Source organism: Oratosquilla oratoria, chromosome 4 (assembly GCF_046742065.1).
Source record: "Oratosquilla oratoria isolate Oo_2021 chromosome 4, ASM4674206v1, whole genome shotgun sequence".
In the NCBI taxonomy this organism is placed as follows: Eukaryota; Metazoa; Arthropoda; class Malacostraca; order Stomatopoda; family Squillidae; genus Oratosquilla; species Oratosquilla oratoria.
Window position 1 is genome coordinate 21,125,319 of NC_134780.1, and position 72,089 is coordinate 21,197,407.

Here is a 72,089-nt window from a genome sequence, read left to right on the forward strand (position 1 = left end):
GTGCAGGAGGTAAATGTGAGGGTACTGGAGATAGTTAAAGAAAATGGAGAAAAGTGGGAAGTCAGTCAGTTTATTTGCTGATAACATTGTGCTTCTGGCAGGGTCAGAGGAGGCATTAAGGGAGCTAGAGATGGAGTTTGGGAAGGTATGTAATAGAAAGTAGAAGGTAAATGTGATGAGATGTACAAGGGGAAAGGATGACAATGAGTTGGAAGTATGTCTTAGATGAGAGAGGCTGGAGGAGCTGGATAGCTTTGGGTATTTGGGGTCCCATATGGCAGGAAAGGGAGGAGTGGCAGTGGAAGTAAATTGTAGACTGAGAGAAGCAAGTAAATTCCTTGGGGTATTAATTTTTTTTATCACACAGGCATTTCAGAATGGATGCAAAGAGATTATATGAAGGGATGATTGCACTGATGGCGTTGGAACTTAATAGAGGCAGAGAGGAAAAGTTTAAATGCGTTTGAGATGAAATATCTGAGAAGTATGGTAGGGGTTACTATAGGCAATTCACTCAGAGAATCTCAGTCGATCCTGCCTTTTTGGTTGGCAGCCCTGCTCACCTTTCCCCCACTGAGCTGGCTGAAACTTCAAGCTTCCTTAAAATATATTTATATTTCTTCACTTAGCTCAGTGACTATACGAGCTACATGAATTTCATGTACATCTCGGGATGAAGCAGTACTTGTTCACTTGTTTCAAAGCTTTCCATCTCAATAGTGCAAAGAAAATAATTATAGCAAGTATAAGATAAGGAAGCTCACTGGCTGAGCGGGTTAGGGCGTTGTTACTTGCATCGAAGGTCGAGATGAAGGCGGTTTGAATCCTACCATCGGCGAAGTTGAACCAAGGGCATGGTTCATTAACCACTTCCATACGGTGACGCCTACGTAGGCGGCATGAGGAGCAAGTGGGTACTCGATGATGCCGACGTCGCCATCTTGATTATATTTATTGTAGTCGTACCTACGTAATTTCCATTCTCTCTAAACTGGCTTCATCAATTTTCTATGGTTTTCAAAATACACGGGTGAAAGAGAATGAACGATTGAGCACTGACTTTATTTTTTATAATGCGATTATTATGACGCAACATCGCACGTCGGGCAGCTAATGCTGCCAGACGTGCGATGTGCCCCGGAGTAAAGAGGTTAAATTCCACACTACAAAGCCATCTGTGAGGGGCACTGTCCTAGCCTCCCGATAGAAGGGAGTGTGTGACGTTAAACCATAAAAAATAATAATAATAATAATAATAATAATAATAAGGAATATAAATTTAATGTTTATACAGCATTTTACTTATTAACACTGTGTCCAGTCATTACGTGGATGGTTGTAGAATTCAACGTCTTCTGTGATATCAAATACAGAAGTCCCTCAATTAACATGGATTCAATCACACATGGATTTGATTTCAAAACCATCTCAAATGTGGAGAACCGTTTTAAAATTCGCGCCGAGTCGGGCACGCATACGCACACACGTGGCAACATCGCAAACATTTGTGGTGACTGCTTTCTATTTTACCATATAGTCAATCCTCAGATAACGCAGTCATTATGTACTGGGAACTGCTCAAACAAGGGTGTGGGGCAAGGGGATAGCTGTGGGTGGCTGCCTGCGGTCACGTGTCAACCTCCGGATACTGATGCAGGAGGGAGGGAGGGGAGGAGAGGGGGAGTAGGGGGTGGTAGGGGGGTAGCCAACAAGCTTTAGCTTGTTGCTTCCACCACTCGCGCCATGCTATCGTGAAATTTTACCGCCCTAACCTGTTGAGGTGTAATGTTTCTTTTGTTTGGAACACAACTAATAAGTCTGATAATGACTACGCTTGTCGTGTCTTAATTTCTCTTATGAGGTTTTTGTTGTTACTGGCGGTGGTGGTTTGGGAGATCAAAAACAGACATATACACGCTTACACACGTGTAGACACGTGTTAGACAACCAATGTATGTTGTGAATGCGCGTGCGTCTACACACAAATACGAACACAGACACACGCATGTACATGCTTACTTGTACATGTGAACACAGACACATACAAGCACGCACGTACACACACACACACACCACACACACGCCACACACACACACACACACGCCACACACACACACACGCCACGCACACATACATACGCCACATACACACACATATACATTTGCCACATACACACAATGTGTATATGCCACATACACACACATATGTATATACGCCACATACACACACACATGCATATACGCCACATACACACACATGTATATACGCACACATACATAAGCCACATACATACACCACATACACGCACGCACACACACATACATACATACGGTTCTCGGTATTTAATATGGAATGTCAGCATACGCGGATTTGGTCATACATGGTAATTTCAGGAACCTAACCCCCGCGTTATTTGAGGGACTCCTGTAGTCATGAATATGACAGTGCTTTCACATATCCCATAAAGTGACACATAAAAGAGAAAATGAAACGTTTATATTATTTTTTTATACTGGACAAGTGGCAAGAAGCACAATGTCTTGCTTCCTCCCTCTCTCACTCCCTCCCTCCACCCCAATCAATCTCATGAGTCAAAATTGAACATGACCTGAGTAAATACCATTCATGGTTTTTCACATCTCGATTAGTTTACAGCTTTCATCATCTCATATTCATTATCTTCTTGAGTCTTTGAATACGGTTGTACAAACGTATATGGTTGGAAGAGTGACACTCAGATCAGAAATTGAAAAAGTTCACTACGATGTAACTCACGAGACACCATAAAAGAAATTAATGAGGGGCATCTCTGTCACGACAGTGCATAATGGAAAGTCTATCCCCTTCCTTCCCCCAACTCTTGCAAAATAGAGCGATTGAAATGGCACAGTTGGTAAAATCATGATCCATTCAGCCGTTAATTATTATGATGTTTCCAGCAGGGTTGCGGAGTCGGAGGTTTTAGCTGGAGTCGGAGTCAGATTTCTAAGAGTACTAGGAGTTGGAGTTGGAGTCGGAATTTTTTTATCCAACTCAGACTCCTTAAGTCCAATAAAACTATTTTTTTAACATGGTTTCCCTGTTTGGTTTTACCAGTTGCACAATTTAGCAGTTTTTGTATGGTTTTTGCTTTTATTTTTGGAGGCAATAGTGAGTGTGTGCAGTGTATATGTACACTAAGTGGTCTCTCCAGATGGAAAAAAAAAACAATCCATCAATAATAATAATAATAATAATAAAAACACAATACTGACAAGCTATCATTGTCAGTCTGGGTAAAAGTGTTTGTGGTCATATATTTGTAGTTGTTTCCTGTAAGGAGAGTGAACCTATATATATATATATTTTTCTTCAACCACAAATCACTTTTAATTCCATGCCATCGCAGTCGAGACTGAATAATCGCTCGATGGAGGCATCCGTTGTAAATTGAAACGTGGACGAGCCGAGGATTCGAACCCAGCTAACCCGTAACAAAATTACCGTGACTTAAACCAATACATATATAAGTCACTGTAACTTTGCTACGGGTTAGCTGGGTTCAAATCCTCGGCTTGTCCACGTTTCAATTTCCAACGGATGCCGCCATCGAGCGATTCTTCAGTTTCGACTACAATGGTATGGAATTAAAAGTGATTTGTGGTTGAAGAAAAAAAGATATTAATTGATCACTGGGAACCATTCAGTGTTTATGTATATATATATATATATATATATATATATATATATATATATATATAATATTTTGTACTATACTGCAATGCTTCTACTTCAACATAAATAAACATCAATTCGTGCTGCCACCATGTGACGGCATTGTGTGCTACTAGTACTAATGTAAACAAACAACAGCTGCAGATTCTGCCTGAAGCAGTGTCTCCCAGTGAATTTTCTTTTCTTTCATTTTCAGTAGTTTTATCACATTTTCCTTTGATAGAAATATGCTAGATTATGAAAAAACTACTTCAGAATATGAAAATCATACATTTATCAAAGAAATTTAGTGGCTTGAAATATACGAAATAGAAACAGGCTACTGATCATGGTTACTAGTGAATACAATAGGCCTACAAGTGAAGCAATGAAAAATAGAAATCGGAGTAAAGAAAATCACGAACCATTTTAATCTAATTTAAAACTGATTATGTTGTAAACACAATTGCAAATTAGGCCTAAGTGTACCAGATATTTATGCTTTAACCCATAACCATAATTCTATCTATCTCTATACAAAAGGCTTTTTCCCCTTATCAGGGAGGTAGCCAAGTCAATAGGCATAAACCCACTCCTACCCATCATCCCTTCCACCCCCACATCTTAGCTCCTCGTGGACGACGGGTCATCCCTGCATCCCACCCACCACCCTGGGTCAGAAGCAATGCAGCAGGACACAGCACATCCACAGCAAGGCTGCTTCACTTAATTGGCGACCCCCCCTCTACGTCCCCTCACATAGAAAATGGAGGACGGGGAGAAGTCCCTTCGAGCTGAGTCAAAGTATCATTCACACTTTCCCACTCCCCAAACCCCCCATCCTCCCATCCCTTCCCTTTCTTTTCATCACAGTATCATCTATACACAGCCCTTCTCCACTCATCCTTATCTTCTGCCACCTCCCTTCCCTGCTCCACAGACATTCCCCTCTTGCTCAACGCCCCTGTCACCCCATCCATCTATCTCATCCTCGGTTGTCCTCTCAAATTCACTCCCTCCATCTCTGCCTTCCATACCCCTTTCACCAGTCTTCCTTCATCCATTCTTTCCATGTGTCCAAACCATCCTAATAGTTTTTCATCAGCCCTCTCAGCCAACTCCTTTTCCACCCCAGCTCTCCTTCTCACTTCCTCGTTTCTCACTCTATCCAGCCTTGTAACCCTCACCATGCTTCTCAGATATTTCATCTAAAACACATTTAAACTCTTCCTCTCTGCCTCTCTCAAATTCCATGTCTCTGCTCCACACAGCACTGTCGGCACAATCACCCCTTCAAACAATCTCCTCTTTGCATTAATTCCCAAATGTCTATTTCTCATTACTTTTTTAAATCCCCCGAGGCATTTATTTGCTTCTCTCAATCTTCAGATTACCTCTACCTCTACTCCTCCCTTTGCAGCCACATATGACCCCAAGTACCTAAAACTATCCACTTCCTCCAGCCTCTCCCCTTTAAGACTTACTTCCAACTCTCCACCATCCTCTCCTCTTGTACACCTCATCACCTTACTTTTAGCCACATTCACCTTCAACTTTCTCCTATCACACACCCTCCCAAACTCAGCCACTAACTCTCCCAATGCCTCCTCTGATCCTTCCACAAGTGCAGTGTCATCAGCAAACAACAACTGACTTACCTCACACTTTTCTCCATTTTCCGCAACCAACTCCAGGCCCCTGCCCATTACTCTTGCATTTACCTCCCGTACCACCCCATCCATATACACATTGAACAGCCATGGTGACATGACACATCCCTGACGTAGTCCCACCTTTACCTCAAACCATTCACACTCTCCATTTCTGATTCTAACACAAGCTCTACTACTCTCATAAAAACTCTTGACTGTTCTTAACAGCTTTCCCCCAATACCATATATCTGCAAAACCTTCCACAGTGCCTTCCTGTCTACCCTATCAAAAGCCTTTTCCAAATCCATAAAGGCCCAAAAGACATCCTTACCCTTTCCTAAAGCTCTCACAAAAATCTGATCCACATAGCCCCTACCTCTCCTGAACCCACACTGCTCCTCACCAATTACTTCCTCTGTTCCTCTCCTAATTCTCTCAATTATAACCCTCCCATATGCCTTCCCAACTACACTCAACAAACTGATCCCTCTGAAACTACTACATTCACACTTGTTCCCTTTTCCTTTGAAAAGCGGAACTATACATGCACTCCTCCAGTCCTCTGGTACTCTACCCTCCCTTAGACACACATTAAACAACCTCACTAACCAGTCTACTATTACTTTACCTCCTTTCCTCAGACACTCTGCATGACACCCATCTAACCCAGGTGCCTTACCTACTCTCATAATTTTAATTACTACTTCCACCTCATCTTTTCTTATTTTTCCCTAATTTTCCTCACCCATCACTGTCATTTTCTTTGCACCTCCCACTGCTATCACCATTCCCTCCCTATCCTCCTCTATATTCAACAGTTCCCTAAAATACTCTGCCCATCTTCCCCTTATCGCTTCCTCTTCCATTATCATCTTTTCATCTTTGCCTTTTACCTTTTCTTCCCTACTTGAATCAACTTCCCTTCCTCTTTTAAGCTTTTAACAATACATACATACATATACCAAGGCTTTTTCCCCCTTAAAAGGGGGGTAGCCAAAAAGGAAAAGGCATAAAATCATTCCCACCCATTCCATCCCTAAATACACTCAACACCCCTCCACCCTCCCTCTTATCTTAGCACCTCCTGGATGACGGGTCATCCCTGCACCTTGTCCACAGCCCTGGGTCAGAAGCAGTGTCGCAAGACAGCACATCCACAGCAACACCGCTTCATTAAATCGGCGACCCCCCCTCTCCATCCCCCCATGCATAAAAGGAGAAGACGGGGAGAAATCCCTTCGGGCTGCGTCAAATTTTGCTCACACATACTACCTCACCCCCAATCCCCCCACCCATTCCACTTCATGCATCACAAGATCATCCATATACAACCATTCTCCATTCACCCCTGTGCTGTTCCGAAAACTCCCAGACCCTCTTATGCCTTTACTTTTTCATTTAGGAATGTCCCCTGTGGGGCTACAAGGAGAAGGATGCCTAGTCCCACTCCCCGTCCCTTTCTTCTCGCCTCTTACGATCCAAGTGGAAATACTTGGTGGCAGTAATCTTTTCCCCCACCACAGGGAATTCCCCCACAGCAGAAAATGAATACTCAGAGAAATGGTACAGGACAGCAGCAACGGGTTGGGGGACAGCATAACTGAGGGACAGTCGTAGTATAAAAGTGTCATCATTTCTCTAAAAGGGAAAAGGGGACAAGTGTAAATGTAGTAGTTTCAGAGGGATTAGCTTGTTAAGTGTAGTTGGGAAGGCTTATGGGAGGATCTTGATTGAGAGGATTAGGAGAGGAACAGAAGGAGTAATTGGTGAGGAACAGTGTGGATTTAGGACAGGTAGAGGTTGTGTAGATCAGATCTTTGTGTTAAGACAGATATGTGAGAAAGCTATAGGAAAGGGGAAGGATCTTTTTTGGGCTTTTATGGATCTGGAAAAGGCTTATGATTGGGTAGACAGAAAGGCACTGTGGGAGGTTATGCAGATTTATGGGATAGGAGGAAAGCTTTTAGGAGCTGTCAAGAGTTTTTATGAGAGCAGTAGAGCTTGTGTCAGGATTGGAAATGGAGAGAGTGAGTGGTTTGAGGTAAAGGTGGGACTTCGTCAAGGATGTGTTATGTCGCCCTGGCTGTTCAACTTATACATGGATGGGGTGGTGCGAGAGGTGAATGCAAGGGTAGTGGGTCAGGGATTGGAGATGGTTAAAGAAAATGGAGAAAAGTGGGAGGTGAGCCAGCTGTTGTTTGCGGACGACACTGCGCTTGTGGCAGGATCGGAGGAGGGATTGAGGAAGTTGGTGGCAGAGTTTGGGAGAGTATGTGATAGAAGAAAGCTAAAGATAAATGTGGGTAAAAGTAAGGTGATGAGATGTACAAGGGGTGAAAGTGGCAGTAGACTGGAAGTGAACATTAAGGGAGAGCGACTGGAGGAAGTGGATAGTTTTAGATACTTGGGTGCAAGTGTAGCAGGAAAAGGTGGAGTGAAGGTGGAGGTAGAATGTAGATTGAGAGAAGCGAGTAAATGCCTTGGTGGATTAAAGAGTGTAATGAGGAATAGACATTTAGGAATAGACATTTAGGCAGTGATTGTGCCAACAGCACTGTATGGGGCAGAAACGTGGAACATAAGAGAAGAAGAGAGAAGGAGTTTGAATGTGTTTGAGATGAGGTGTCTGAGAAGTATGGTGGGGGTTACTAGGCTGGATAGAGTGAGAAATGAAGAGGTGAGGAGGAGAACAGGGGTGAAAAAGGAGCTGGGAGATAGGGTTGATGAAAGAATATTAGGATGGTTTGGACACATGGAAAGAATGAGTGAAGAAAGACTAGTAAAAGAGGTATGGAAGGCAGATGTGGAGGGAGTGAACATGAGGGGACGTCCTAGGATGAGGTGGATGGATGGGGTGAAGGGGGCTTTGGGGAAGAGGGGAATGTCTGTTGAGGAAGGAAGGGAGAGGACGGAAGACAGAGGTGAGTGGAGAATGGTTGTATATGGATGATGTTGTGATTGCATGAGGAGGAATGGGTGGGGGGGGGTGGGGAGTGAGGTAGTATGTGTGAGCAAATTTTGATGCAGCCCGAAGGGAATTCTCCCCTTCCTCTCCTTATATGCAAGGGGGGACGGAGAGGGGGGGTCGCCGATTAAATGAAGCAGCCTTGCTGTGGATGTGTTGTGTCTTGCGACACTTCTTCTGACCCAGGGCGGTGGGCAAGGTGCAGGGATGACCCGTCATCCAGGGGGTGCTCAGATGAGAGGGAGGGTGGGAGGGGTGTGGAGTGTATTTAGGGATGAAATGGGTGGGAGTGTTTTTATGCCTTTCCCTTTTTGACTACCTCCCTTGAAAGGGGGAAAAAGCCTTGGTATATGTATGTATGTATTTCTCTATGAAGAGTTTTCCTCTATCATAGACAAAATGATGTGTGGCTCTGGTCTGTAGGGGAGCCCCATGTAGGCCCTAAAGTATCAACTGCATGCTACTTTGCCACAATAACAAGCAGCCAAATCTTGTACATTGTGTAATGTGACCTTGGTAAAGGTAAATATTGATATACTGGTATACGGAATAGTCTGGAAAACCCTACTATTGATAGTAGCCTATTGAGTGACTACCGGACCTTAAATATTACCTACAAGATATACAGTTTGCATGATTTGGATATGTTTTTTTTTTTTTTTTTGTAGGAATTGGTAAACAATAAGCAAGAACAATTTAGATTACTTTGCCAAAGTTTCCTACTTTTCCCAGTGATATAGCCTAGGCTACTTGTAAGGTCCTACCTGTTGTATGATAAATGCTGATTATGAGATAGGCTAAACTAGCCTCTCAGTTTGTTGGCCTAGGCAATCTCCATAGGCTAAAATAGCGAATCATTAGCAGTTTGTATTATTTTTAAAACTTTGATGAAGAGTGTATATACAGTATATATACAATATATATATATATTATATATATATATATATATATATATATACAGATAAAACCTATTTCTTTTGGTACATGTTTATTATTGGGTTCTTTAAAAAAAAAAGATAAATAAAAAAAATGAAATAAATAAAAAATAAATAAAATAAAAAATAAAACTAATGCAATAATAAAAAAAATTATCCTTTTATTTTTATTTTATTTTTTGTTTTTGTTTTTTAAATTATTTTTATTTTTATTTTTATTTCATTTATATATATATATATATATATATATATATATATATAAAATAATAACCTTATAATCCACATTTACCTTTCTTTTTACCATAAATTGTTTTTCCTAGACTATAGGCTGCCTCTTTTCATAGGGTAGTCTAGGACTCTAACCTATATTTCTCATACGCTAGTCTAACCAACCATTTTCATCACATTAAGATAATATCAGTTTACCCTACTTATATAAAGTACAAACTACTATTTCTTTTTATTTGCAAATTTCAATTGAGTAGTCTATAAGTTCTATGATTATGAATAAAGCCTATTTTTTTAATGTTTACATATAAGAAATTTGTATAGATTTGAGCTTTAACCTCTTTATTAACGTAATAATACTGGTAGATTCAAAGAACATATAAAATATCTTATTATAAGAAAAAATAATTGATTGAATTTTTAACCTAGTTATTAACGTAATAATACGGGTGTATTGAAGGTACAGTACATATATTTTGTTATATTCTTGAAAGCTTTGTCTGCATTTTTACCATTACAGTAATTGGCAAGCCAAAAATAGCTGTAAAATACTGTCTATAGATGTGCACTGTGAAATAATTTGTTGCTATTGTGCAAATAGAAAGCAGTAGGTCTCATTATTCCAAGTTTAAAAAAATCTAAAAAATTTGATATGTTTTGTGTTGAGAAAATTTAATAACCATCCAGTATAGAATAGTTTTATAGCTAGTTACAGGATATGTACCATTTATAGAAGTTTCCAGAATGTAGTTTGTATTGTTTCATTCATTCTATACTATGGGAGTTATAGCCAGTGGAATGTATTTCTATTTTTAATAAATATTCAATAAATATAATCATTAATTCAAATTCCTGAATAATTTGTCAATTGTCAAGTGACAGTGATGATTTATATCTTTAAAGAATTTAAACTAGTTACTTTACCTTTGTTGACAGTCTAATTAATTCAAATTATGTTAACATCTAGAACTCCATCATGTACACACGTACATGATAATGTAGACAATAGTATATATCCACTACGTGGATGGATGGGGTGAAGGGGGCTTTGGGGAAGAGGGGAATGTCTGTTGAGGAAGGAAGGGAGAGGACGGAAGACAGAGGTGAGTGGAGAATGGTTGTATATGGATGATGTTGTGATTGCATGAGGAGGAATGGGCGGGGGGGTGGGGGGTGGGGTAGTATGTGTGAGTAAATTTTGACGCAGCCCGAAGGGATTTCTCCCCGTCCTCTCCTTATATGCAAGGGGGGACGGAGAGGGGGGGTCGCCGATTAAATGAAGCGGCCTTGCTGTGGATGTGCTGTGTCTTGCGACACTTCTTCTGACCCAGGGCGGTGGGCAGGGTGCAGGGATGACCCGTCATCCAGGAGGTGCTCAGATGAGAGGGAGGGTGGGAGGGGTGTGGAGTGTATTTAGGGATGAAATGGGTGGGAGTGTTTTTATGCCTTTCCCTTTTTGGCTACCTCCCTTGGAAGGGGGAAAAAGCCTTGGTATATGTATGTATGTATGTATGTACGTATGCACTATGCACGTACGTCTTCATGTATGTAAAAGTCAATGGAAGTGTTTTTGTGTGGTTTACTGTTTTGTATGAGCTATGTCATGCTTGGGTAATGCCCTGAGATAAACTTTGACCAGTCTCAGAGGCCAGATAGGAATGACATTAGAGCATATGTCACAGCATTTGGTGATGACTGGAAAGGGGAGGAACAACAGCAGCTATGAACAGCGTGCATAGGGGAAGGTTGTCTCTCTCTTTCCTGAACTGATTCCTGGTTTTTATGATAACATGGTGAAATTAATTCTGCAGTAAGTACTAGGTAGGGCATCCTCCATTAACCTTTCCTCATCATGATTTGTCACATTTTTTCCTAATATTGTGATAGAAGGTTTATGAGATTGGACAAATGAAATAACAGATGATTTTTTCTTGGGGGGAGGGGAGGGGCACAAAGGAAAAAGAAAATATATAGCTTGAAGTGGCAACTCTGCCATGACATATTTGAAAGTGCTCATAAGCTGGTAGATGATCATGAGCATAAATAATACCATATATATTTAATATATATATGTTTATACAAATATACTTGCTTGTGTGCATATATATATATATATACAGGTAGTCGTCGACTTACGACCTATGCGACTTACGACTGATCGACTTTACGACCACGAGATGGTGCAATAATATCTAACATTTAATAGAGTAATAGAATTGCAATGTTATGCCTGGCAGTGCAGTACATTACTCCGCACGCTGCGAGACGCGAGTACGATAGTTTTCGCAGGCTGCCGGCAGCGTCAGCATCCCAGCCAGCTAAATATTCTTTCATTTTGTTTGTTTGAAGTAAAATGTTTCCTAATTTTGCATTGCATTTTGTATTTTTGTATGTTTTGTAATTAATAAAATATAACAAACTTTTTATGCCTAGGCTAGTTTGTTGTCGATAACAATATGTTCGGTACAGTACTTAAACGAAAAGAATGTGTTTTGTTGAAATAAAAAAAATCCTAATTTTGCCTTACATTTTGTATTTTTATGTTTTGCAATTAATAAAATGTAACAGTATTTTTTTATGCCTAGTCTGTTGTCGATGACAAAATGTTCGGCACAGCATTTTGTATTTTTACGTTTTGCGATTAATAAAATGTAAAAGTAAACTTTGTTTATGCCTAGTCTGTTGTCGATAACAATATTTTCGGTACAGTACGTAAACGAAAAGAATGTGTTTCGAAATATTTTTTTCCTAATTTTGCTTTACTTTGCTTTAATGTAACCAACAAAAAATTATTTGTAGGTCAAAGGTGACAGGACTTTATTCAGTATGTGTAGGCCTAGGCTACGTTTCCTAACGAAAATGATAAAAAGTTAATGAATATTAAACAACGTAGCTCAAAGATAATAAGATTTTATTCAGTATGCATACGTTTCCTAAAGAAAGTCTGATGGTAAAATAATACAAAGGTTAACAAATACAGTAATAAATATCATAGGTCAAAGATGATAGGATTTTATTCAATATGCTTAGGACTAGGCTACGTTTCCCAAAGTAAATCAGATGAAATTATAAAAAGGTTAAAAATACTATACAACATAGTTCAGAGATGCTAAGATTATTTCAGTATGCTAAATATACAATATATATATATAAAGGGGAAGGATGTTTTTTGGGCTTTTATGGATCTGGAAAAGGCTTATGATAGGGTAGACAGAAAGGCACTGTAGGAGGTTATGAAGATATACGGGATAGGAGGAAAGCTTCTGGGAGCTCTCAAGAGTTATGAGAATAGTAGTGCTTGTGTCAGGATTGGAAATGGAAAGAGTGAGTGGTTCGAAGTAAAGGTGGGACTTCGTCAAGGATGCGTTATGTCACCCTGGCTGTTCAACTTATACATGGATGGGGTGGTGTGAGAGGTAAATGCAAGGGTAGTGGGCAAGGGATTGGAGATGGTTAAAGAAAATGGAGAAAAGTGGGAGGTGAGCCAGTTGTTGTTTGCGGACGACACTGCGCTTGTGGCAGGATCGGAGGAGGGATTGAGGAAGTTGGTGGCAGAGTTTGGGAGAGTATGTGATAGAAGAAAGCTAAAGATAAATGTGGGTAAAAGTAAGGTGATGAGATGTACAAGGGGTGAAAGTGGCAGTAGACTGGAAGTGAGCATTAAGGGAGAGCGACTGGAGGAAGTGGATAGTTTTAGATACTTGGGTGCAAATGTGGCAGGGAAAGGTGGAGTGAAAGTGGAGGTAGAATGTAGATTGAGAGAAGCGAGTAAATGCCTTGGTGGATTAAAGAGTGTAATGAGGAATAGACATTTGGGAATGGATGCTAAGAGGAGACTGTATGAAGGAGTGATTGTGGCAACAGCACTGTATGGGGCAGAAACATGGAACATAAGAGAAGAAGAGAGAAGGAGTTTGAATGTGTTTGAGATGAGGTGTCTGAGAAGTATGGTGGGGGTTACTAGGCTAGATAGAGTGAGAAATGAGGAGGTGAGGAGGAGAACGGGGGTGGAAAGGGAGCTGGGAGATAGGGTTGATGAAAGAATATTAGGATGGTTTGGACACATGGAAAGAATGAGTGAAGAAAGACTAGTAAAAGAGGTGTGGAAGGCAGATGTGGAGGGAGTGAACATGAGGGGGCATCCTAGGATGAGGTGGATGGATGGGATGAAGGGGGCTTTGGGGAAGAGGGGAATGTCTGTTGAGGAAGGACGGGAGAGGACAGAAGACAGGGGTGAATGGAGAATGGTTGTATATGGATGATGTTGTGATAGCATGAGGTAGAATGGGCGGGTGGATGGGGGGTGAGGTAGTATGTGTGAGCAAAATTTGACGCAGCCCGAAGGGATTTCTCCCCGTCCTCTCATTTTATGCAATGGGAGGACGAAGAGGGGGGGTCGCCGATTTAATGAAGCGGCCTTGCTGTGGATGTGCTGTGTCTTGCGACACTGATTCTGACCCAGGGCAGTGGACAAGGTGCAGAGATGACCCGTCATTCAGGAGGTGCTAAGATAAGAGGGAGGGTGGAGGGGTGTGGAGTGTATTCAGGGATGGAATGGGTGGGAATGATTTTATGCCTTTTTCTTTTTGGCTACCCCCCTTGTAAGGGGGAAAAAGCCTTGGTATATGTATATGTATATATATATATATATATATATATATATATATATATATATATTATATAAAGGGTAATATATACTGTATATATATATAGACCGACTTGCGTCCAGATCGACTTACGACCTGTCTGTCGGAACCGAACTCAGTCGTAAGTCGACGACTACCTGTATATATAAAGCTGGTTGAGTGTATATGTGAGTATATTTATCATACAAGTGAATGTTTCACGTAAAAAATAACATACATGAAAAATATTTATAAAATGCTTGCTGAATAGGTGTGGGAGGCTGGTATATGGATCTGCAGAATAGATTTCCACATAGGGGTCAAGGAGTTAAGGAGTCGGAGTCGGAGTCAGAGTCGGACCTTATACCATCCGACTCCACAACCCTGGTTTCCAGGATGCAACCATGTGGAGGCAGATCATACTTTTTCATATCTAAATATTTCAATTTCCAATCTTAATGAGTGGGAATTGGTACATGTCTTTGACTTGGCTACCTCTCTTGTAAGGGGAAAAAATGTTCTCTCTTTCTTGTTCTATGTGAAAACAAAATGGAAAAAAATTTTCTGTATCAATAAGCACTTTCATATCTAACTCACCTCCCCTAAAATGTTGAATGGCCTGCCTTTCATAAGGATCCAAATACTGATCACTGAAGTCATCAGCAGGCTTGTACACTGGTGAGGCAGGTCTGGTATAATAGTCATTTTCACGGTCTAGTTCTGCTTGGCCAAGACTCAAGTTAAAACGTTTCTCCTCAAAGTCGGCATCTGTCTCTCTTCTCTTGCTAGCCCTCTTCATCATCTAAAGCAAAACAAAAGACATGTGTACACTAATAGCAGTGCAGAAACATAATGGCACACAAAAATACTTCTTCAATACCATTAAGTGGAGAAGAGAGCTGGAAGTGATAAAGGATTCCTCAGGAAAAAAGAAAGATGCACACTATACTGACCAACCCTGCAGCAGCCTTGACAGATTTGCTTATCACTCTGCAGCTCCATCATTTAACATATGCATACATACAATCATTCCTTGATTCAAAGAACAAAAACAGAAGTAGTCTGATAAATACAATACATTCAACATATTCGTGCTGTTTAATATCAGTCTTACCAAGAATAGTGAAGTTAATTTCTTAACATACCATGATCATGTATATATATATATATTACTGCCTGTATATACTTTATATATATATATATATATATATATATATATATACATACACACACACAAATATATAATGAAGGAGGAAACATAATAATTATGGGTGACTTTAACACAAAAGAAACATGTTGGGAAGAAATGACAGTGAATGGTGGAGAGGAACTTTGGGGAAATATTCTACTGGATATGGCCATTGAATGCACATTGACTCAATGGGTAAAGGAAAATATCAGGTATAGAAACAATGAAGAACAGTTGAGTCTAGATTTAAAATTTACATCAGAGCCTGAAATTGTGGATAGAATTAAATATATGACACCAATTGGGAAGTGACCACATACTACTAGAGTTTGAACTAAAAGAATTAACTGATTTGAGAAGAAATGAGAAACCCAGAAAATTCTTTCAAAATGCAAACTGGGAAAACTTCTTAAATGAAGAAACAAAAATGAATGAGAAATACAAACATATACCAAGGCATTTTTCCCCCTTACAAGGGAGGTAGCCAAAAAGGAAAAGGCATAAAATCATTCCCACCCATTCCATCCCTAAATACACTCCACACCCCTCCACCCTCCCTCTTATCTTAGCACCTCCTGGATGACGGGTCATCCCTGCACCTTGTCCACTGCCCTGGGTCAGAGGCAGTGTCGCAAGACACAGCACATCCACAGCAAGGCTGCTTCATTAAATTGGCGACCACCCCTCTCCGTCCCCCCATGCAAAAAAGGAGAAGATGGGGGAGAAATCCCTTCGGGCTGCATCAAATTTTGCTCACACATACTACCTCATCCCCCATCCCCGCCCATTCCACCTCATGCATCACAACATCATCCATATACAACCATTCTCCATTCACCCGTCTTTTGTCCTCTCCCGTCCTTCCTCAACAGACATTCCCCTCTTCCCCAAAGCCCCCTTCACCCCATCCATCCATCTCATCCTAGGACGTCCCCTCATGTTCACTCCCTCCACATCTGCCTTCCATACCTCTTTTACTAGTCTTTCTTCACTCATTCTTTCCGTGTGTCCAAACCATCCTAATACTCTTTCATCAACCCTATCTCCCAACTCCCTTTCCACCCCCGTTCTTCTCCTCACCTCCTCATTTCTCACTCTATCTAGCCTAGTAACCCCAATCATACTTCTCAGACACCTCATCTCAAACACATTCAAACTCCTCTCTTCCTCTCTTATGTTTCATGTTTCTGCCCCATACAGTGCTGTTGGCACAATCACTCCTTCATACAGTCTCCTCTTAGCATCCACTCCCAAATGTCTATTCCTCATTACACTCTTCAATCCACCAAGGCATTTACTCGCTTCTCTCAATCTACATTCTAATGGAACATATTAAAAGAAAATTATAATGAGGGAATAGACAAATACATACCAAAGATCCATAGTGACTCCGATAATGTTTGCCACATATATAACATGGATGAAGGTGTGGAATGTTATATGAACTTCTTTGCAGATGATACAAAACTACTAAAGAAAGTAAGAACAGAGGAAGATTGTAAATCACTAGAGAAAGACCTGCATATAGTCTGGGAATGGAGTCAAAAGTGTAAAGTGAACTTCAACATCAAGAAATGTAGTATAATGGAATTTGGAAAAAGTAAAAATAGAATATCGGGACAATATAAAATTGGTACAAAGGAAGTTAAAAAAGTTAACTCAGAAAGGGACCTAGGAGTAATTATCAGCAATGACATGGCACCAGACAAACATATCAACAAAATAGTCAGAGAGACCTTCAATTTACTAAGATCAATGAAAGTGTCCTTTGACAACCTGGATGAAGAAATGGTAAAGAAAATACTAGTTACATTGATAACTATGGACACCCAGTACTAAAAAGAATATAAAGAAATTAGAAAGAAGCCAAAGAGGAATGACAAAGATGGCACCAACACTCTCCAAACTGACATATGAACAAAGATTCTCCAAACTCGTAATACTAACCTCGGAACAAAGAAGAGAAAGGAGATCTACTAAACATCTACAAAATTATAAAAGGGATGGAAGTCCTTGATAGAGATGATTTACTTAAGTGGGATAAAAGAAAAACAAGAGGACATGAAAAGAAACTTAAAAAGGATAGTCAGAGAAGAGATCTGAAAGAGAATAGTTTCCCACACAGAGTGGTGTACATCTGGAATAAATTGGATGAGGAAACAGTGATTGCAAAAACTATATAAGAATTTAAGAACAAACTTGAAATGGATGGAAGTCCTCGATAGAGACGACTTACTAAAGTGGGATAAAAGAAAAACAAGAGGACATAAAAAGAAACTTAAAAAGGATAGTTACAGAAGAGATCTAAAAAAAGAATAGTTTCCCATACAGAGTGGTGGATATCTGGAATAAACCGGATGAGGAAACAGTGAGTGCAAAAACTATACAAGAATTTAAGAGCAAACTTGACGCTGAAAGATACAAAGACGGGTCACTGCGAGTACAACTCTTTTCCCATAAGATACAACTAGGTGAGTGCAAGGGCTTTTTCTCCCTTACAAGGGAGGTAGCCAAAGTCAAGAGGAAGAATATTTAAATGTGTTTGGTATATGTATGAGATGAAATGCCTGCGTAGTATTGTAGGGCTGGGGTAGGCTGGCTGGATAGACTGAGAAACAAGGAGGTGAGGATGAGAGCGGGGATGAAAAGGGAATGAGTGAAGAAAGATTAGTAAAAGAGATGTGGAAGGCAGAGGTGGAGGAGTGAACATGAGGGGGTGACCAAGGATGAGATGAATGGATGGGGTAAAAGGGGCACTGGGAAAGAGGGGAATGTCTGTTGAGGGATGAGTGGAGAATGGTTGTGTATGGATGATGCTGTGATACATGGAAGAGTGGATGGGGGGAGAAAGGAGGTGAGGGAATATGTGTGATTGATTTTTTTGGTGCAGCCTGAATTGATTTCTCCCCATCTTCTCTTTTTTTGTATGAGGGGATGGAGAGAGGGAGTCGCCAATTAAATGAAGCAGCCTTGCTGTGGATGTGTTGTGTCTTGCTACATTGTTTCTGAACCAGGGCAGTGGGTGAGTAGCAGGGATGACTCATCATCTAGGAGCCACAAAAAAGGGAGGGAGGGGTGGTGAATGGGAGTGGAGTATGTGGGGATGAAATGGGTGGAAGTGGATTTATGCCTTTGACTTATGCTATCTCACTTGTAAAGGGGGAAAAGCCATTGGTATAAGTATGTATGCTTGTATGTATATATTTGAATGGAAGAGCCAGACAGTATATGTCAATAAAATAATTCTGACAGTCGCCCCGGGATTTGAACAGGGGTCTTGTGTAATGCTAGGCCAAAGCTCTACCGACTGAGCAAAAGGAGCTCTAAAAGTCTCCAATTTGGAAGTTGATCTAACTTATGAAAAACTAAGTCAACTGCTAACTGCCATCCTAACTTAATTTTACTGAGACTTAAGCTAACTCATAGCCAGTGGTGAAGCTGGTATGAAACCTCGATAGGCTTTTGTCGTTGTAATGCCTGAATAGAATCACCATTAACAGTGTATGTCAATCAAATAATTCCAACAGTCACCCTGGCACTCAAACTGGGGGGGACTGTCGGAATTATTTGATTGACATATGCATCAATGGCGAGTCTATTCAGGTATTATAATGACGAAAGCCCATCAAGGTTTCACACCAACTTCCCTCCTGGCTATGTGTTGAGCTTAAGTCTTTGTAAAACTAAGTTAGGATGGCAGTTAGCAGTTGACTTAGTTCTCCAAGAATTCCAAGTTGGAGACTTTTAGAGCTCCTTTACCTCAGTTGGTAGAGCTTTGACCTAGCAGCACAAAAGGCCCATTTTGAATCCCAGGGCAACTGCCGGAATTATTTGATTGTATGTGTGTGTCTGTACTGTGTATATGAGTATATATATATATATATATATATATATATATATATATATATATATATGTGTGTGTGTGTGTGTGTGTGCATGTGGTGGGGGAAAAGAATGCTGCCACCAAGTATTTCCACTTGGATCGTAAGAGGCGAGAAAAACGGGACGGGGATTGGGACCAGGCATCCTTCTCCCTGTAGCCCCACAGGGGACATTCCTAAAAAAAAGTAAAGGCATAAGAGGGTCTAGTTTTCCAACCAGCACCCTAAGGTTTGGGTCTTTTAATGTGCGTGGATGTGGTACAGATGAGAGTTAAAGGGAAGAGATAGGTAGTATGTTTGTGAGAAGAAAGATGGATGTGTTGGCTTTGAGTGAAACTAAGTTGAGAGGGAGGGGCGAGTGTGAGTTTGGGAGTGTAGTTGGGAGGTTCTCAGGAGTAAAGAGAGGGGGAAGGAGAGAAGAGGTGGCTATACAAGTAAGTGAAGAGATAGGTAAATGCGTAGTGGAGTGGAAGGAGGTGTCTTCAAGGATAATGAGGATGAAGGTGAAACTGGGAGAAGAGATGTGGGTTTTTGTAAGTGCATGTGGGCCTGGTAGTGAGAAGAGTGTAGAGGAAAGGGAGGCCTTTTGGATAGATTTAAATGAGTGCATAGAAGGATTAGGGAGAAACGTCAATGAGTATTGGGATACCTTAATGCTTGGGTAGGAAATGAACCAATTGACGGAGTGGTTGGGAAATATGGAGTTCCAGGAAAGAATTGCAGTGGAGGGTTGATGGTGGAAATGTGTCTAGAGAGTTGATGATAGCAAAAACAGTGTTTTGGAAGAAAGTCAAGCATAAGTACACATGGGAGAGGGTGGTGGACAGAAGGGTGGAAGACAGAGTGTTAATGGACTATGTAGTGGTAGATAGGAGTATAATAGGAAGAATTAAGGATGTACATGTTCTAAGGGAAGAGAGTGGGGGAATATCAGAACATTTTTGGGTGGAAGGTAAGTCGAGAGTGGAGGATAGATGGAGAAAGAGGAAAAGGACAAAATGTAGGGAGGTGCTTAGAGTGAGCTCTTTAAATGAAAAGGAAGAGAAGGAGTACAAGAAGTTGAGAGAGGAGTGGGAGGGAGTGAAGGATAGAGTAGAACTAGGAATGGAGGGGAATGGGGATGGTTCAAGGAGGGAGTCACAAAGTAAGCAAAGATGGTGTGTGGAACAAGAAGGACAGGAGGAAATAGAAGGAAGGGTAGGAAGTGGTGGGATGAGGAAACAAAGAAGGCTGTTGAAGAGAAGCGAGCTTTCACAGACTGGTTACAAAATAGGACGAGGGAGTCATATGAGAGGTACAAAGAAAAGAGAAGAAAAGTAAAGCACAAGATAAAGGAGGCAAAGAGGAGAGATGTGAAATGGGGTAAGAGTATGACAGAAAATTTAGAAAGTAATAAGAATATACAGTGTTTCCTCGCGGCTTCAGTGCTTCGCGGGTTTTCCAAAATATTCATAAAAAAAAAAAAAAAAAAAATCATCAAATTTTCTTAACAATTACCATGCTAACACATGAATGTTGTGCCTTTCTCATGTAAGTTTTGATAAATGATTAAAATGATAAATAATATCGCTAGAGGGAATTTTATTGGGAAAAAATGCCACAAGCAAATATGGCAGGAAAAGATGGGGTGGAGGTGGAGGTAGAATGTAGACTGAGAGAAGCGAGTAAATGCCTTGGTGGATTAAAGAGTGTAATGAGGGATAGACATTTGGGAATGGATGCTAAGAGGAGACTGTATGAAGGAGTGATTGTGCCAACAGCACTGTATGAGGCAGAAACATGGAACATAAGAGAGGAAGAGAGAAGGAGTTTGAATGTGTTTGAGATGAGGTGTCTGAGAAGTATGATGGGGGTTACTAGGCTAGATAGAGTGAGAAATGAGGAGGTGAGGAGGGGAACAGGGGTGGAAAGGGAGTTGGGAGTAGGGTTGATGAAAGAGTATTAGGATGGTTTGGACACATGGAAAGAATGAGTGAAGAAAGACTAATAAAAGAGGTATGGAAAGCAGATGTGGAGGGAGTGATCATGAGGGGACGTCCTAGTATGAGATGGATGGATGGGGTGAAGGGGGCTTTGGGGAAGAGGGGAATGTCTGTTGAGGAAGGACGGGAGAGGACAGAAGACAGGGGTGAATGGAGAATGGTTGTATATGGTTGATGTTGTGATGCATGAGGTGGAATGGGTGGGGGGATGGGGGGTGAGGTAGTATGTATTAGCAAAATTTGATGCAGCCCGAAGGGATTTCTCCACGTCTTCTCCTTATATGCATGGGTGCACGGAGAGGGGGTCGCCGATTTAATGAAGCGGCCTTGCTGTGGATGTGCTGTGTCTGGTGACACTGCCTCTGACCCAGGGCAGTGGACAAGGTGCAGGGATGACCCGTCATCCAGGAGGTGCTAAGATAAGAGGGAGGGTGGAGGGGAGTGGAGTGTATTTAGGGATGGAATGGGTGGGAATGATTTTTTGCCTTTTCCTTTTTTGCTACCTGCCTTGAAAGGGGGAAAAAGCCTTGGTATATGTATGTATGTATTAATAGATGGATGGATGGGGTGAAAGGGGCTTTACAAAAGAGAGGAATGTCTGTAGAGGAAGGACAAGAGAGGACAGAAGATAGGGGTGAATGGAGAAGGGTTGTGTATAGATGAGGGTGTGATGCATGAGGGAGAGTGGGTGGGGGATGGGGGGTGAGGAAGTATGTATGAGAAAAACTTTTATGCAGCCCAAAGGGATTTCTCCCCGTCTTCTCCTTTCCTGCATGAGGGGACGGAGAGGGGGGTCGCCGAATTTATGAAGCGGCCTTGCTGTGGATGTGCTGTGTCTTGCGACACTGCTTCTGACCCAGGGCAGTGGACAGGATGCAGGGATGACCTGTCATCCAGGAGGTGCCAAGATAGGAGGGAGGGGGGAGGGTGGAGGGAGTGGAATATATGGGAAATGAAATGGGTGGGAGTGATTTCTATGCCTTTTTCTTTTTGGCTACCCACCATGTAAAGGGGAAAAATCCTTTGGTATATGTATGTATGTATTAAGATTTTAGGAAAAAACGAAATTACACGTTGTTTGTATGGTATTTGAGATTTTACATGCAAAAGCAGGTTAGTCTAGGTAAAGTATTAAGATCGGAAAACATTTGTGACATCATCAATGACATCATACGGACTGACGGATGAAGAGATGGACATACAGTGCTCGACAAAAGTTCGCGGCGCCTCAGCGAATCTAAACAAAAATGCACAAAAATGTAATTAATCATTATATTTATTGGATTTTTACTCACCTAATACTTGGTTGGGAGTCCTTTGCGCTTTAACACAGCCTCAAGACGACGTGGAAGTGAAGCAGCAAGGTTGTGGAGGGTTGTAGGCTCAAAATTATCCCAGATTTCCTGAATGGCTGCCTCGAACTTGGGTATAGAGCTGACGTCTTTGCCTTGTAACCTCTTCTTTATAATGTGCCACAAATTTTCAATTGGGTTCAAATCAGGGCTATTACCTGGCCAGTCCTTTATAAAGTTCACTTCACAGTCGTTGAGCCAAGTAGTGATGGATTTAGCAGTGTGGCAGGGGCACCGTCCTGCTGAAAAACTGTGGCACCTGTTTTTTCAAATGATTCAGGTAAATTTTCACACAGAAGCTCCAAGTACACATTTTGGTTCACTTTTAAGTTCTTGGGTAACACTACTAATGACCCCAAGCCCTTGCCGCTGAAACAGCCCCACACCATTAAAGTATCAGGGAATTTGACAGTACCCTTCACGTACTGAGGGTCAAGCGGGTCACTTCCATGTCGCCGGTACACCTTTGCACCACGGTTACAGGTGACACTGAAGGTGGCCTCGTCAGACCACAAAACGTCAAGCCAGTCGTCCTCAGTCCAGTGAGAGTATTTCTTGGCAAATTCAATCCTTCTGGCTTTCTGCTTCTTGGTGACAAGTGGCTTAGCAACAGGCTGGTGACTCACGTACCCAAGCTCATGCACCCTTCGTGACACTGTCCTCACAGACATCTCACCAAACACCCCAGGGTTCTGTTCCCTAGAGGCATCTCCTCGTAAGACAGCAAGGGTAGTGAAGGAACAGAACCCTAGGGTGTTTGGTGAGGTGTCTGTGAGGACAGTGTCACGAAGGGTGCATGAGCTTGGGTACGTGAGTCACCAGCCTGTTGCTAAGCCACTTGTCACCAAGAAGCAGAAAGCCAGAAGGATTGAATTTGCCAAGAAATACTCTCACTGGACTGAGGACGACTGGCTTGACGTTTTGTGGTCTGACGAGGCCACCTTCAGTGTCACCTGTAACCGTGGTGCAAAGGTGTACCGGCGACATGGAAGTGACCCGCTTGACCCTCAGTACGTGAAGGGTACTGTCAAATTCCCTGATACTTTAATGGTGTGGGGCTGTTTCAGCGGCAAGGGCTTGGAGTTATTAGTAGTGTTACCTAAGAACTTAAAAGTGAACCAAAACGTGTACTTGGAGCTTCTGTGTGAAAATTTACCTGAATCATTTGAAAAAACAGGTGCCACAGTTTTTCAGCAGGACGGTGCCCCTGCCACACTGCTAAATCCATCACTACTTGGCTCAACGACTGTGAAGTGAACTTTATAAAGGACTGGCCAGGTAATAGCCCTGATTTGAACCCAATTGAAAATTTGTGGCACATTATAAAGAAGAGGTTACAAGGCAAAGACGTCAGCTCTATACCCAAGCTCGAGGCAGCCATTCAGGAAATCTGGGATAATTTTGAGCCTACAACCCTCCACAACCTAGCTGCTTCACTTCCACATCGTCTTGAGGCTGTGTTAAAGCGCAAAGGACTCCCAACCAAGTATTAGGTGAGTAAAAATCCAATAAATATAATGATTAATTACATTTTTGTGCATTTTTGTTTAGATTCACTGAGGCGCCGCGAACTTTTGTCGAGCATTGTACATCCTTCAAATGCTCATGGAATATGGAAAATAATCATTTGATTATACTGTAAAAATATCAAGTCGATATGTAACAATTTTTTTTTATTAATATTTTTCTATCAGTGCTACTGATCCCTATTAATTACCGTATAATGTTAATTACTGTATAAGGTTTTATAATTAACGATTTAAATAAATACGTATACTGTTGTAATCTTTGTCTCAAATAGGTAAAGTATAAATACTGTTTACATATCTTAAACATTCTGATACCCACATACACACACACGAAAATTCCTAGGGGTGGGGGCCAAATCATACTTCATGGTTTTTCACCTTGGGGGGGTTCTGGTCCCCATTAACCGCGAAAAACAAGGGATCACTGTGTATATATATATACATATACCAAAGGCTTTTTCCCCCATTATACGGGAGGTAGCCAAAAGAAAAAGGAATAAACTTAGGGTACTGGTTGGAAAACTCCTAGATCCTCTTATGCCTTCACTATTTTTAGGAATGTCCCCTGTGGGGCTACAGGTAGAAGGATTCCTAGTCCTATCCCCCGTCTCCCCATACCTCTTTTACTAGTCTTTCTTCACTCATTCTTTACATATGTCCAAACCATCCTAATACTCTTTCCTCAACCCTTTCTCCCAACTCCCGTTCCACCCCTGTTCTCCTCCTCACCTCCTCATTTCTCACTCTATCTAGCCTAGTAACCCCTATCATACTTCTCAGACACCTCATCTCAAACACATTCAAACTCCTCTCTTCCTCTCTTATGTTTCATGTTTCTGCCCCATACAGTGCTGTTGGCACAATCACTCCTTCATACAGTCTCCTCTTAGCATCCATTCCCAAATGTCTATTCCTCATTACACTCTTCAATCCACCAAGGCATTTACTCACTTCTCTCAATCAAAGAGTACTGAATACCTGAAATAATTTAGATAAAGAAATAGTGTGACTGTGTACAAAAACTACTTAAGATTTTAAGAAAAAACTTGATGCTGAAAGATACAAAGACAGCACCATGAGCATAGCTCCCTACCCGTATAATACAACTAAGTAAATACACATATGTAAATTAATGAATTTGGTGCATGATAGGGTTAAGCAAGGGTTCTGATAAGAACAGAGATGAGGATCTTGATCATTTAAAAAGACTAGAAATTTCTAATATTAATTCTTACCTCCTTTGCATGTCGAAGCCCTCTTTCCCAAGCACTTTCAAATGGCGTTGGCTCAGGTACAAATCTTCGTACTTCACGCGGTGGCTAAAAAATAAATCTTGTTAGAAATACACTTTAAATTGTGAGGATTACAATTATAACAATGCTTTGGATGGCCATCCAACCTCTGTGCTCATTTTCTTATTTGACATTAAAGAAATACTATCTACTTGACTATATTTCATAAGGCTTCTTCCCCATTCTAAGGGAGGTAGTCAGCCAAGGCATACACCCACCCTTCACCCATTTGTTTCCATTTCATCTTAGCTTCTTGTGGATGAGGATCCCTGTCTCCCACTCACTGCATATGACATGTTGCAAATGTATGAAATAGGGGAAGTCTGATGAAATTGGCCAGAAGATTTTACAGTATATAGCTTGTGTGAAGGCATAATATAAGAGAGAAGAAGGCTAATGTCTGCAGGGCTAATGTCTGATGAAGTAGTGTTTGGTGGTTATTTTGTTGTGATTGTTTTATTCTATGTGACTTTGTATGGATATGCTGTGTAGTGCAGGTGGTACATTGTTGTAGATATTTCAGTAGTATGCTTTTGGTGTAGTTTCTCTATTGCATTCCATTGGTTGTACTTACAATATGTAATGAACTGGGTGAATAAGGATGAGGACCCTTGTATAGTACTGGGTACCTACTATTTTCATGTTATATTCTATGGGGAAGATTTTTGTTTTTGTTGTGGAGACCTAAATTCAGCCCCAAAGTGAGTATAATATGATTCAAGATATAATGTTTCTAACATTTTCCTTAAATCCAACATGCTAGCTGTATGCCTTGCCTTAGCATACATCTAGGAAACAAAGGGTGATGGATAGGAGTGGGTGTGTGCCTTGACATGCTACCTCCCTTTCAAGGTGAAAGAAACCCTTGGTTTATTAATAGATTGATAGCAGTGCTACTTTAGTGTGTGGTCTACCACAGTGTCTGCTGTCTACACTGTGAAATGACCTTTCATGATATCATATTAACCCAAGTGCCAGTTCACTACACCACTGTGGACCAGGTTGCCCAATGTGTATTAGGTTGAGTTAACCTCTTCACTCTGGGGCACATCGCACGTCTGGCAGCGTTAGCTGCCCAACGTGCGATGTTGCGTCATAATAATCGCATTATAAAAAATAAAGTCAGTGTTCAATCGTTCGTTCTCTTTCACCCATGTATTTTGATAACCATAGAAAATTTATGAAGCCAGTTTAGAGAGAATGAAAATTACGTAGGTACTACAATAAATATAATCAAGATGGCGATGTCAGCATCATCGAGTACCCACTTGCTCCTCATGCCGCCTACGTAGGCGTCACCGTATGGAAGTGGTTAAGTTAGCTTATGTGTAATTCATTAATAATATATCATTATTCAACATTATTCAATTTGTTTTTTTATCCTGAAGTATAAAGTTCTTAGAGTTAGGTTAGGTTATTATGTTATTTATAAGTCATTAACCTCTTCAATACAAGTCAAATTCTCATGTGTAGCATCAGATGACTGATGTATGATGATTCAGTGATGCATTACAATACTTGCATTATTAAATATAAAGTCAGAGCTTTATTATTCATTTTCATTCACTCTGAAGGTATTAATAACTACAGAAAACACAATCACAAGCCTGTTCACAGATTATGAGGGTCTTTCATCTACAACTACATAATAAATATAATCAAGACACTGACACCATCCTCATCTACCCATTAGTGCATCATGACACCTACATTGGCATCATCACATGGAAGAGGTCAATAATATATAATTATTTGACATTATTCATTTTTTTATCGTCCTGTAATATAGTTCTTACAGTAGAGGTAGACAGCATACTAGTGTAAAAGTGCAGGTAGACTGCACACTAAAGTGTTAATGCCTTAGTGTACTGCACGCTAAAGGAGCATGTTGAATACTGTATTCCCTACCTTTTCACGTTCAGTGGCTCCATCCTCCTCAGCTGCAGTGGGCTGTGGTTTATTTGGAGCAAACATGTTATAATTTCCCTTGTCAGATACACCAGGATGTAGGAAGCGGCAATTAGTTCCCCAGGTACACTGACCTTTGTTGAAGAACCTGATGAGAAAATAAATTCTATCCTCAATTTACCATTTACCTATTTCACTACATGATACAGATTGCGGAGTAAAAATTATTTAACATTCTTTAAACAAGAATTATCATTACAATGACAAAACTGGCATGTTATCTCACAAACAATGTGTCACTTGTATCTGTGAAGATTAATCAACTAATCCCTTGCCCCTGGTCTCTCTTGCAGAAGACATGTGACCTTCACTGGAGAAAAGCAAAGTGATTCATGATTTGGTTTAACATCACAAACTTCCCCCTATCAGGAGGCTAGGACAGTGCCCCGGACTTTGTGGTGTGGAATTTAATGAACCATGCCCTTAGTTCAACTTGCCCCGAGAGGGATTTGAATCATCATCATCATCTCCACATTTGTTGCAAGTAACAACACCCTAACCCACTTGGCCAGTGAGCAAAGTAATACAAGTAAATTAATATCTGACCTGCACACTGTCTTAGGTTCTTGCCGAAGTGCTGAATCATCTTCATCTTCATCACTTAGCTCCCCTTCCTCACGATTTATTATGTCCTTTGCCAGTTGTTGGTCAGAGCCATCTTCACCTAAAATATTTGGCATCAATAAAGAATCAGTGTAGTATGGGCATTGGGTGGGTGTATGCACTCGGCCATCCCCTTACATGGGGGAAAAGACCTTTAGGTATGAAAATGCTAGTTCAAAAGGAGGTGCAAGTTTGGGACCATGCTGGGTAAGGGAGGAAAGGAGTGACTCTGCTGGTAAGTAATGAGACAGAAAAGTGTCCTTGAAGAAATGCGGGTAAATGTGTTATTACAATGGGATATATGAGATTTTGTGAGTGCATACCATACTGGTAGTGAGAAAAGTGAAGAGAAAACATTTTGGATTGAATTAAACAAGTTCACTGAATTTTGGGAGGAATATCAATTTACAGTAGACCCCCGCCTATCGGTGACTCACCTTTCACAACTCTACATAGCCATGACTTTTCCCATGGAACCTAACTAATGCTTATTCACCATTCTCCCACCTATCTGCAAGGTGTATGCATCTTGATGCTAGTGCTTAAAACCTTAAAAACTCCCTTCTAATTTCAACCTTAAAAACTACTATTAATATATAAATACATTAAATTAAAAACTAGTTAGCAAAATATCAATATACAGTTCATAAATTAATACAAAATTTAAATTAAAAAATAAAAATGTGGCATGATATGCCAGCATATTCAGTGTCAATGTTTCTGGCCATGCTACTGGCTGGCAACTTGAGAGTAGCTCATTGGGGTGTAAGGTTTTATCTATCTTTCATTATTGCTGAGTACAGGCCTATTTCACTATAATTTGATTAAAATCTATGATTATATTGAAAAAATATATATGGAGTATAATTTTTTTTCACATCATAAAATATCATATAAGCACTAAAACAAGGTTTGTACTATTAAAAAGATTATTCTAATGGGTGTATCCATTATCTGAGATTTTTCGCTATTCATAATGGGTCTTGGAACTTTGCCCCCACAAATACTGGGGATCACTGTAGTGGTGTTTGAGGATCTCAAGTGGGTAGAAACAACTTTGCCAACCATGTAGTTAATGAATGGAATAAACTTCCTGCAGAGGCAGTGCAATGTACTCCAGTTCAAAACTTTAAGATTCATTTAAATAATTATCTCAGCAAGATGCTGTAATACCTACCATTTCTTTTATATTATCTGTTTATTTGTTATTATTTGTCTGTTTATTATCATTTATTTGATTACTATTTATTATTATCTATCTGTCCATTTATTATTATTTACTATTTCACTTTGTTTATTATTAAACTTTACCTATTTATTTTACTTGTTATTATTTATATTATTATTTCTTTTATTTATCACTATAGTATAAGTGGGAGGTTATCAGGAGTGAAGAGAGGGCGAGGGAGGGAAGGGGTGGCTATTCTAGTAAGTGAAGAGATAGGTAAACGTGTAGTGGAGTGGAAGAAGGTTTCCTCAAGGATAATGTGGATGAAGGTAAAACTGGGGAAGGAGATGTGGGTCTTTGTAAGTGCATGTGGGCCTGGCAGTGAGAAGAGTGTAGAAGAAAGGGAGGCCTTTTGGATAGATTTAAATGAGTGCATAGAGGGATTTAGGGAGAAATGTCAATGTAATAGTACTGGGAAACCTTAATGCTAGGGTAGGAAATGGTCCAATCGATGGAGTGGTTGGGAAATGTGGAGTTCCAGGAAAGAATCGTAGTGGAGAGTTGATGATAGCAAATACAGTGTTTCGGAAGAAAGTCAAGCATAAGTACACATGGGAGAGGGTGGTTGATGGAAGGGTGGTAGATAGAGCGTTAATGGATTATGTAGTGGTAAATAGGATTATGATAGGAAGAGTTAAGGGTGTACATGTGCTAAGGGGAGAGGGTGGGGGAATATCAGATCATTTTTTGGTGGAAGGTAAGTTGAGAGTGGAGGATAGATGGAGAAAGAGGAAAGGGGCAAAAGGTAGGGAGGTGCTTAGAGTGAACTCTTTAAATGAAAAGGAAGAGGAGAAGGAGTACAAGAAGAAGCTGAAGGAGTGGGAGGGAGTGAAGGATAGAGTAGAGGTAGGTGTGGAGGAGGAATGGGGATGGTTCAAGGAGGGAGTCATAAAGTGTGCAAGAATGGTGTGTAGAACAAGAAGGACAAGAGGAAATAGAAGGAAGGGTAGTGACTGGTGGGATGAGGAAACAAACAAGGTTGTAGAAGAGAAGAAGCGAGCTTTCACAGTTTGGTTACAAAATAGGACAAGGGAGTCATATGAGAGGTACAAAGAAAAGAAAAGAAAAGAGGAGTAAAACAAAAGGTAAAGGAGGCAAAGAGGGGAGCAGATGTGAAATGGGGTAAGAGTATGACAGAAAATTTTGAAAGTAATAAAAAGATGTTTTGGAAAGAAATTAAAAGAGAAAGAGGAGGCAAATCAAGTAGAGAAGAAAAGGTAAAAGGTGCAGATGGAGAGATGATAATGGCAGAGAAGGCAGTAAGGGGAAGATGGGCAGAATATTTTAGGGAGTTGCTAAATGTGAAGGAGGATAGGGAGGGAAAGATAGCTGCAGTGGGAAATGCTAAGAAAATGACCGTGATGAGTGAGGAAAATGGAGGAGAAATAAGGAAGGATGAAGTGAAGACAGTTGTTAAGATGATGAAAGCAGGTAAGGCACCTGGTCTGGATGGATGCCATGCAGAATGTCTAAAAAAAGGAGGTACAGTGATGGTGGACTGGCTGGTGAGGTTACTTAATGTTTGCTGGAGAGAGGGTAGAGTGCCGGAAGACTGGAGGAGTGCCTGTATAGTTCCATTTTACAAGGGAAAAGGGGACAAGTGTGAAAGTAGTAGTTTCAGAGGGATTAGTTAAGTGTAGTTGGGAAGGAGTAATTGGTGAGGAACAGTGTGGATTTAGAATGGGTAGAGGTTGTGTAGATCAGATTTTTGTGGTCAGACAGATATGTGAGAAAGCTATAGGAAAGGGGAAGGATGTTTTTTGGGCTTTTATGGATCTGGAAGAGGCTTACAACAGGGTAGAGAGAAAGGCACTGTGGGAGGTTATGCAGATATACGGGATAGGAGGAAAGCTTCTAGGAGCTGTCAAGAGTTTTTATGAGAGTAGTAGAGCTTGTGTCAGGGTTAGAAATGGAAAGAGTGAGTGGCTTGAGGTAAAGGTGGGACCTCGTCAAGGATGTGTTATGTCGCCCTGGCTGTTCAACTTATACATGGATGGGGTAGTGCGAGAGGTAAATGCAAGGGTAGTGGGTCAGGGATTGGAGATGGTTAACCCCTTCCATACGGTGCCGCACACGTAGGCGTCATGAGGAGCAAGTGGATTCGCGACGCTGCCATATCGGCGTCTTGATTATATTTATTGTAGTCGCCCCTGTGTTTTTACATTCTCCCAAATGTGCCCTGAATCCCATTCTCTGTGGTTTTCAAAATTCGCGGGTGAAAGAGAGAACGATCGATATAAGCGGTGACTATATTTTATGATGCGAGTATTATTACGACATGTCATACGGCTGGCATTGGCTGCTGCCCGCGAGATTTAAGTCCCGTACTGAAGTGGTTAAAGAAAATGGAGAAAAGTGGGAGGTGAGCCAGCTGTTGTTTGCGGACGACACTGCGCTTGTGGCAGGATCAGAGGAGGGATTGAGGAAGTTGGTGACAGAGTTTGGGAGAGTATGTGATAGAAGAAAGCTGAAGATAAATGTGGGTAAAAGGTGATGAGATGTACAAGGGGTGAAAGTGGCAGTAGACTGGAAGTGAGCATTAAGGGAGAGTGACTGGAGGAAGTGGATAGTTTTAAGTACTTGGGTGCAAATGTGGCAGGAAAAGGTGGAGGTAGAATGTAGATTGAGAGAAGCAAGTAAATGCCTTGGTGGATTGAAGAGTGTAATGAGGAATAGACATTTGGGAATGGATGCTAAGAGGAGACTACATGAAGGAGTGATTGTGCCAACAGCACTGTATGGGGCAGAAACATGGAACATAAGAGAGGAAGAGAGAAGGAGTTTGAATGTGTTTGAGATGAGGTGTCTGAGAAGTATGATGGGGGTTACTAGGCTAGATAGAGTGAGAAATGAGGAGGTGAGGAGGAGAACAGGGGTGGAAAGGGAGTTGATGAAAGAGTATTAAGGGAGTTGATGAAAGAGTATTAAGATGGTTTGGACACATAGAAAGAATGAGTGAAGAAAGACTAGTAAAAGAGGTATGGAAGGCAGATGTGGAGGGAGTGAACACGAGGGGACGTCCTAGGATGAGGTGGATGGATGGGGTGAAGGGGGCTTTGGGGAAGAGGGGAATGTCTGTTGAGGAAGGATGGGAGAGGACAGAAGACAGGGGTGAATGGAGAATGGTTGTATATGGATGATGTTGTGATGCATGAGGTGGAATGGGTGGGGGGATGGGGGATGAGGTAATATGTGTGAGCAAAATTTGATGGAGCCCAAAGGGATTTCTCCCTATCTTCTCTTTTTATGCATGGGGGGACAGAGAGGGGGGATCGCCGATTTAATGAAGCGGCCTTTCTGTGGATGTGCTGTGTCTTGCGACACTGCTTCTGACCCAGGGCAGTGGACAAGGTGCAGGGATGACCCGTCATCCAGGAGGTGCTAAGATAAGAGGGAGGGTGGAGGGGGTGTGGAGTGTATCTAGGGATGGAATGGGTGGGAATGATTTTATGCCTTTTCCTTTTTGGCTACCTCCCTTGTAAGGGGGAAAAATCCTTGGTATATGTATGTACGCATCTGACCTACTTATGGACCAAAAGGTCTCCTGTTGGCATGCTCCTCCTTTGTAATCCTTTCAAAAGGCAGTAATAATGGACTATGTAATAGTACCCCAAAGGAGGATTGGAGTTATGTATCCTCATGTTTTCTGGAGTAATACATACCAACTAGATACAGCACAGAAAATTATAACAACATTTTCATCATAAACTTTCTTGCAACTTCAACAAAAGCTTACCTTCCTCTTCCCCATCTTCCTCCCCATCATCCTCTCCACTCTCACGTTCAGCCTCAAAGTCCAGCTCATCCTTGAGTCCCAATCCTTCATCACTACGCCGTTTTGAGGACTTGCCAGGACTTCGATTTCCTTTGTTACCACTTATGCCTTCATCTTCCATGTCACTTAAATGATCCTGAGGAAAATTGTGAGATATATCTCAATTATTCTCTACAGCACAAATAGTGATAACAGATTCTATGCTTGGTCAGCTTTTGAGTCGAGTCACTTCAAGTCTGTTTACACTAGAGAAAGTGTACAGCACTGGGTCAAAGGAAGTGAAGTGCGATCCCCCCCCTTGTGAGGGAAATAATAACACACAAAGAAATAATGGATCAATTAATGAACCTTGACATTAGGAAATTGCACGGCCCATAAACTGGATACTAAAAGAATACAAAGAAGAACTAATGGACAAAATATACAATATAATAAGTTGCTCACTCAAAGAAGGAAAAATACCAAAGGACTGGAAAATTGCCAACATTGTACCAATATATCAAGGAGAAAACGAGGAAGAACCACTTAATTATAGACCAGTCTCCCTAACAAGCACTGTAGCCAAAATATGTGAGAAAATGATCAAGAATAGATGGGTAAAACACCTGAAAGAAAACAATATAATAAACTTGAGACAATATGAATTCCGACAGGGAAGATCATGTACCACAAATTTAATCTATTTTTACTCAAGACTAATAGATATAATACAAGAAAGGGATGGATGGGCTGACTGTGCTTTCCTAGACTTACAAAAAGCCTTCGACAAAGTACCACACAAAAAATTATTAAAAAAAAAAAAATGGAAAATATAGGAGGGATACAAGGCAACCTACTAAACTGGATGGAGGATTTCCTGCATGGTAGAAAAATGAGAGTAGTACTCGGAGAAAAGTATTCAGGTTGGAAGGAGATGATTAATGGAGTTCCACAAGGATCTGTATTGGCTCCAATCATGTTCACTATTTATGCAAATGACATGGATGATGATGTAAAATTATATGAGCTTCTTTGCAGATGATGCTAAATTGTTGAGGGAAGTGAAAACCAAAATGGACTGCGAATCACTGCAGAGAGACCTGAACAAGGTTTGGAAATAGAGTCTGAAGTGGGAAGTGGACTTCAACATTAAGAAATGTAGCATAATGGAGTTTGGAAAAAGTAAAAAAAGAATATCAGGACATTTTACAATTGGAACTGAGGAGGTAAAGTGGAATCTGAAAAAGACCTGAGAGTAATTATCTCAAACAACTTGTCCTCTGATAAACAAATAAACAAAATTGTCGGAGAATCCTATAACTTGCTAAGATCAATAAAAGTGGCGTTTACCTATTTGGACAAAGAAATTATTAAAAAAATATTAGTCACATTAATAAGGCCTAGACTGGAGTATGCTGCAACATTATGGTCACCCAGTACCAAAAAGAATATACTGAAAATTTAAAGAATCCAGAGAGCAACCACAAAAATGGCCCTAGCACTTTCAAACTTGTAATATGAAGAGAGACTGGTTAAACTGAAGTTACTGACTTTGGAACAAAGTAGAGAAAGAGGCAACCTACTGACCATCTATAGAATCATGAAAGGCATGGAAATACTTAATTGTGAGGACTTATTAAATTGGGGCACGAGAAACACAAGAGGACATGGAAAGAAACTCTAAAAGGATAGTTATAGAAGAGATCTGAAGAAAAACAGTTTTCCACACAGACTGGTGGACACTTGGAACAAACTGGAAGAAATAATAGTGTGTGCAAAAACCACTCATGAATTTAAGAGCAAACTAGACACTGTGAGATACAAAGGTGATTGGCATGAAGCTAAAGGCCCTCAAACTGTCTGATCAATTAGTATTCATCAGTGTCATGAAAACTGGACTATTGATGACTTAGGTAAATACACACATCTGAAACTAATGTGTACTGTATAAAACCTTTTATTTCTTCATTTACCTTGCATATCCAAAAACGCTGTGGCCCAATTAGTTCAGGACTGGGAGAGATTACTGTGTATAAATTGACAAGTTCTTAAAAATATCATACCTGAGAGTTACCCTCTGATATTTCTGATAACTGATCCTGTTCTTCACCAGATTTTGAATCCTGTCTCACTGCTTCTTCTGGGCTTTCTATGTTTCTTGGGCTATTTACACCCTCTGGGCTATGAGGTGCTTCTGGGCTGTGTGGAGTTTTCAATCTGGGTGGACCTTCAGGACTATGTGGAGCTTCTGGGCTGTGTAGTGCTTTGGAGATGTGTGAAAATTGTGGACTGTGGGGAGCTTTAGGGCTGTGTTGGGTTTTTAGGTGGTGTCGAGCTTCCGGGCTAAGTGAACCTTCTGTGTTATGTGGTGCCTCTGGGCTGCATGGGCCATCTGGGCTGCATGGACCATCTGGGCTGCATGGACCATCTGGGCTGCGTGGACCATCAGGGCTGCGTGGACCATCAGGACTATGTGGACCATCTGGGCTATGTGGACCATCTGAACTATGTGAATCATCTGAGCTGTGTGGATTTTCTGGACTGCATGGTTCTCCTGGACTGTTTGGCTCCACAATGGTATGCTGATCCTTTGGATTTTGTGGTGTCCTCAAACTATGTGGATCCCATGGACTTTGTGGATTCTCTGCATTATTTGCATCCTCCAAGCCATGTGGACCCCCTGGACTGTGCTGATCCCTCATGTTAGGTCGATCCCCTGGACTGTGTGGATATTCTGGATCCCTTTGCCTATGTTGATCTTCTGGACTGGCAGGGTTGTCTGCAAATGGACTTTCTGGACCTTCACCTGGCTCATAGTCCATTGGACTTGTGGGATTGTCAGGAGGGCTTGAAGGGTTCTCTGCTGGACTTGCAGAGCCAACACTTTCCCCATCTACCTCCATTGCAGGTCCATCTGGAGGAGTATGAGGGATGTCCATGGGGGAAAGTGGGTCACTGGGTGGTGTGCGTGGTCCATTGAGAGGAGAACATGGGTCAAATGGAGGGGTTTGAGGTTCAGGTGGTGTATGTGGAAATCCAACACGAGGACTTAAAGGTTCTTCGGGTGGTGTTGCAGGTCCTCTCCGGTCCATGAAGTCATCTACTGGACTAGCACGGCCATCTCGGCTCCCTGGATCATCTGGGCTGCCAGGATTATCCGGGGTCCCTGACCTAGATGGGCTAGTAGATCTTGACGGGCTATCTTCATTCATTCCATCTTCCTCTTCATCTCCTGATGATGCTCCCTCTTCCTCCTCTTCTTCCTCTGGACTCTGAGGACCTTCTCCATCAAAACTGTCCTCCTCCATACCTGTTAAATAAGAAAGAAAAAATTGAAGTCAACATGGCTGGCAAGGTGTTTTCAACTCAGAATTGTTAGCACAAGTGGAATATATGCAGCATATTAAAGAAAACCTAAATATTCAAATTTTATATTGTATATTACATACAGACCCAATTGAAACTGATAGATGCCTATTTGTCTTAGATGATTCTGTGGGATAGACACTGAATACATTAATTTCCTACCATCTATCAACAAAATCCATTAATATCCTCATTTCCACTTGGATGTGAGCCTCATGGAGTAGGTACTCCATCTCTGTCCCAACTTCAACTCTAAACACTAATAATAATAATAATAACTGTTGCCTTGAGTTTTACTATGAGGAAAACCCACAGCCCTACAGTGGCTGGCAAGAGTCCTTGGTCCTCTTACAGATCTCTCTGGGAAGGAACTTTGGATTGCTGTCTGTGTTGTATTAGTGTGGGACTATTTCCAAGTCACTGGTAGGAGAGAAAGGGTCACTGGTTGCCAGTTCTCCATGTGTGAAAAGGTGAGAAATACCATTAAAGTTGGCAAAGAGAGATCTCAGGCCCAGTCTGGAGACTGAATGTCGGAGATGGAGATGAGGTTGAAGAGTTCTGAAAATGGGAAGGACAAACCACAACACTGAGGTAAACTCACAACACTCAATCATTAAATTACTGCCTTCAGTTTTGCTGACTGGAAACCTACAGCCCCACAACAGCTGAAAATGATCTTTAAGCCTTTCCAGAGATCTCAAGGAATAAACTTTGAACAAATGTCTGCACTGTATCATTCATGGGGTTATTTCTATGTCACCAGCTGAAGTAGTATGAAGGGAATAGTCATCTCAGTTGTCTGCTCTCTTTATGTGAAGGAATTACAGGCAAAGATGATAAAGAGAGATCCTGAGTCCAATCCAGAGACTGAATGTCATCAGCCCTTTTGAGGTGCACCTCCAAATGGAAGTGACAAGTTGATGGGATGACTCTGATGCCCCTTTCAATGGACCACCTCATGTAGACACCCATCATCCTTTCCACTCAATACTTGGTACACAAAAGCATACCAGTCAGCTCTCCTATGTTTAAAAGAGAAGGTTAAAGTCAAAGTTGATAAAGAAAGATCTTGGGTTCAATCCAAAGACAGTATTAGTCCTTTCAGCACCTCCAAATGGAAGAATGTTGATGGAATTTGAAGATGAATACTGAGGAAATAGCTCTTTGATGTCCCTTTTGAAGGAAAGCCTTGTGCAGGTATACCCATTGTTATTTCCATTCACAACACTTGTACACAATAGCATACTGGTCTCCAATACAACAAAAGTAACTACAGAGATCAACCAGTAAATAGAGTTTCTTTAAATTTATGTCTGTGCAAGATGGATAGGGTCAGGACTCATGAGCAATTTTTGGAGTCAAGACATAAATATTGACCAATTACTGCCTCTAAACATGGGAAACATACATATTTCCATTCTTCAGAGTAAACAAGCAACAATAATCATCACAACTATATTTGCCAATTTAAGAATGTCAATCATATTCTCAAAATCATTCAATCTGTTGTCCCAGGCTTCTTTTACATGTGACCCAAGGCCCCCTGGTATTTGGCAATAACCACAAGGAAAGCCCATAAATCACTCAGGAGATAAATACTATGTTGTTGTCTAGGGATTATTAGTGTAGGGCATTAATGAGGTGTCTTCCATGTGGCGGTTGCATCTTGGGTTGTTTGATTTTGTGGCTGGACCTATTCTGAGTTTATATTATCTTAATGCTGGCGGTGTAATGAATGAAAGTACAACCACTCTTCGTTTAACGATGACAATTGGGACCAGCGTCGCCATCGTTAACCGAATTGGTCGTTAAGCGAAAGTATATACATATACTGTACGTACATGTACTGTATGTACAATGTCCAGCAATACATGTATCTTTATTTTCGTGTATTTTCCCTCTTTTATGCAGTACATTAAAGCTTTATTTACTGTTTTGACAATACAGAAAGCCCTCAAATAATGTGGTGGTTAGGTTCCTGAAATTACCGTGTATGACCAAATCCACGTATGCTGACATTCCATATTAAATACCGGGGTATTTTTTTAGTTTTGACCATGGGCGCAATATAGCTATAGAAAATTAATTATTAATTTTGTAAATTAAAATGTATCAACGTAATATGCAATTTTGTGGGCGGAAATGAAAAAAAAAATACCTTGCTACAAGCAAATATGCTAATGAACGAAGTCGGTAGCATAGGATCGGGACGCCATCTTGTCATCTGTCAATTGACGGCCTCGGTACTTCCGATTGTACCTCGCCAGGTACATTTTCTTGAAGCAATGTTATGGAGCAGAGATACATGCATTCCTTCAAGCTGCAAGAACTTTGTGTACCCCACAAGCTGAGAGAGTGGTTGAAAAGCCCACCAACGTCTCTCACGACGATGACAACGAGGACGAGCCGGATGACATTTAATTTGCAGGTAATGATTGATTAAACACAGGTTAGGTTAGTTTAGTTTAGGTTAAGACGAATTTATCATCCTTTCATTTCTTCGATGTCGGCATCTATCATAACAAACATGGCGTACCATTCGTTCAACACGACTTCATTACTTACGAAATCTATTTTAGCACCTTTTGTTTTTTTTATTTCCGCTCACAAAATTGCATATTACGTTGATACATTATAATTTACAAAATTAGTAATTAATTTTCTATTGCTATATTGCCCCCATGGTCGAAACTAAAAATTTACCAATACTGGTATATACTGTACCCCAGGTAGTTTTTGCAGCTTGCAGGATGGTAATGTAGACCTAAGCTTCAGAACACTTTACCTCACAGCTAATATCCACTGTACAAGTTCATTTATAACATCATACAAATTTGCTTCAGCCAACTTATCGTACACGACGTCGTAACTTCGGGAGATTTACGTTAAACGAATATTGGTCTGTCATAAAGCCCGTCGTTACTCCGCGTTGTCGTTAAACGAGGAGTGGTTGTATAACAGTATGGTTCCAGTCCTTCACATCTATCCCACCACACAATACAAAGTATACATACTTGAAAAATTCATCTTCATAATCACTGGAAATTACTCCTTCCAGCTAAATAGCCAGGGTCCAGGGAGCAACCTTATCATACATGTAGAATGCTTCCCATCCCTGGCTAAGCAATATACACACCACTAAGAGGTCTGGCTTGGTAATACATACCCCACTAAGGAGTCTGAGGGCCTTCATCCCCTGGCTAGGCAATATGCACACCTGCACACCACAGGTGGGGTTGGGGGAGGGGGGGGTTTGCCCCCAGGTAGGTAACACACATCCCATGTTAAGTAAGGTTAGGTTAGTTTAGATTACTCTAGTGATGGTTTCAATTAATCTCAACTACAAGAACTGCCCCTATATCCTCTCTACTACTGTTTAGAGCAGTGGTTCTTAACCTGTGGGGAATTCCCCACTGGTGTGGAATGGCGGAGTTGCCAAGTGGGGAATGACCGGTCGGACAGAAGAACCACTGTCTTTTTTTTTTTTAATCGATGTGTTTTTGTTTCTTTTTGTTTGTTTCTGGTGTCTTCTTCTTGTCACATTAAGGGCCGTCAAATGGCACAAAAAAGCAAAGCGTATATTTACGTACTAAATACTGCATGGGTTAAAATTGAATTTGTCAAAGACCGATGCTGTGGTGGGAAATGGAGAGTTGGCTCACTAAAAAGTGGGGAATTGGAGAAAAAAGGTTAAGAACCCCTGGTTTAGAGGATCAAGGTGCTCTACCTTGTAATGGATTAGATTGTGTCTGGTTAGGGTGGAAAAGAAAAATCTTGCTCATTTGAACGATTCTGTTGTTCATCTGTCAGAAATCATCCATTATGCTCAATCCCCCCCCCCCTTTTAATGGAGGTGGCCAGCCAAGGCATGCACCCACCTAACATCCATTAGTTTTCCATTTTAGCTTTGCACCTAGTAGATGAAGGGCCAAGGATCAAGATAATAGGGGAATACAAAATGACTTCAATTGTAAGAAAAATGATAGAAACTATCATCAGATATGCTATCGAACACCACTGAGAAAGTAACTGATAAATGATAGCCAGCATGGATTCAGATGGAAACGTTCTTACATGACTAACTTATTTGAATTCTACAACACAGTCACCTCGAATTATGACAAAAGAAACTATATAGATCTAATATATCTAGACTTCGCAAAAGCTTCTGATACCATCCCCCAAGACTTACTAAATTAGCTTCACATGGAATAAGTGGTAGCCTATTAAGTTCGACTAGTAATTGGTTAAACAATTGAAAAGAGAGTTATTTGAAATGGCAAAACTTCTTGATGGAAAAATGTTATGAGTGGAGTTCCTCAGGGTTCCTTTTCTGGGCCACTTCTATTCATAGTATATATAAATCACTGGTTCTCAACCATTTTTGGCCATGCCTCACCTAATCACCTTTAAAATACTGATGTCACCCATGTGGTGATATACAATTCTTATCATTTGAAAAATAAACTCTTCAGCTGAAAAAGCATAAAACCTTGGTTTAAAACCACTTTACAAGAACAAGGCATCAATGAAAAATAAAGAACAAAACATATTGAATAAAAAAAAAAAAATAAAAACAATTACCCCAACTTCTTCAGTTGCCCTCAATTGCCTCCCTTAAAAATCATATTGCCCACCTGAAAAACTCAATTGCCCACCTGTGAGGCGTACACCCCATGTTGAGAAGCACTGATATAAATGAGACCACAGACTGAAACATATTGATGATGATACAAAACTATGCGGAATGGCAAATGATCACTTAAACCAATTAGATATTCAAGAAGATTTAGATAAACTAAAGCAACAGTCTGAAAAGTGGCTAATGAAATTTAAAACAAGTAAATGTAAGGTTATGCACATAGGTAAAAATAATAGTAAGTACGATTAGAAGTTGTTTAGAAATTTAATAACAAAAGTGGATAGTGAAATGGATCTTGGCGTAATTATCAGTAATGATCTCAAATCATCTGTGCAGTGTATTTCAGCCTCTGAAAAAGCAAACAAGATTCTAGGACTGATTGTGCAATCTTTTGATTTCAAAAGTCCATCGCTCATTAACAAGCTATATAACTCATTAGTTCGTCCACATTTGGAATATACCGTTTTCATATGGTCACTGAATCTCATTACACTGACAGATTGGAAAAAATACAACGGTGAGCCACAAAACTGATTCCAAACATAAAAAATAAATTGTATGGAAATAGACTGAAACATATGAATCGATTTTCCCTATAAAAAAAGTAGACTCAGAGGTGACTTGATACAGGTCTTTAAGATTCTATTGGGAATTGACAACATCAAGTGACAAAATTTCCACACTGAGAATCTGACAAGAAATAATGGTCTCAGTCAGGAAATAGATTTAATTTGGAAGTGGGTAGAAACAACTTTGCCAACCATATAGTTAATGAATGGAATAAATTTCCTGCAATGGCAGGGCAAAGTAGTTCAGTTCGAAGCCTTAAGATTTGTTTAGATAAACACCTAAGCAAGATGCTGTAATGCCTGCAATTTATTTTATTACTATTTATTTATTATCATTGTTCATGTCCATTTATTATCACTTACTATTTACCTGTTTGTTTATTATTTGACTTTAATATCTATCTATTTACTGATTTTATTTATTATTATTTATATTATTATATCTATTTATTTATCATCATAATTTTTCGCATCCAACCTAGTTATGGACGAAAAGGTCTCCTGTCAGCATGCTCCTACTTTGTAATCCTTTGTAAAAAGGGGACTGTCTGTTAAGGAAGGAAAGAAGACAGAAGATAGGGTGAGTGAAGAATGGTTGTGTATGGATGATGCTGTGATACATGGGAGTGGGTGGGGGATGGGGGGGTGAGGAAGAATGTGTGAATGACATTTTGATGGAGCCTAAAGGGATTTCTCTTCATCTTCTCTTTTTCTGCATGAGGGGAAAGGAGGGAGGGTCACTGATTAAAAGAAGCAGCCTTGCTATGGATGTGCTGTGTCTACATTGGTTCTGAGGGAAAAAAAAAAAAAAAAAAAAGGAGAGAGAGGGAGAGAGAGAGAGCGAGAGGGGGGGGGTAAATGGGAGTGGAGTGGGTGGGGATGAAATGGGTGGGAGTAGTGGATTTCTGCCTTTGACTTTGGCTACCTCCCTTGTAAGGGGGGGGGAAAAAACATTGGTATATGTATGTATGCATTAGATATACTTTCTTAATGGGATGGTTATGTTAGGTCAGGTTAGGTTAGGTTACATTATGATAGGAGCTATTGGGCAATGTAAATTTCATGTTAAACATCTGTGTTTGCGTGATTCTGGAATTTTACCCCCATCCAGTAACACCTAGTGCTTCCCCACCTCTCTTGTGCTAAACTCTGCATATCAATAGTAAATCTCCACAGGTGCACATGTGACACATCAATAGAAAATTAACTACCAATTTTGTAAATTATAATATATTAACATAATATAGTTTTTAGTGGCAGAAATCAACAACAAAAAACTTATTAAAAGCAATACACTCAGATGTCAGCAAGCTTTGAGATGCCATGATTCTGTTGAAGATGTACTAATTGAAATCTAACATACTGATTACTGGTTTAGTCTAATCTATCTTAACATAAGAACATAAGAATAAAGGAGACTGCAAGAGACCATAAGGCCTACACTAGGCAGCTCCATATGCATCACCACCTGTCATCCCCATCCATAAAGTTGTCTAATCGTTTTTTAAACCAACTGATAGTTTCAGAGCTTACTACATGGTTACTAAGTTTATTCTCTTCATCGACCATCCTATCAGTAAACCAATTCTTGCCTATTTCCTTCTTAAATCCAAATTTGTCCAGTTTATAACCATTACTGCGAGTCCTGCCCTGTTGTTTTATTATGATGACCTTGTTTGCATCACCCTTGTTATAACTTTTGATCCACTTGAACACTTCTATTAGATCACCCCCCACTCTGTGTCTTTCCAGAGTGTAAGTTAAGGTGCCTAAGCCTCTCTTCGTAAGGCAAATTTCTGAGTCCATGTATCATTTTGGTCATTCTTCTCTGTACTGATTCTAGTGAATTTATGTCCATTCTGTAGGACGGAGACCAAAACTGTACCACACAGTCAAGGATGGGTCTAACTATCGCTAGATAGAGTTTAATAATTACCTCTGCACTTCTATTTGTTACCGTCCTAGCAATGAAACCTACTGCTCTGTTAGCTTTATTTCTGGCACTAATGCACTGCTTCCTGGTTTTAAGGTCTGGACTCACCGGAACTCCCAAGTCCCTCTCTCACTCAGATTTTTCTAAAAACGTGTTATCTAAGCTGTATCTATTTTCGGGGTTGTGTAGCCCTACGTTTAACACGTTACACTTAGAGATATTGAAGTTCATTTGCCATTTCACTGACCATGTTAACAATTTATTAAGATCATCCTGCAGAATCTGTGTCGTCTCCTGACCTAATTAGGTGTCCTATTTTAGTGTCGTCCGCAAACTTACTAACATCACTATTTATCCCATTGTCTAAATGGGATAGGAGGAAAGCTTTTGGGAGCTCCGTCCTCTCCTTATATGCAAAGGTCGCCGATTAAATGAAGCGGCCTTGCTGTGGATGTACTGTGTCTTGCGACACTGCTTCTGACCCAGGGCGGTGGGCAGGGTGCAGGGATGACCCGTCATCCAGGAGGTGCTCAGATGAGAGGAAGGGTGGGAGGGGTGTGGAGTGTATTTAGGGATGAAATGGGTGGGAGTGGTCTAAATCATTGATGTACATAATGAACAACAAGGGACCCAAAACCGAGCCCTGGGGGACCCCACTAGTAACATTGCCCCACCTAGATTTTATTCCATTTATGATGACCCGCTGTTTTCTGTTACTAATCCAAGCTCTAATCCATTCTAACACTTTTCCTCCTATGCCATGGGCTTTGATTTTATTTAGTAGTCTCTGGTGTGGTACCTTGTTAAATGCTTTGCTAAAGTCAAGGTAAATAACATCGTAATTATCATTGTTATCTGATGCCTTATATACTTTAGTGTAAAAGGATAGATTAGTCACACATGACTTACCCTTGGAGAAACCATACTGTGAATCACGAATTAAATTATGTCCTTCGATGTGTTCTCTGAGTCTATTTACTATTATTGATTCAAACATATTCCTATAACCAATGTCAAACTGATTGGCCTGTAGTTGCATATAGACGATCTATCTCCCTTCTTAAAAACAGGAACAATGTTTGCCAGCCTCCAAGCAGTTGGCACAAAACCAGTGTCTACCGATTTATTGAATATTTCAGTTAACTGGTTGCAGATTTCAAATTTACATTCCTTAAGCATTCTTGGAAAAATTTCGTCTGGACCCAGAGATTTTGTAGCTTTAAGTCTTTCAATCTGCTTGACTACTTCTTCTTTACTAATGCTGATATTAGATAGACTACTTTCTTCATCCCCTCTGAAAATCAGATCGCAGTCAGGTACTTTATCTAACCTCTCAATAGTAAACACCGATAGAAAATAATTGTTAAACTCCTCACTCATTTTTTCCTCCAATTCTATCTTGACATTTTCATTGTTTTTAATTGGTCCTATTCTTTCTTTATTTTTTGCTCTATGGAGGTGAAAGAAACCCTTTGGGTTTGATTTTGCTTGACTGGCAACCTTGATTTCATAATTACGTTTCGCTGTACATGTATTCCTTTTAACCAGCTTTGCCATTTCGTTATATCTTGATCTAAGGTGTGATTCCCTGTTTTTTTATTTTTATGTAAAATCCTCTTTTCATTCCGATCTCATGTTTCAATCTATCCGTCATCCATTTGGGAGTACAGGGGTCCCTCAAATAACGCGGGGGTTAGGTTCTTGAAATTACCGCGTATGACCAAATCCGCGTATGCTGACTTTCCATATTGAATACTGAGAACCGTATGTATGTGTACGTGTGTGTGTGTGTGCATGTGTGTGTGTATTTACCTAGTTGTATTTTACGGGAAGGGGAGCTATGCTCGTGGTGTCCCGTCTTCATATCTCATTTTATCTAAACTATTTTTAAATTCATGTATTGTTTTTGCACACACCACTTTCTCATCTAACTTGTTCCAACTGTCTATTACTCTGTGAGGAAAGCTGTTCTTTTTCAGGTCTCTTCTATAGCTGTCTTTTTTTATTTTCTTTCCATGATCTCTTGTATTTCTCTCATCCCTTTTTATCAGATTCTCTCTATCAGTAATTTCTATGCCTTTCATGATTCTGTAAATAGCTATCAAATCTCCTCTCTCTCTTCTTTGCTCTAGTGTCGGTAGTTCAAGTTTTGCTAGTCTCTCTTCATATGATAGTTTTGAGAGTGTAGGTGCCAATTTTGTAATTGCTCTTTGTATTCTTTCAAGTTTTTTTATACATTTTTTTGTACTTGGTGACCATATCATTGCTGCATATTCCAATCTTGGTCTTATCAGGGTGATTAGAATTTTCTTCACCATTTCTTCATCCAGGTATGTAAATGCAACTTTGATTGTTCTTATTAAATTATAAGTTTCTCCAAAAATCTTATTTATATGTTTCTCAGGTGACATATTATTCATAACAATGACTCCCAGGTCTTTTTCATTTTCTACTTTTTTTATTCCTTCTCCCAATTTATATGATCCTGTTATTCTGTTTTTACTTTTTCCAAATTCCATTATACTACACTTCTTTGTATTGAACTCCATCTCCCACTTCCTACTCCATTCCTGTACTTTATTTAGATCTCTCTGTAGTGATTCACAATCTTCTTCCGTGTTCACTTTTTTCAATAGTTTTGCATCATCTGCAAAGAAGCTCATATAGCTTTCAATTCCTTCATCCATATCATTAATATATATAGCAAACATTATTGGGGCCAGAACTGTTCCTTGTGGAACACCGCTTATTACTTCATCCCATTTTGACTGGTCTCTTATCACTACTCTCATTTTTCTTTCTTGCAAAAAGTCTTCCATCCAATTTAGCAGTTTGCCCTGTATTCCTCCTTCAATTTCTAATTTCTTAAGCAACTTCTTATGTGGTACTTTGTCAAAAGCTTTTCTTAGGTCTAGAAATGCACAATCAGCCCATCCATCTCTTTCTTGTATTATATCTATTTAGCCTTGAATAGAAACATATTAAATTGGTGACGCATGATCGTCCTTGTCTGAATCCAAATTGTCTTGGATTTAGCACGTTTTTTTCTAAATATTTTACCCATCTATTTTTGACAATTCTTTCACAAATTTTTGCTATTGTACTTGTTAGAGAGACTGGCCTATAGTTGTTAGAGTCTTCTTTATTTCCCCCTTTATATATAGGTACTATATTTGCTTTTTTCCAATCTTCTGGAACTTTACCTTCTTTCAAGGAACTGTTTATTATGCTATGTATTATGTCTGCCAGTTCATTCCTGCATTCTTTCAGAATCCAGTTTGCTATTTCATCTGGTCCATGTGATTTTCTGACATCAAGATTACTCAAGTGGTTCAATATTTCATTCTTTGTTACTTCTATTTCTTTCATAGGGGGGACTTCCTCTTTCCATTCAATCTCTTCAGGTTGTATGTTCTCCCTTGTAAACACAGATTTAAAATGTTTGTTCATAATTTCTGCCATTTCAATTTCCTCTGTGTATTCAACTCCTTGTCTTAATTTCTCCAAATCTTGTTTGTTTTTCAGTTTGTTGTTTACAAATATGTAGAATAGTTTTGGTTGATCTTTACATTTTTCTATGACATCTTTTTCATATTTTCTCTTTTCCTCTCTGCACGCTTGTACATATTCATTTCTATAACAAGTATATATTTTCCATTTTTCTGGTCTTCTGTTTTTCTTCCATTTGGCCCAGGCTTTGTCTCTTTTGTCTTTTATCTCCCTACAACTTTTATTGTACCAGCACTTTACATATTCTTTTTCTTGTTTTTGTCTTGGGACATACTTTTCTACTCCTTTTTTATAGATTTTTGTCAAAATATTCCATTTCTCTTCTACTGTTGTATCTTTGTGTATTCTTTTCCAGTTTTCATTTTGGAAGAATTCTCTTATTTTATCAAAATTTGCTTTTTCATACAATCTTCCTTTTCTATATTGTTCATTTCTTTTCATGTATTTTTTCTCATTTAGTTCTAGTTCTATCAATATGTGGTCACTTTTGCTTATTGGTGCCTGGTATTCTATCTTTTCCACTATTTCAGGTTCTGATGTGATTATTAGGTCTAGTCTCGATGGTTCTTCTTCATTTCTATACCTAGTGTTCTCTTGGATCCATTGTGTCATTGTGTGGTCAGTAATCATCTCAAGTAGAACACTTCCCCATGAGTCTTCTCCACCCTTTACGGTCATCTCTTCCCAGCATATTTCTTTGCAATTATAGTCGCCCATCATAACTATTCTTCCTCCATCTTCCATTATCTTGTTTAGTGTTATTCTTGTGTCTTCTAACATGCTTTTATGTTCATTCTCTTCCCACGAGGCTGTTTTTGGGGGCACGTAGTTTATTACAAACTTTCTGCTCTTCTTATCTCTATCTTCTACTTCTATCATGATCATCTCTACTCTATTGTTCCCATATGTGACACTCTTCACGCTTATATCCTTCTTAGTCAGGAACATAACTCCACCCCCTTGTTTTTTCTCTCTGTTTCTAATCCAACAATTATATGCATTGTATCCTATGCTGTTGGGTGGTAGTGGACCTTTTAATTTTGTCTCAACAATTACCATTATGTCCGGATCTTTTTCTTTCAGATATTTGTTCAGTTCATTCAGTCCTGTTATTAATCCATCTATATTTGTGTAGGATACTTTTAACTTTGTTATTTTCATTGTATTCTCTGTTTCTTTTGTGTTTCTCTGTTATTTTCCATTGCTTCAATTTCATATTCACTACTCTCCAGTAGAATTCTTGTTTTTCTGTCTCCGTTCTGGTCTCGTTTTTTTTCTTAGCTTCATGTCTTTTCCTTATTTCCTCCTCTCTTTCCTCTTTATTCATTTCCCTTTTTATCCATACCTTTTTATATTGTTCACTTGTTGTTAGTTTCCCTGTTTTGGACAAGATATTCTCTGCCGTCGTTTGTGACCTGAATTTAATCTTAATTGGTCTGGTCTTGTCTGTACTATATTTCCCGAGTCTGAATTTCTCTTCGATTTGTTTCATTATTTCTGGCTCATCTTCCTGAACTAATTCTAGTAAGTTTCTTACTTTTTCATTTTCCTCTTTGATTCTTGTGGTTCTATCTGGGTTATGTTTCTCTTCCATTCCTAATATAATTATACATTTCTTTTTGTCTGCTAAGTCTCTTACAATATTCTCCTTCTGTCTCATCACTTTGATAACTGAGTCTTCAGTTTCTTTCATTTGCTGTTTAATTATATCAGAAAATGCAACTTTACTATTTTCTTGTATCTTCCTCCACCCCTCTGCCTCTTTTGCTATTGTTTCTTTATTGTCTCTATTGTTCTTTTTTAATTCTTCATTCTCCACTTTTACTTCTCTTAACTGTCTTTTTAGGTCTTCTATTTCATCAGTTAAGTTTTTGTTCGCCTTCTCTAGTTCTTCCAATTTTTCAAACTTCTCGGCAATTTTTGACATCTTGCCAAACCTAATCTCCCAATACTCAGTCATTTGTTCAAGTTTTTCCTCCAGTTTTGCCAGTCGGGGGAGGTTGGTATCCGCCGCCCCCTCATTAAATCCTTGAAAATTATTATCCTCACCTTCCATTGAATTGCTTTTATCTATGTTTCTGATCTTTACAATTTTGTTAGTCCCATCATCGAGATCCAAGTCATCCGTTCGGCGTTTGTTTACTTGACTCTTGGACCAAGTCCTCCCCTTCCTCATTTCCTTCAATTTCCCTCAATATCCCTTCCCTATCACTCCCCCACTATTCCACGAGCACTCCCCTTCCCTATAAATACAAAAGGCACTTCTCTGGATGTTGAGATCCACGTAGTTTTTCCTTTTTCTTTGGAACACCAGTTCTCGCCGTCCATTCGGTGAAAGGGTGTGTGTGTGTGCGCTTGTAAGTGGTGTATGTATGTGGCGTATGTATGTGTTTGTGCATATATACATGTGTGTGTATGTGACGTATATGCATATGTGTATGTGTCGTATATACATGTGTGTGTGTATGTGGCGTATACACATGTGTGTATGTGGCATATGTATATGTGTGTGTATGTGGTGTATGTATGTGTGTGTGGCGTGTGTATTTACCTAGTTGTATTTTACGGGAAGGGGAGCTATGCTCGTGGTGTCCCGTCTTCATATCTCATTTTATCTAAACTATTTTTAAATTTATGTATTGTTTTTGCACACACCACTTTCTCATCTAACTTGTTCCAACTGTCTATTACTCTGTGAGGAAAGCTGTTCTTTTTCAGATCTCTTCTATAGCTGTCTTTCATGATTTTCTTTCCGTGTCCTCTTGTATTTCTATCGTCCCATTTTATCAGATTCTCTCTATCAATAATTTCTATGCCTTTTGTGTGTGTGTGTGTGTGTGTGTGTGTGTGTGTGTGTTCTGTGTTCACATGTACGTGCGTGTGTCTGTGTTCGTATTTGTGTGTACACGCATGCGCATTCACAACATACACTGGTTGTCTAACATGTGTCTACGTGTGCATGTTTTTTATCTCCCAAACCACCACTGCCAGTAACAACAAGAACCTCATAAGAGAAATTAAGACACAACAAGCGCAGTCATTATCAGACTTATTAGTTGTGTTCCAAATGAAAGAAACATTACACTTCAACAGGTTAGGGCGGTAAAATTTTACGATAGCATGGCGCAGGAGGTGGAAGCGACGAGCTAAAGCTTGTTGGCTACCCCCCCTCTCTCCTGCATCAGTACCCGTAGGTTGACACGTAACCGCAGGCAGCCACCCACGGCTATCCCCTCGCCCCACACCCTTGTTTGAGCAGTTCCCAGTGTACATAATGACTGCGTTATATGAGGATCGACTGTATATGGTCAAATAGAAAGCAGTCACCACAAATGTTTGCAATGTTGCCGCGTGTGTGCGTATGTGTGCCCGATTCAGCGCGAATTTTAAACAGTTCTCTACATTTGAGATGGTTTTGAAATAAAATCCACGTATGATTGAATCCCTGTTATTCGAATCCTCGTTATTTGAGGGACTCCTGTATTACTATTTTTCCGTATTGACTTTTGGGGGATAAATGTGTTTTGTGCAAGATAGGAGGGAGGGAGGAGGGTGGAGGGGAGTGGAATATATGGGAAATGAAATGGATGGAAGTGATTTCTATGCCTTTTTCTTTTTGGCTACCCCCCATGTAAAGGGGAAAAAGCCTTTGGTATATGTATGTATAATAATTAGATCAGTTAGATTGCTATACATTTCATCCAAATCGCTGACCTGACTGTTTAGCCCTTGCCCCCAAATGACCTGACCCAAGGTATATTACCCTCCATGACCCGACCCCTAGTCCTGACCTGACCCCCAGTCATGCACCGAGACCAAATAATGTTCGAAACATCCACATGACATTTCGTATTCAATTTCAAATAGGTTTTTATATTGTCAAAGTTTGCTTTCCTGAAGTCTGGTACTTGGACGTTATTCGTAATTTTTCATTTTTCCCAAATAACATTAAATCTTATTTCTTGATGATCGCTAGAGCCTAGACTATCTCCCACTATTACGCTGCTAATTTGGTGCTCATTATTAGTTAAAATTAAGTCCAGGGTATTTTGTCCCCTCGTAGGATCGGTAATAATTTGTTTTAGGAAATTATCCTGCACCACATTTAGGAATTTCTTCGCTACATGATCTCCTATTCAAGTTTCCCAGTCAATGTTTCTATAATTAAAATCTCCCATGATCACAACGTTTTTGTACTGGGGCGCTCTGTGAATTTCATGAATCAGGGGAACAGTTTGCTCAATGCTGAGGTTAGGAGGTCTATACAAGACGCCAATAATAACTTTCTTATTCTTGCCTATAATCTCTACCCAAATAGAGTCTGTACAGTCCTCTTCCTTAATCAAATTGTTGATTATACAGTTTAATGCATTTTTAACAAAAAGTGCTACACCTACCCCATTCCTGCCAACCCTATCCTTGTGAAAAAATTTGTATCTTTCTATTTCGATTTCCGGAAGGAAATGTTTATCAGCCATGATGATCTAGGATTCAGTAATAGCTATAATACCGAAATTCTCTACGCATGCTTTACCTCGCAGCAAATCAATTTTGTTAATTATGTTCCTGCTATTTGTATAGTAAACTTAAGTTTATCTTCCCTCCACCTGCTTTGGTGATTCTTTTCACAGTCCCTCTCTAAGTTGCTTCTATTGCCTAAACTATATTCTGATACTTCTCCCCCTACTCCCACGTAATCTATCCGTAAAAACCCTGTAGGATGCCTACTTCTCGCTCAAGGGATTCAGCAAGGAGCCGAAATCCTCTGGGCGACAAGTGCACTTCATCCCTTGTGTATAGGTGATTCTTATCATAAAAGCAGTCCCAGTTGTCAACAAATGCCCATCCATTGGCCTTACAATGTTTTGCCAGCCTGCAATTCATTGCAATAGCCCTGGAATGCCTCATGCCTCCAACTTTATGCCTCGGAAGGATTCCACATACAACAGGAACACCTCCCCTATTTCTAATCTTGTCTAGCGCAAACAATTCCTCACTCCCTAACTTACCTATATCATTCCCCCCCCTATGTGGTATGCCTTTAGCATCCCTAAAGGTTATCAGACTAGACTAGACCAATTCATTAGACTTCCATTAGTTTGTCTTCCACAACAAACAAAAATAAACACTGTAGGGTCAACTCAGCCCATCTCCTCTACCAACTCAGCCCACCATGTATATATGTCATGGTACCTCAAATAAATGACTAATAGATAAAATAATTTATGCCTCACCTTGTGGTGATTTCGGCTTATCAGCTTCAGCTACAGGAACTGCCACTGTAAACTATTTTGCCTCATATACAAAGGAATGAGGTAATCTAGCCTGTTGTAGTGAGGCCAGGTTTGGTATGAAGGCAGAAGAGGTGTCTTCAATTTTCCACAGTAAGATGTCAAGGTGATGATTGAAAACTACTAGTTTTTGCCCTGTTCTGCTAAAGCTACAAGCTCTGAGTGTCTTCATACTGGCAGTTTGTCTTGGGGCCTTCAATGTAGCATTATCTCCCTTTTGTCTTGTTTGGGCTTAATTTCAGGCCAATATTTGGTACCTGACCTTCCAGGTGTATATGATTTGGTATCACTCTCTTCTTCTTTGGAGAGAATAGAGCTTGAGGTGCTGCAGTCATTCTCGGTAATTTTTGCCACTTGGTGAGACAATCTTGCTGGTGAGCTCCTCTGCACAGTCTCTAGCTCTTCTATCTCTCCAGTATTAGTTGGGTTCCACAATTGGCAGCAGTATTCAGGTTTAGGCAGCACCAAGCTCTTCCATAGAGTCATAAGGCACTGATCTTCCCTGGTGCTTTGCAGATTATGTAGACTGAATCTGGTTTCACTGCTGAATGTTATGAACAAGTCCCGGAGGCTGCTTTTGACTTCTACGTGTCCACTGGTGGTACTGTAACTGGTGTGCTCTTTGATAGTTTTGTTGCTGCCATACCATAGTAATTTGAATTTGCTTTCATTGAACAACATGTTATTTTTGGCTACCCATGAATATATCGTGTTTAGGTCTTCCTTCAGCAGTTCCGTCTTCTCTTGTGTCTTGACCACTCTTGTGACTCGTGTCATCTGCAGATGACATTGTGACAGTGACATTGTTGTCTATATTGGCAATGAGAACTAGAAACAGGAATGGCACTAGAACTGACCCTTGTGCCATTTATTATTGAAGAGCGTTCGGAGAGAGTTCCATTTACTGCAACCTGCTATATTCTACCTTGGAGAAAACTGTGTATCCACTTCCCCAGTTTTCCTTCTATGCCCCATCTTGATAGTTTCTGTAGCATTACATTGTGATCTACCTTGTCAAATGCTTTAGCAAAGTCAAGATAGACCATGTTTACATTTTGTCCATTTCAAGGCTAATTAATACATAATCTTGGTGTGTTAATAATTGGAGCAGGCAAGAATGACCTTTATGGAAACTGTGTTGACCACCGTTGAATAGTCCTTTATTGTCGAAGTATCAGAAAAGATGGGCTCAAATGACTTTTTCAAAAACTTTCACCATACAGGATATTAGTATTATTGGCTAGTACTTTTCTGGATCACCTCTGCTGCCTCCTTTATGGATGGAAGAGATCAATCTATATTTCATGGTTTCAGGTACTTTACCTTGATTTAAAGATTCCCTCCATACCATGTATAAAGGAATTGCCAGCTCCTTATTGTACTTTTTTAAAGGTATTGTGGGCATACCATCAGGGCCTGCAGCATTTTTAATCTCCTTTACTGTTAAGTCTACATCTTGGAGTAGATCTTCACTTCCCAAATTTGACTCTGCATAAAGAGTTTCTCTGGATCTTCAGTTATATTTTCTTTGAGTGGCATGCTGAAGCTTGTTTCATATTGCTTTCTCAGGAGCTCAGCGGTTTCATAATCATTAGTTGTGGGGGAGCCTTCATCCTGTATTAGGGGTCCTATTTGAGCTACATCTCTTTTACTCTTCTTAGCATAGTTGAAAAGGTTTTTGCTGTTTGCTTTTATTCCAGATACAGCCTTCATCTTTTCTCTTCTTTTTTCTTCTCTGTAAGAGTCCAGAATCATCAGTTCTGTCTCAATTTGTTTTAACTCTTCTGACTGTCCTGCAGTTTTTCCTAACTGAATCTCCATTTTTTTCTTCAGGAGTATTCTTCTTTCATGAGGGATTTTCTTTGCAATGCTCTTCTTTTTTTCTGGATGGAACATATTCAATGCACGTACTGTAGCAGATTTCTAAAAGGGAAGATATCTTTTCTTCACAATTTTTATCTTTTAGTTTCTCTTTCCAGTTTATAATACCCAAGACATTTTGAATATTAATCAAATCCATCTTGTTACTGTGAAAGTTTAAGTGATATACACTTAAGAGAATCTGTTCTTTGGTGTTATTTCTTGGTTTGCTTTACCTTGAGGTAAACATATTCATATTGACTAGTTTATGATATGAGAGTGCTGTATCCTGGGTTTCATAATTATGTATTAGTTCAGGATTACTTGTTAGTACCAGGTCAAAAATGTTGTTTATCCTGGTGGGTTCTTGAATATGCTGAGTGAGATTATGTTCATCTATCAGGTTGAGTAGATAGTTTGCTTGAGTAGCACCCACTCCACCTTGGACTAATTTTACCCCCAATCTACCTGGGGGAAATTAAAGTCCCCTGTTACTATTACTTTAGTAGACCTGTTGGAATGTTTGTTGATCGTTTCTTGCATTTTGTTGATCAATGCTTTGAACTACTGCTCACTTGAGTTTGGTGGTCAGTATACAGTGAGTAATATGGTATTGATTTCCATAATTACGATGCCTAACAATTCACACATTCCATCCGAGTGGGAAATCACTTTCTTGGTGTTTACAACTAAATCTGGGCGAATGTATTTTATCACACTGCCATGTGAGCATCCAATTTAATCTGACCTGAATATGGTGTAGTTTGCAATATTGATTTTCTCATTTAATATATTGCTGTTAAGATGTGATTCGACAAAGGCATTGAATGTGTATTTCTCTTCTGCCATTTCACTTAGATAAGGGACTTTTGGCTTTCCTGCTGGGAACAACCCTTGGAATGATCATAGTTACATCCCACACCTTTTGGGAACAACCCTTGGAATGATCATAGTTACATCCCACACCTTTTCCGCCATGTTTACAATTGTTCTCCTTGTAAAACTTACAAATCTTTCAGGGCTGTGTTCTTTAGCTGATATTTAGTTTTCCAAAAGATTCTTATGAAAAACAAGATAAGAACATAAGAATGAAGGAGACTGCAAGAGACCATAAGGCCTACACTAGGCAGCTCTGTATCCATCACCACCTGTCATCCCCATCCATAAAGTTGTCTAATCATTTCTTAAAACAACCGATAGTTTCAACACTTACTACATGGTTACTAAGTTTATTCCATTCATCAACCACCCTATCAGTAAACCAATTCTTGCCTATTTCCTTCTTAAATCTAAATTTGTCCAGTTTATAACCATTACTGCAAGTCCTGCCCTGTTGTTTTAATATGATGACTTTGTTTGCATCACCCTTGTTAAAGCCTTTGATCCACTTGAACACTTCTATTATATCACCCCGTATTCTGTGTCTTTCCAGAGAGTGTAGGTTAACCCCTTCCATAGGGTGACACCTACGTAGGCATCATGAGGAGCAAGTGGGTACGCGAGGATGCCGATGTCGGCATCTTGATTATAATTATTGTAGTTGTACCTGCATGACCCCCATACTCTGTAAACTGGCTTCATCATATTTTCTATGGTTAAAATTCATGGGTGAAAGAGAACGAGCGATAGAGCAGTGACTCTATTTTTTATAATGCGAGTATTATGACACAACATCGCACGTCTGGCAGCTAATGCTGCCAGATGTGTGATGTGGCCGATATTGAAGGGGTTAAGGTGCCTAAGCCTCTCTTCGTAAGGTAAATTTCTGAGCCTATGTATCATTTTGGTCATTCTTCTCTGTACTGATTCTAGTGAATTGATGTCCATTCTGTAGGACGGAGACCAAAACTGTACCGCATAGTCAAGGATGGGTCTATCTCTAGATAGAGTTTAACCTCTTCCATACGGTGACATCTCCGTAGGCGGCATGAAGAGCAAGTGGGTACACGATGATGCTGACGTCGCCATCTTGATTATATTTATTGTAGTTGTACCTACGTAATTTCCATTCTCTCTAAACAGGCTTCATCAATTTTCTATGGTTATCAAAATACACGGGTGAAAGAGAACGAACGATTGAGCACTGACTTTATTTTTTATAATGCAATTATTATGACGCAACATCGCACGTTGGGCAGCTAATGCTGCCAGACATGCGATGTGCCCCGGAGTGAAGAGGTTAATAATTACCTCTGCACTTCTATTCGTTACCATCCTAGCAATGAAACCTAATGCTCTGTTAGCTTTATTCCTGGCACTAATGCACTGTTTCCTGGTTTTAAGGTCCAGACTCACTAGAACTCCCAAGTCTCTCTCGCACTCAGTCTAGTCCTCATAAGAGATAGAAGCCCTGCGATAACTCTGGTCTCGAAGATTGATAATTATATTACACTGTAGGCATTGCCATCCAAGAGTAGACTTTCACATAATGCTACATTAAAATGCCAAAGCCAACGATCATTCATCAGTCATGTCAGCACGCATTATGTTTATTAACCATGTCACTGTCAACACTACCCTATTAATAATAAGTACAAATAACAAGGACAATGCTACCTGTATTCCATACTAAATCAAACAAAGAGCTAGCTGCTAGTTACGGTTGGCCAAACTAGCATCTCTGTATGGGCTGAGTTGATATGGATGGGCCAAGTCAGCAAGGGGCTGAGTTGGCAATGGACCACCTTGGCCAGCAACCAAACAAACACGGCTTCTTGAAGCTCGCTGATGTCCAAATTGTCACTAGAATATCACTTTTAATATTATAAGGTTTTATATTACTGATTTCTGTCAAGATATTATGTTGATGTGTTTGAGTTTAAAAAATTAAAATATAATTTCATATTAATATATTGTTTAGGTGTGCACTTCTGGAGTAATACCATAGCAATTACCATCAACCCCTCTACACTCAACCGAAGGTAATCAAATCTCAACTATTTGTGATAAAACAGATTTTTGGTAATTCACCTTGCCATATTTAGCATAGTGGGGATAGAGGGAGCAAATCATGTTGCTGAACAGGACCTGTATACTCTAGGAATGCTTATTTGTTTGTAATTAAACTTAGTTACTAGTACTTGTAGCCTAATTCATGGAAGTCTGGGGTAAACTTACATGTTAATGAAAAAATCTACTGATTAATTTCATTTATCTAGCCTCTGTACTCCCTCAGTTTTATCTGTTCCATACTTGACACTCGGTATAATTTTACTATGGTAAACTAGTTACTATTTACATTAGAGGTTAGATTTTCCTTTCACAACAGCATTTATTTCATCACTTTTACTCTATACGAAATGATACTGTTCTTTTCATACAGGTGCAAATTACTAATCCTCTACACAACATTTTCCTTCATCGTTTTGCTTGCAATATATCAACAATACTTACTAAAGCTTCAAAAGTAAGGCGTTCTGTATATATATAATCTGCTAACATAAAATCCGACTGAAGCAAGGAAGCGGTCATAAGCGTAAACAACACAATGTTCCCTTGATGCTTTGCGAAAAACAAATGAAACGAAACTAACGCATTCTGAAATATTAGTATTTAGAATTATATCTAAAGTACTTAGCTTTGAAATAAAACCAACAGCGAATATTTCAGATGTGACATTATCATACCGATATCTATGTTTACAAAACTGGTAGAATAATATTATTATTTACACTGGTATATATCTGACTAGAGACGGAGAACAGCGGTTTTCACTCTCCGTGATACTTGACTTTCTCTATCGCTATCGCCATACTGTTTATACAGATAAGGTAAATACATACGGGCCAAAACAAATTATACAATACAGGCCTGAAGAAAATCCACATTGAAATGGATTGGGAAGAGTTCGAAGAGTTACATAAAGTGCAGAAGAAATAAGTTGTCCTGAAATGTTTAATGTTACAAATACTTTTTGTGGGAAAGTGTATATCAAATATAAGTGAAAATATACTGGTTTAACAGAAAACGATGCAGGTAGAGAGGGCCGGTTAGAAAAGGCAAGGGAAAGTGGAGAAACAATCAAGACAAAACGGTGCTACTATAGCGTGAGGTCTACCACACTATAGCGTGAGGTCTACCACACTATAGCATGAGGTGTACCGCACTATAGCGTGAGGTCTATCACACTATAGGGTGAGGTCTGCCATACTATAGCGTGAGGTCTACCACACTATAGCGTGAGGTCTGCCACTCTATATCGTGAGGTCTATCACACTATAGCGTGAGGTCTACCACACCATAGCGTGAGGTCTACCACACTGTAGCGTGAATGTTTTTGATGTATTTGGGTAGGACACATGTTTGATGGACAGGTGAGGGGAGCGTCCAGGAGGAACGCGGGTCACGCGAAAGACGTCTGGTTGCACCTGGGTAGGCAACATATGGCAGTAGACCTCACGCAATAGGCAACATATGGCGGTAGCACCGAAAACAAACTATACAGGGCTGAAAACATATTAAATTGATGGGTAAGAGTTAAGAGAGAGAAATGCAATGCAAAAGATATGAAAACTTGCTCTATAATGTTACAACTGTGTAGATTTTTTTTTTTTTTTTATCAAATATGAATGCGATATAATTTTATGACTAACCGAAAACTCGAGGCAACAGCTTGGAGAGAGGCAAGGGAAATGCTAAAAAAAAAAAATAAAGATTAAGAAGAATATAAGAAGAGAAGCAGATTTTAATGCACAAAATTTAGATGAAACTTCGAATGGGCTTAAATGATATATGTAGAGATGAATGTTGTTCTGTTGATTCGTTAACAGCAAGCTGAAACATAGAGATGATGTATGAGTTAGGAGTAGATGGAAGAGTACACGAGCTAAAAAAAAATATAGACACATCACATACCAAGGGAGGTAGCCAAACTCAAAAGGAACAATTCCACTCCCACCCATTGCATCGCCACCCACTCCACTCCCATTTACCACCATTCCTTCCCTCCCTCTTTTCTTGGCTCTCCTAGGGGACGGGTCATCCCTGCATCTTGCCCATTGCCCTGGTTCAGAAGCAATGTAGCAAGACACAGCTCATCCACAGCAAGGCCGCTTCATTCAATCGTCAAAATATCATTCACATACAACCACTCCCTAACTCCCCATCCCCCACCCACTCCCACGCATCACAGCATCATCCATACACAACCATTCTCCACTCACCCCTATCATCTGTCTTCTCCCTTTCTTTCTCAACAGACACTCTCCTCTTTCTCAACGCCCCATCCATCTCATCTTCGGTCTCCCCTTCCTGTTCAAACCACCCACCTCTGCCTTCCACACTTCTTTTAATAATCTTTCTTCACTCATTCTTTCCCTGTGTCCAAACCATCCCAATACTTAGAAAAGACAAGTTTAATTAAATGATTCAAGTTCTCAGTCGGCATTTACCACGGGAAAGGACTGCGCAGAGAAAGGTACAACTAGGATTACAATGAACACTACAGCCCAGTACAATATAAAGTGGCAGTGCAAAAAAGAAAAAAAAACAGTATTTTTATGAGAAAAGGCCACAGGATTAGAGATTATTTCCAACTGAATAGTGAAAGAATAAATATAACAATTGGGAAAAGACGAATGTAGTCCCAAATGATAACAAGTGGAATAAGGAACTTCTGAATTATAGACCAGTATCTTTGACCAGTATGAATGTGTGAAAGATTGGAGAGGACTGGCAGGTAAAATACCCAGATGAAACGGAATATTAATAGATGACCAATTCAGTTCAACAAGGAAGGATTTCAATTGAGAGCCGTCGATGTGTAACACGAGGGAGATATAGTTGGGTGAACTATGTGTAAGCCTATTTGGATACAGAAAAAAAGATAGGGTGCTACATAGAAAACTAATGTGGGAGCTAGAAGATGCTGGATGACTTAAAGGGAGCAGAAACAGATGAAGGATTCCCGGATAGACTCGTATGTACAATAGTGAAGGATGGGATTTCGTTTGGATAGATGTGAGTAGCAGGATACTGCAGGACTTTGTACTGTTATTTGTAATGTTCTTGATATATGCCAAATATGTGGTGGATGGAATAAGCAACTATGCTTAGTCGCTGATGACGCCAAAATCCGTCGGTGCCAGTAATTGTACTGAAGTTGCTCAAAACAATAACTGCTACAGAAAGGTCTAAGTAAGTTTTATGAATGGAGTCAGGGGTGGAAAATGAAATTTAAGAATAAATTAGGCCAAATTAAGAACCATTTAAAATGGACTTCGGTATAATCTACATGGCTCAGGAATAAGGCGCCTTATGATGTGCTATGACCTATGCTCGCGACTTTTGTGTGGTGTTTCTGTCGTTTGAACATCGATAGAGAACGTAATCTCAATCATTGCTTTCGATATCCTCCTTTCCTACAACCCACGCTCTGCCGTGGATGGCGAAGAGGACATCCAAAATCCCATGGGAATTCCTACAGACGTAGGTATTTCATTTCATCAGCGTCCACGCACCTCCAGCGCCCTCCCAACGGTCTCGAATGCGTGGAACCGGAAAATGTGCACTTTCTATCCCCGATGCCTTTTCGTGTGCTCCAGTAGATCGTCCGACGTTCCGTTGTTCCCCGGATTGGTGCCAATGGTGCCATGAGTAATGCACCGCCTCCTAATGAGTTCAACCCTGCGCTGCTTTCGCATGATGGTAACCTGATTTTCGACCGTTTCCGCGTGGCAGTTGGTGAAGATGACTCCTACATCCGCCTTAGGAACACTGTCAACCACGGTTTCACTTGATGTACGTTTCCAGTGTTAGTTTCAGTTTTGAATGTCAAAATTCTATAGCCTGGCTCATGAGCTCCAGCTGTAGGAGGTGTGTGTAACATTTGGTGGCCACATATTATGTTAGGGCAAAGTATGTAATTTGAGTAGGCTGCCATACTGTTCGGGACGCTAATATTGCTATGCATCTGGCAGCGAAGTCTGCAAACGTGAATGCAATGCATGTTGATACAGGAGCAGCTCTATAACAGTGGCCCCAATTACTTTTCGTGAGAGGTCGTGGTGTATCTCTTCTACAATAAACATATTCGTAAATTGAAAACGGACTTTGCAACCATCCAACTGGTTAAGTCATCGAATCACTGCACAAGAAAACCAAACTGCTGGGACTCTAGGTCTCTTGAACTAGGACCAAGGTCCAGGCATTTGGGACTTACTGGAGGATGCATTTCAGTTTCCACGCATGTGACGAGGGCACTGAGGTTTAGGAGAGCTTAATTTTCCTTAGTATTATAGTGCATAATGGTGGTAAGGAAGTCCTTCGAAGGATTGCCATTACTCATGGAGTTATGGGGTCGTTCACTCAGAGTATACAGTATTGTCGATATTTATGTAGGAGGATTAATACTAGAATCTTCAAAGTCGTTTGTACTCCATTCTTACTGTGCGACAATGCCGACTCAAAGAGACATCTTGACATCTCTGGTACCAAATGCTTTCGAAGACTCGTGGGGTATTGCTTAAATGAGTTTGTATCTAACCAGCGACTGTTCCATGAAAATCTGTTATGTCCGTTACCAGTATAATTCGTGAACGTCAACTCCAGCTATATAGACATGTAAACCGCTTCCCTGGCGTTGATCCCATTTACAAGGTCTTCTACTCAAGAGACAAGCCTCGGTAGAGGAGACGAAGGTGATCCCCGCAGAACTCAAGGTTGGAGTAAGTTGGCAAAACTTAGTGATTGCTGTTTGGAATGGTAAAAAGTGGTTGCATAGGGGCTTGCTCTGGGAAACCGTGAGGAATGGCGTCGGCATGTAAGTGAGGTGACACGTAATCCAAAGTATGCTACCAATTGATGACACTTCTGGCGTGTAATTAGATATGATCAACAAGCTGATCCTTCTGAAACTACTACATTTATACTTTTCCCCTTTTCCCTTGTAAAGTGGAACTATACAAGCACTCCTCCAGTCCTCCGGTACTCTACCCTCTCTTAAACAAACATTAAATAACCTCACCAGCCAGTCCACCATCACTGTACCTCCTTTTTCAGATATTCTGCATGGCATCCGTCCACACCAGGTGCCTTACCATCTCTCATCATCTAAAGAACTGCCTTCACTTCATCTTTCCTTATTTCTCCTCCATTTTTCTCAATCATCCCGGTCATTTTCTTAGTGCTTCCCACTGCAACTACCTTTCCCCTCCCTATCTTCCTTCACATTTAGCTACTCCCTAAAATACTCTGCCCATCTTCCTTTTACTGCCTTCTCTTTCATTATCATCTCTCCATCTGCACCTTTTAACTTTTCTTCTCTACTTGATTCGCCTCCTCTTCCTCTCTTAATTTCATTCCAAAACATTTTTTTTATTACTTTCAAAATTTTCTGTCATACTCTTACCCCATTTCACATCTGTTCTCCTCTTTGCCTCCTTTACCTTTTGCTTTACTTCTCTTTTCTTTTCTTTGTACCTCTCATATGACTCCCTCGTCCATTTTTGTAACCAATCTGTGAAAGCTCGATTCTTCTCTTTTACAACCTTCTTTGCTTCCTCATCTCACCATTCACTACCCTTCCTTCTATTTCCTCCCGTCCTCCTCATTCCACACACCATCTTAACACATTTGGTGACTCCCTCCTTGAACCATCCCCATTCCTTCTCCACTCCTAGCTCTACTCTATCTTTCACTCCCTCCCACTTCTCTCTGTTTCTTCTTGTACTCTTTCTCCTTTTCTTTCTCATTTAAGCAGTTCACTTTAAGCACCTCCCTACCTTCTGTCCTTTTCCTCTTTCTTCATCTATCCTCCACTCTTAACTTACCTTCCACCAGAAAATGATCTGATATTCCCCCACTCTTTCACCTTAGAGCATGTACTAGGGGTGACCAAAAAGTAATGACAATGGGGCCATATATTTTGATAGTAGAGGTAAATCCAAACAGTAGCTTACATTCCTTCAAAGTACTCCCCTCCTGCCTCTACACAGCGTTCAATCCTCCTTCGCAACTTCATGAAGCAGCCACGGTACTCAGAAGCCGGTATACCTCGTAGCTCTGAATTGACTGTTCGTGTCAGATCTTAGATGCAATAAAACTGCTTCCCTGCGATCGCACCCTTGATCTTTGGGAACAACCAAAAATCACAGGGAGCAAGGTCAGGTGAGTAGGGTGGGTGGGGGAGAAGTGTGATGCCCTGCTGCTCCAGGAACCGCACAGTGAGGCGAGCTTGTCGGGGACAGCATTGTCGTGGTGCAGCAAAAGACGCGATCGGCGTCGGGTTAGTGCGGACTTAGCCTGATGTTCCAGGACTTGAGGAAGGACCTGGTCGGTGTAGTACTGGACTGTGATGGTAGACTGTTGAGGCATCACATTCACACATATTGATCCTTGAGAATTGAAGAAGATGGTGAAAAGACGACTCCTGCTGCGAAATCCTTCCTTCAAAATCTGAGATCGAGGCTCTTCATCACTCAACCACACCACGTTGTACTGCTTGTCTCTGGTGGTGAAGAAAGAAATCCAACACTCATCTCCGGTAGCAACATCTGAGACCATTTGGCTCTAATTCAGCCAGCCATAGACGACGAATCCGCACCCGTTCGCTCTTCTGCTCTTCCGTTAGCAAATGGGGTATCCATCGAGCACACTTCTTTTTCAGCCCTAAGTGCTCATGTACGATGTCATGTGCACTCCCATAACTGACACCAAGCTCCGAGGATAAGAATCGAAGAGTAACAGTTGGATCTTCGTCAATGATGACCCGCGCACGAACCGTTGTTGTTTCGGTCACGGATGTCCAAGGGCGGCCACAGTAATGATCATCTTGCAGCTGAGTTTTTCCGGCTGCGAAAGCTCGAATCCAGCGGGGCGGGAAACAGTTTCCGGTGATGGAGTAGACTCGGGGAAAACTTGTATCAATTCCCCTCTGATCTAGGTTGCTTTTTTCGAGTTTCCACCTAGTGAAAGTGTAGAACCTGCAACCTTCTCTCGAGAAATCCATGTTTCCGGTTAGAGGGTGAAACCAACACTGACGCAATCGATTAGCGCAACGAGTAAATGTAACTCTGACAGGCAACGACAAGTTCAAACGCGTCGCAATAGGCAACACTCGATACCCCTAGCTCCCCTCTCTCCCAGCGCTCATAGTCTCTCTGCTACGAGCCTTACTGTCATTACTTTCTGATCACCTCCCGTACGTCCTTAACTCTTTCTATTATACTCCTGGTTACCACTATATAGTTCATTAACGCTCTATCTACCACCCTCCCATCCACCACCCTCTCTTATTTGTACTTATGCTCGACTTTCTTCCTAAACACTGTATTTGCTATCATCAACTCTTTCTAGATACATCTCCACCGATCAACTCTCCACAACGATTTTTCCTGGAACTCCACACTTCCCAGCCACTCCGTCTATTGTTTCATTTCCTACCCTAGCATTAAGATCTTCCAATACTACTACATTGACATTTCTCCCTAAACAATCTATACACTCATTTAAATCGATATAAAAAGCCTCCCTCTCCTCTACACTCTTCTCATCACCAGGCCCATATGCACTTACAAAACCCACACCTACCTTCCCAGTTTCACCTTCATCCACATTAACCTTGAAGAAACCTCCTTCCACTCTAAACTACACGTTTACCTATCTCTTCACTTAGTAGTATAGCCACCCCTTCTCTCTCTCGTTCTCTCTTCACTCCTGAGAACCTCCCAACTACACTACCAAACTCACACTCACCCCTCCCTTTCAACTTAGTTTCACTCTGTGCCAACACATCCATCTTTCTTCTTGCAAACATACTACCTATCTCTTCCATTTTACTGTCATCTGTACTACATCCACGCACATTAAAATACCCAAACCTTAAGGTGCTGGTTGGAAAACTCCTAGACCCTCTTATGCCTTTACTTTTTTTTTTTTTTTTTTTTTTTTTTAAAGGAATGTTCCCTTTGGGGCTATAGGGAGAAGGATGCCTAATCCTATCTCCATCCAGTTTTTTGTCGCCTCGTCCGACTCGAGTGGGAAGATTTGGTGGCAGTATTGTTTTCCCCCATCACAGGGTTAGACGAAAAAAAGGAAATGAATATTCGGAGAAATGGTACAGGACAGTAACAAGGGATGGGGGTACAGCATAATGGAGGGACAGCAGCAATATAATAAAGTATCATGATTTCTCTATGAACAGAGATTTTCTCTATCACAGACAAAATGATGTGTGACTCTGTTCCGTAGGGTCACTCCATATATACAGCCAATACCCCAGACGGGGGTATTATAATAATAATAATAATAATAATAATAATAATAATAATAATAATAATAATAATAATGATGATGATGATGATGATGATGATGATAATGATGATGATGATGATAATAATAATAGTAATGATAATGATAATAATAATAATAGTAATAATAATACATACATACATACATATACCAAGGCTTTTTCCCCCTTACAAGGGAGGTAGCCAAAAAGAAAAAGGCATAAAACCATTCCCACCCATTCCATCCCTAAATACACTCCACCCCCCTCCACCCTCCACCCTCCCTCTTATCTTAGCACCTCCTGGATGACGGGTCATCCCTGCACCTTGTCCACTGCCCTGGGTCAGAGGCAGTGTCGCAAGACACAGCACATCCACAGCAAGGCCGCTTCATTAAATCGGCGACCCCCCTTCTCCGTCCCCTCATGCAGAAAAGGAGAAGACGGGGAGAAATCCCTTCGGGCTGCGTCAATTTTTTCTCACACATACTACCTCACCCCCCCATCCCACCACCCATTCCACCTCATGTATCACAGCATCATCCATATACAACCATTCTCCATTCACCCCTGTCTTCTGTCCTCTCCCGTCCTTCCTCAACAGACATTCCCCTCTTCCCCAAAGCCCCTTTCACCCCATCCATCCATCTCATCCTAGGACGCCCCCTCATGTTCACTCCCTCCACATCTGCCTTCCATACCTCTTTTACTAGTCTTTCTTCACTCATTCTTTCCATGTGTCCAAACCATCCTAATACTCTTTCATCAACCTTATCTCCCAACTCCCTTACCACCCCTGTTCTCCTCCTTACCTCCTCATTTCTCACTCTATCCAGCCTAGTAACCCCTATCATACTTCTCAGACACCTCATCTCAAACACATTCAAACTCCTTCTCTCTTCCTCTCTTATGTTCCATGTTTCTGCCCCATACAGTGCTGTTGGCACAATCACACCTTCATACAGTCTCACTTTCACCCCTTGTACATTTCAGCATCTTACTTTTACCCACATTTATCTTTAGCTTTCTTCTATCATATACTCTCCCAAACTCTGTCACCAACTTCCTCAATCCCTCCTCCGATCCTGCCACAAGTGCAGTGTCGTCCGCAAACAACAGCTTGCTCACCTCCCACTTTTCTCCATTTTCTTTAACCATCTCCAATCCTTGACCCACTACCCTTGCATTTACCTCTCGCACTACCCCATCCATGTATAAGTTGAACAGCCAGGGCGACATAACGCATCCTTGACGAAGTCTCACCTTTACCTCGAACCACTCATTCTCTCCATTTCTAATCTTGACACAAGCTCTACTACTCTCATAAAAACTCTTGACAGCTCCTAGAAGCTTTCCTCCTATCCCATATGTCTGCATAACCTCCCACAGTGCCTTTCTGTCTACCCTATCCTAAGCCTTTTCCAGATCCATAAAAGACCAAAAAACATCTTTCCCCTTTCCTATTGCTTTCTCACATATGTCTTACCACAAATAATTATAATAATAGTAATAATAATAATAATAATAATAATAATAATAATAATAATAATAATAATAATAATAATAATAATAATAATAATAATAATAATAATAATGATACATACATACATATACCAAAGGATTTTCCCCCCTTATAAGGGATGTAGCCAAAAAACAAAGACATAAAATCCACCCCCACCCATTCCATCCTCATCACACTCCACTCCCTTCCACCCTCTTCCCTCCCTCACATCTTGGTACCTCCTGAATGATGGGTCATCCCTGAATCTCGCCCACTACCCTGGGTCAGAAGCAGTGTCACAAGACACAGCATATCCACAGCAAGGCCGCTTCATTAAATCGGCGACCCCCCTTCTCCGTCCCCTCATGCAGAAAAGGAGAAGACGGGGAGAAATCCCTTCGGGCTGCGTCAAATTATTTCTCTTACATACTCTCTAAACCCCCTAACCCCCAATTTTTTCTCACACATACTACCTCACCCCCCATCCCACCACCCATTCCACCTCATGTATCACAGCATCATCCTTATACAACCATTCTCCATTCACCTCTGTCTTATGTCCTCTCTCTCGTCCTTCCTGAACAGAATGATAATAATAATGATAATAATAATAATAATAATAATAATAATAATAATAATAATAATAATAATAATAATGATAATAATAATAATAATAATAATAATAATAATAATAATAATAATAATAATAATAATAATAATAATAATAATAATAATAATAATAATAATAATAATAATAATAATAATAATAATAGTGATAATAATAATAATAATAGTAATAATAATAATAATGATAATAGTTATGATAATACTGATAATGAAAATAAGAAGAACAATAATAATAGAGCATGCACTCGATTATTCTTAGCACTCTGCCTAAATTATTGTTGATGGGTTTCCCGGCGACTGTGCGCCTTCTCCCGACATCGAGCTGGTGACTGCCCTCCTCTGAATCTTGGGGGTCTGGCTCCTTGGTGTCTCTTATTCGCCCGCAGCTGAGGACTCGAAGGCGTCGTCGGGAGACGAAATGTCTGACGGCGCTCGTTGCACAAGGTCTCCCGAGTCAGTTATCCGAGTCTTTTTGGGTTCTGTTCCGTAATAAGGTCGCAGTAACGATCTTTGGTACCTCTGGGAGAGACAGGGACCATAGGGGAAAAACGTATAAGATGAAAAAGTGAGAGACCAAAGATCGCGTGGAAGGTAAAGATTGGGACTTGTAACCTTGCCCTCCTCCTTTTCCGACCATAGGTTGATAAAATGTAACTACATACATCATCTTCATTTGTTTCCGTTGCCAGCCAGCTAAAGCAGCTCGGCCCAATAAAAAGAAATATATCATGTGTATGGCACTGCACAGGAGAAAGCCAAGCCTTGTTGCTGACGACTCGAACATAAAGCGTTATTTCATTCTTGCAGTACAAATAAAGGGCAACTCGACGAATTGACGACAGGCAATTCGTCTCTATTCAACCTCCTGAACACAGCTCCTGTCATCGGATGAATAGTGGCGTCCGCCATTCAGGAGCCAAAATAAATTCTGTTAAATGTGTTATCGTACTTTTTTTTGTCCACATGTTTTACCTTTTGTCTGATTCCCCCACTTTTCGTTACCTTCCTCTCTCTCTCTCACCTCTCTCTCTCTCTCTCTCTCTCTCTCTCTCTCTCTCTCTCTCTCTCTCTCTCTCTCTCTCTCTCTCTCTCTCTCTCTCTCTCTCTCTCTCTCTCCCTCCCCCCCTCTCTCTCTCTCCCTCCCCCCTCTCTCTCTCTCTTTCTCTCTCTCTCTCTCTTTCTCTCTCTCTCTCCCTCACCCCTCTCTCTCTCCCTCTGTCTCTCTCCCTCTTTCTTTCTCTTTTTCTCTCCAAACCCCCTCTTTCTCTGTTTCTCTTTATATTTGTCTCGCTATCTATCAATCAATCTATTAATCTCCCTTCCTCATATATACTTATCAAATATATATTACTGGGTAAATTCTTTTACAACTCACTGCTTTTGTAATTATCCTTTTCATAGATCAATGTATCTTAATAACAAATACTGTTGTAAATTATTTTACAACTCACTGCTTTTGTAATTATTCTTTTCATAGATTAATGTATCTTAATAACAAATACTGTTGTATCTGTTACACCAGTTATACCATTATCAGACACATAGTTGTTTCAACTTCAGCATTTAATTTTGAATCGCTTGCGGTAAACCACAAGCCGGAAGCCTACAATCTTCAGTCCCCAACCCCTTCCCCCAGCCCCGGACCGGCGAGGCAAGGGAGCAGTGGGGATTGCCCCCACCCTCTACCCTGTTCCCGGACGAGGCCCAAAGGAACACAAAGGAAGAAGAAACAACAGCAGGCCTACTGGCCCTAACGAGGCTGTTTGTGTTTACTATACTAACCCACAATTAAGAAAACAGGGCAACTAGGTGATAGAAGATAAACTAACACTACTGCTACCACTATCCTATCCAATTACAGTTAAATGCCTCGCTGTCAGATCTTTTATTGCAAGGGATAATATTTTATTTGCAGATTAGAGTCTAAGTATCTATCTAGGTCAGTGGTTCCCAAACTTTTTTTTTTTAGTTTTACAATTATACGTACCAAGTTAACCTTAATCCTAATGCCGGGTACCGTAATGTTTTCTTGATTTTATTTTATTTTATTTTATTTTCAATTTTTTTGTCAGCCCTCCATTACCCCCGAAAATGTGTTACATCCCCCCCAGGGGGTAATTTACCCACAGTTTGGGAACCACTGATCTAGGTGATTTTTAAATGTTGTTATTGTGTTACTTTCAACGACAGTGGAAGGTAACGAATTCCACACATTAACAACCTGGTTAAAGAAGAAATGCTTACTTTCATTCGAAGAAAATATTTTACCAGATACTTTAAAATCGTGACGTCTTCTTGTATTTGGTTGGTCTAATAAGAAGTAATCTTCGACATTGATGTTGTCAAAGCCCTTGAACATTTTAGAAACCTCAATCAAATCTCCTCGCATTCTCCTTTTTGAAAGTGAGAATAAGTTTAGACTTTTAAGTCTTTCTTCATACGGCAGATTTCTCAGCCTTGGTATCATTTTGTCCATTCTCCGTTGCACTCTTTCTAGTTTATTAATGTCTTTCTGGTAGTATGGGGACCAAAATTGTACACAGTATTCGAGATGGGGACGGACCAAGGAATTATAAAGGTTAAGCAATATTTTTTCTGATTTATTTTCGAAGACTCTTCCGATAAAGCCAACCAATTTATTTTATGTTTTAACAACTTCTGAGCAATGTTGACTTGGCTTCAAGTCATTTTACATTAAAACTCCTAGGTCTTTTTCTTTAGTTACTGAATCCAGTATTACGCCATTCATCTGGTATTGGATGTGATCATTGTTACTTCCAATGTGCATGACTTTACATGTGTTAACGTTGAATTTCATTTGCCACTTGCCCAGCTTGATAATCTGTCTAAATCGGATTGCAGAGTTTCTTTCTCTTCGGTGGTTGTTACTTTACTGGTGATTTTTGTGTCATCAGCAAATTTTGATACTTTGCAGAGGGGGGCGTCGTCTAGATCATTTACATATACTAAAAACAAAACGGGTCCCAAAACTGATCCTTGCGGTACGCCAATTTTAACCTCGAGCCAGCTTGATGGGGCCCCGTTAATTACAATTCTCTGTTTTCGATCAGAGAGCCAATCTTTAATCCAGTTGTGGGTATTACCAGAAATACTGTGTGTTTTTAATTTGTCGAGCAATCGTTTATGGGGAACTTTATCGTATCGTACATTCCTCGTATTTGCTAAAGACGTCATGAAAGAAGTCGAGGATATTAGTTAAACATGAGTGTTCCGTGGGAATCCAATATAACCATGATACTCTATAGAATATGGGTCAGCCCCCATTATCTTTTATGGAAATATTCTTTGGCACTCCCACCATAGTATATATGGCATGACAAGTATGGGATGTCTGCTAGTGGGGAGGGGTGGATCTCTCTCTGGCGATATGGGGTGAAGGGGGCGGGTTTGCCCTCCCCCTGCCCTGCTTCCAGTATGGGCCCGTGGGAATCCACTATACTTATGATATTCTTGGATTATGAATGCTGGTTTTTACGGTTAGCAATGTTTTGGGGTTCGGTTCCCCTTGCTTTTAACACCCTTGGTGACCCTCCTCACCAAAATTTACTTCACATAAAACGTTCTCTCGTATCTACGTAGTATGTATATCAAGCATCTGCTGTCTATCTTGGGATGACATTTTCTCACCTAAAATCTATTCTGGTTCTCCTTAAGCATGCATACTACAGTAAGTATGGGGTTTTCCATCTTAAAAATTGAGTGAGGGGAGGGCAATATTTTCCTTAGTTTGAAACCTATTGTGGCATCCTTTGTAATATACATACCAAGTATGGGTTTTCTTGTCTTGAAAATTTGGGGAGTAGTTCGTGAACAAACCAAGAAACAAACCAATAGACTCAGAGAAAATGCCCTTCATCACGCCCTTTGGGGTGGGTGAGCAAAATGTTCTTTTATCTAAAACCTATTCTGGCATCGCATTATTATGCATACCAAAGTTTGAGCTCTGCTTTCAGAACTGAGGAAAATGTGCTCCACTCACCCTAGGGAATGGAGTGATTTTTTTTTTTTTTTTTAATTCTCGAAGAAAAACTTACCTGTCCTTAAAACTGAGGTGTACGGACAGTTCGTGAAAAAAATCACAGAACCCCTTTAAATATACACGTATATATAAATATATATATATATATATATATATATATACATATATACATATATACATATATATATATATATACATATATATATATATATATATATATATATGTATACATACATACATACATATACCAAGGCTTTTTCCCCCCTTCCAAGGGAGGTAGCCAAAAAGGGAAAGGCATAAAAACACTCCCACCCATTTCATCCCCAAATACACTCCACACCCCTCCCACCCTTCCTCTCATCTGAGCACCTCCTGGATGACGGGTCATCCCTGCACCCTGCCCACCGCCCTGGGTCAGAAGCAGTGTCGCAAGACACAGCACATCCACAGCAAGGCCGCTTCATTTAATCGGCGACCCCCCCTCTCCGTCCCCCTTTGCATATAAGGCGAGGACGGGGAGAAATCCCTTCGGGCTGCGTCAAAATTTACTCACACATACTACCCCCCCCCCGCCCATTCCTCCTCATGCAGTCACAACATCATCCATATACAACCATTCTCCACTCACCTCTGTCTTCCGTCCTCTCCCTTCCTTCCTCAACAGACATTCCCCTCTTCCCCAAAGCCC

The 72,089-nt window shown here is 40.3% G+C and overlaps 1 protein-coding gene across 2 annotated transcripts; it reads right to left on the reverse strand.

Annotated features, from left to right (window-relative positions):
* Nucleotides 1–14,153: 14,153 nt before the first annotated feature.
* Nucleotides 14,154–57,825, reverse strand: LOC143024648 (uncharacterized). Of its 2 annotated transcripts, none has more exons than XM_076183586.1 (7): nucleotides 57,721–57,825; nucleotides 34,942–36,188; nucleotides 32,861–33,035; nucleotides 27,840–27,957; nucleotides 27,234–27,381; nucleotides 25,269–25,352; nucleotides 14,154–14,902 (listed from the first exon to the last, which is right to left on the reverse strand). In XM_076183586.1, exons 2-7 carry the CDS (start codon nucleotides 36,184–36,186, stop codon nucleotides 14,543–14,545), a joined length of 2,130 nt encoding a protein of 709 aa, XP_076039701.1. In that variant the 5' UTR covers nucleotides 36,187–36,188; nucleotides 57,721–57,825; the 3' UTR covers nucleotides 14,154–14,542. The 2 variants fall into 2 exon arrangements, with proteins under 2 accessions (XP_076039701.1, XP_076039700.1); XM_076183585.1 differs by lacking the exon at nucleotides 57,721–57,825 and adding an exon at nucleotides 57,443–57,584 and having other exon boundaries at nucleotides 14,155–14,902.
* Between the last annotated feature and the right edge of the window lie 14,264 nt (nucleotides 57,826–72,089).

Excerpts from the sequence above, each read along its gene's own strand:
- LOC143024648 (XM_076183586.1), bottom strand. The coding sequence starts at position 36,186 with ATGGAGGAGGACAGTTTTGATGGAGAAGGTCCTCAGAGTCCAGAGGAA. Across the intron at positions 27,958-32,860 it reads GGAAGATGGGGAAGAGGAAG|GTGAAGATGGCTCTGACCAA; the intron begins GTAAGCTTTTGT and ends CAAATATTTTAG. Across the intron at positions 14,903-25,268 it reads GGCTTCGACATGCAAAGGAG|ATGATGAAGAGGGCTAGCAA; the intron begins GTAAGAATTAAT and ends GTTTTGCTTTAG.